At 44.1% G+C, this 72,089-nt stretch overlaps 1 protein-coding gene across 1 annotated transcript; it reads right to left on the reverse strand.

The window, feature by feature from the left end:
* Positions 1-12,311: 12,311 nt before the first annotated feature.
* CCNA2 (cyclin A2) lies at positions 12,312-27,639 on the reverse strand. Its single transcript, XM_040330335.1, has 8 exons — positions 27,218-27,639; positions 24,533-24,788; positions 22,338-22,444; positions 19,641-19,864; positions 19,347-19,551; positions 17,082-17,195; positions 14,983-15,116; positions 12,312-14,009 (listed from the first exon to the last, which is right to left on the reverse strand). Exons 1-8 carry the CDS (start codon positions 27,377-27,379, stop codon positions 13,955-13,957), a joined length of 1,257 nt encoding a protein of 418 aa, XP_040186269.1. The 5' UTR covers positions 27,380-27,639; the 3' UTR covers positions 12,312-13,954.
* Between the last annotated feature and the right edge of the window lie 44,450 nt (positions 27,640-72,089).

Here is a 72,089-nt window from a genome sequence, read left to right on the forward strand (position 1 = left end):
TTCTCGGTATCCTGGGCCATTTTACGGTTTGTCAGCAAAAGGCAATAAGTATCAGCAGGCAGCGACTGTTGGCAGCAAGTAACAAAATTGTCAATAGATAGTAACATCTGGATGAGTAACAACAGGTTTTAAAAAGTAGCAGCGATTATCAGCAAGCGGTAGTAGTTATCGAATAAGTAACAGCAGTTATCATCAAATAACTACCACTGCTTGCTGATGACCGTGGCAATCAACAGAGGCCAACAACAAGAGAAGGAGCAGTTTTCAGAGGGCCGCAACATTAGTCATGGTCAGCAGAGAGCAACAGGCTATCTGTAGGTAACATTTAATCCTAAAAAAAATAAGAGTGAGCTCAGTCTGTTTCACAGCTTCTGCGGTTGTCAGCAAATACCCAGTCCTCAAGAGGCTGCTGTAGATTTATCATCAAATAGCAACAATCTTAAACGAATAGTTACAGATACCAATATACAACGTAGCAGCACTTAATATTTAGCAGCAGTTCTTATCACCATTCCTTTGCATTTTAACAGCAATTAACATCAGAATTTGTTAGGGGCTATTGAATGGAAAAAATAACATTTTTTGTACTCACCGTCCATGGACAGACACAGCCTTGACATATGGGTTATGCTCCTGTTCATAGGAGAGGACTAGGCTGAACATGTTAGATATTTAAATACATGTGAGTTGAACAGCCCCTTCCAGGGGGCGGTCCCTCTAGACATAACCCTCCTCGATGCAGCCTCAGTTCGTAACAAGCAGAACAAACCTAAAAAGGAGGGGTGGGTGCTGTGTCCATCCATGAACGACAGAGAATTTTTTTTTACGGTGAGTACAAAAAAATCCTATTTTTTCTTTTTTTGTCCATGGACTTACACAGCCTTCACAAGTCTTGACATATGTGACGTCCCCAAGCAGTGTCAAAAAAATGAGGGGTGGGAACAGTATCAGTAAAAACAATTAACTTCACCCCCAAAACAAGCAGACCAGACACAAAAAGCGAGTGAGACCTCCGAAAGTGAGCCATAGCAGACAGGTACACCCGCAAGGCACGTACCACGTCTAGAGTATGTAGCGCAACCTCCTTAAGATGCGCCTGCCGAGGAAACAAGGATATAAGTACAATGTCCTCGTTAAAGGTGAAAGGCCGAAACCACCTTCGTAAGAAAGGAAGGTTGCGGGCGCAACACCACCTTATCCTTATGGAGGACCAAGTATGGCGACTTGCAAGACAATGCCGCCAATTCAGAAACACGTCTGACAGACGTAATGGCCACTAAAAAAAAAGCCACCTTCTAAGTGTCAGGAGAGGGATCTCTCTGATGTTTTCAAAAGGGAGGTCCCTGAAGAACCGAGAGCACCAGATTTAGATCCCATGGAGGAAGAGGTGGTTTAAGAGGGGGGGGGGGGAGTATATGACGAACCCCCTGCACAAAAAGGTACCCCCACCAGAGATAGGGCTGCCAAAGGCCGCTGAAAGAACACAGCCAAGGCTGAAATCTGTCACTTAATGGTGCTTAAGGCAAGTTTCTGTTCTACTCCACACTAAAAAAAAGCAGGACCCTGGAAACCGAATACGTCACCCCATCGCTTCGCACATAGAGATGTAGGCCTTCCAGGTGCAATGGTAGATCTTCCTGGAAGAAGACTTCTGTGCCCTCAGCATGGTTGAGATGACGGAGTGGAAAAGACCTTGGTCCCTTAGTACCTGGCTTTCAATAGCCATGCCGTTAAAGCCAGCAACTGTAAACTGTAAAGCAGGATGAAGTATGGGACCCTGAGACAGAAGGTCGTCCTGTATTGGCAGCCGCCAGGGTCCATTCGCCACCCGGCGCACCAAGGACGCCGGGGCCAATCCGAAGCGATTAGAATCATCGGGATCCCCTCGGCCTCCACTGCGGAGCAGACGAGGAAGCAACTTCAGTGAGGGAAAGGCACAAAGTAGCCGATACTGACCCCACCAACGCGTCTGCCCAGAGATCTCTGGACCTGGCCACAAACCTCGACACCTTGCGGTTAAGGAGAGAAGTCAGGAGATCAACGTCCGGTGTGCCCCACCTCCTGCAAAGGAGTTGGAACACCTCCGGATGCAATGTCCAGCATCTGGCGACTCAGGTAGTCTGCCTGCCAGTTTTCTACGCCCGGAATGTAGACGGCCGATAGAGCCGGCACGTTTCTTTCCGCCCACCGTAGAATGTGAGCGACCTCTGACGCTACAGCCGAGCTCTGTGTTCCCCCTGATGGTTGACATAAGCCACCGCGGTGGCGTTGTCCGACTGAATCCTGATTGGGCGACATTGCAACCTTCTCGACCACAAGGAGAGGCACAGCCTGATCACCCGAAGTTCCAGGACATTGATTGGCAGACGGGATTCCTGTAAAGTCCAGCGACCCTGGGACAACTGGACCCCCCTCCAGATGCCCCCCAACCTGTGAGGCTGGCATCTGTCGTAATCACCGTCCACTGAAAGGGAAAGAACGACTTCCCGGACCGAAGAGCCAAGGATCTCAGCCACCAATTCAGAGAGGCTCTGACTAGGTGGCTTACCTGAATCTGGCGATCCAGAGACAATGGAGATTTGTTCCATTTGGACAGGATCTCCTTCTGCAATATTCAAGTGTGGAACTGGGCATACGGTACTGCTTTGAAGGAGGCTACCATCAGGACCCAGGACTCGCATGCAAAAACGGAGAGACAACCATTTGCAGGATGCCAACAGCTTCACCGCAGACTGAAGAGTCTGCAATTTTTCCAAGGGAAGGAAGACTCTTGCCTCCGGAGTCCAGAATCAACCCCAGGTATTCCAAACGCTGCGTCGGTACCAGGACCGACTTCTGGATGTTCAACACCCACCCGAATTCTGAGGGTCTGGCTGGCAAAAGACACATCCACCTCTAATTTTGAGCCAGAAGCTGCTCTCAGAAGATCATCCAAGTAGCCCACGATGGCAATGCCTCACTGTCTCAGCAAAGCTAGAATCTGTGCAAGCACCTTGGTGAAAACTCTTGGTGCTGACACTAGGCCAAAAGGGAAGAGCCACAAACTGATAGTGGTCTTCTATTGCAAAGCGCAGAAATTGGGACATGCAAGTATGCGTCCTTGATGTCCAAGGACGCCAGAAAGTCCCCCAGATGGAGTGCAGCCACCACCGAGCGAATGGACTCCATGCGGCACTTCCGTACTCTCACAAAAGGCATTTAGGGCTTTGGGGTCCCAAGATTGGACGCACCCCGTCCTGCGGGACCACAAACAGATTAGAATAAAAAGCCTGAAACCTCTCGTCCTGCGGGACAGGTAAAATTACCCTGCAACTCAGCAAGTCTTGCACTGCCCCTAATAGGGCAGACTGACGAGCCGGAAGGAGAGAGAGATTTGAGGGAAAGAAACTATCTTGTACCCCGAAGAGACCACTTTGCAGACCCACTGGTCGGAGAGCAGGGAGGTCCACTGAGCTGTGAACCTGCGAAGCAGTCCCCCCACCCATGAGTCGGACGGGGGCAAAACTTCATGCGGTGGCGGGTTTGGATGCCGGTTTGTTCGGCTTACGCACCCAGGGACGTTTCTGTCCCCCAGCTGAGCCTTTGTTAGCCTGGGAGGGTCTACCCGCGGGGCCTGACTGACGAAAATACTACTTCTGCGTAGGAAAAGGACCCGGCTTACGGCATGGCTCCTTCCCCTTGGTGGACTGAGGGAGGAGAGTGCTCTTACCTCCAGTGACATCCTTAATAATGTCGTCCAGCGAGGTACCAAAAAGTCTCCCACCTTTGAAGGGTAAATCTGCCAGAGCATTTTTGGATGCTTGGTCAGCAGACCAACATTTCAGCCAAATCAGGCGGCGCAACACCACCGCCGAAAAAGAAGCTTTGGATATCAAGGGCGCTGCATCCAGGGTAGCATCACAGACATATACAAGGCCATGGACCAATTGGTCTGCCAGTCTAATAAATTCAGAAGGGAGTTGGTGCAAAAACTTTGCCCATTCAGTGAATGTCTGACACACCAAGGTTGCAGCTAAAATAGGCAGCAATGCAGACCCTAATCAGCAGGCGTGTAAAAAATGGCGCAGGCGAAACGCCGCAATGTGGATGAGAAGGCCGAATGGGGCTTCCTGAGAAAGAGCATACCCCCACAGACAAAAACGGGCCCAGACACCCCACAGTCCCCCAGTGGGAAATTGAGCCGCCCACAGGTCCACCCCGGTAGCAGCAAATGTAGAGCAGCATAGGGAAATGTGACAGAGCAGGGAAAGGGAGGATAAGAGAACCCCCTAACCCTAGGAATGCCCAGCCCTTCCGACCCACTGAGGCAGGAGGGACTGTACTTACCTGTCCATGCGAGGACCCACTGGTGCATTCCTGACAGGCATAAAACTGCGTTGGAGTAGCTGTCAGCCCGGTCCACTGAGTGAGACAACAGCCTAGTCATGTGTGGACCCTGGGGAAAAAAGCCCACGGCCACCCCAGGAGTCATGGGGTTTGTCGTGGCAGACCCATCACTTAGCTAAGGTGTGCTCACGCTCGAAGGCTGGACTGGGCAGACTACAAGGATCTATATATCCAGCCTGTCGCCCAGCCAGCAGTTGATAGAAGAATCTTAAAACAAAATAAAATTTCTTCAGGGCACTGGGCCCAAAAGGGAGCCAACGTCCTCTGCTAGGCAGGAAAAAATAAATAAAACTGAGGCTTCATGCTGCAGGGAGGAGGGTTATGTCCCTCCTGGGCAGAGCTGTTCAACTCTGTTAACCACTTAACCACCAGCCGCCGTCAATTAACGGCGACAAGGTGGTTGATTAACTGGGGGTGGACGTTATGTAACGTCCTCCCAGAATCAGGCGCGCACACGGTAATTTCCGTGACCGCCGCGGATCACGGTGAATTGCCGCTGATAGCGGCCGTTCACCACGTGATCGCTCCGTCCAATGACGGAGCGATCACATGTAAACAAACCGGCGTCATTTGATGACGCCGGTTCCTCCCTCCTCTCTCTGTACCGATCGGTACAGTGTGAGAGGAGAGCGCTGATGGCAGCAGCACTGTGAAATGGATCTGTGACTATTGCAGTCACAGATCTATCCATCCCTGCTCAGCCATCCCTGCATTAACCCCTGCAATACACTTCCTTCCCTGTAGAATACTCTGCAATACTCTTCCTTCCCTGCACAATACTCTGCAATACTCTTCCTTCCCTGCGCAATACTCTGCAATACCCCCTGCGCAATACTCTGCAATACCCCCTGCGCAATACTCTGCAATACCCCCTGCGCAATACTCTGCAATACCCCCTGCGCAATATTTTGCAATATCCCCTGCGCAATACTCTGCTGTACCCCCTGCCCAATACTCTGCTGTACCCCCTGCCCAATACTCTGCTGTACCCCCTGCCCAATACTCTGCGCAATACCCCCGCGCAATACTCTGCAATACCCCCGCGCAATACTCTGCAATACCCCCGCGCAATACTCTGCAATACCCCCATGCAATACTCTGCAATACCCCCACGCAATACCCCCTGCCAGTACTCTGCAGTACCCCTTGCGCAATACTCTGCAGTACCCCTTGCGCAATACTCTGCAGTACCCCTTGCACAATACTCTGCAGTACCCCCGCGCAATACTCTGCAGTACCCCCGCGCAATACTCTGCAGTACCCCCGCGCAATACTCTGCAGTACCCCCGCGCAATACTCTGCAGTACCCCCGCGCAATACTCTGCAGTACCCCTTGCACAATACTCTGCAGTACCCCTTGCACAATACTCTGCAGTACCCCCGCGCAATACTCTGCAGTACCCCCCGCGCAATACTCTGCAGTACCCCCGCGCAATACTCTGCAGTACCCCCCGCGCAATACTCTGCAGTACCCCCCGCACAATACTCTGCAATAGCCCCGCACAATACTCTGCAATAGCCCCGCACAATACTCTGCAATACCCCCCGCACAATACTCTGCAATACCCGGCCAATACTTTGCAATACCCCGGCCAATACTTTGCAATACCCCGGCCAATACTCTGCAATACCCAGAAAATACTCTGGGGGAAAAAATGCGTTTTAACCACTTCCCGCCCACGTCATATGAGGTCCTTGACTTTGTGCAGGGATATCTAAATGATGCCTGCAGCTACAGGCATCATTCAGATATCATTTTTTTCAGCCGGCGATTCCCTACACCATAAAAACAATCATGGCGGCTGTTCCGCCTCTTGATCGTTCTTACGGGAGGCAAAAGGGGACGTCCCCACTCCCTTTGCCCTCCGGTGCTTCTTCAGACTCACCGCTGCGATCGAAGCCAGGGTCGTTTTTTTTTTTCCCAGGCTTTCCGGCCTAGAGGTGAGATGTGGGGTCTTATTGACCCCATATCTCACTGTAAAGAGGACCTGTCATGCTATATTCCTATTACAAGGGATGTTTACATTCCTTGTAATAGGAATAAAAGTAATCAAAACATTTATTTTTGGGGAAAAACGTGTCAAACTAAAATAAATAAAGTAAAATGAACAATAAAAAATAAATTTTTAAAGCGCCCCTGTTCCCGCATGCTCGTATACAGAAGCGAACGTGCATGTAAGTCCCGCCCACATATGAAAACGGTGTTCAAACCACACATGTGAGGTATCGCTGTGAACGTTAGAGCGAGAGCAATCATTTTGGCCCTAGACCTCTTCTCCAACTAAAAACATGTAACCAGTAAAAACATTTAAAGCGTCACCTATGGGGATTTTTAAGTAGCGAAGTTTGGCGCCATTCCACAAGCGTGTGCAATATTGAAGAGTGACATGTTGGGTATCTATTTACTCGGCGTAACTTCATCTTTCATATTATGCAAAAACATTGGGCTAACTTTAATGTTTTTTTTTTTTCAAAGCACAAAACTGTTTTATTTCCCAAAAAAATGCATTCGAAAAATTGCTGTGCAAATACCATGCGCGATAAAAAGTTGCAACGACCGCCATTGTATTCTCTAGGGTCTTTGCTAAAAAAGCATATATAATGTTTGGGGGTTCTATGTAATTTTCTAGAAAATAAATGATGATTTTTCCATGTAGGAGAGAAATGTCAGAATTGGTCTGGGTGCTCCAGAACGCCTGATGGCGCTCCCTGCATGTTGGGCCTCTGTATGTGGCCACGCTGTGTAAAAGTCGCACACATGTGGTATCGCCATACTCGGGAGGAATAGCAGAATGTGTTTTGGGGTGTAATTTGTGGTATGCATATGCTGTGTGTGAGAAATAACCTGCTAATATGAAACTTTTGTGGAAAAAAAATAAAAATAAAAAAACCTTGATTTTGCAAAGAATTGTGGGAAAAAATGACAACTTCAAAACACTCACAATGCCTCTTTCTAAATACCTTGGAATGTCTTCTTTCCAAAAAGGGGTCATTTGGGGGGTATTTGTACTTTTCTGGCATGTTAGGGTCTCAAGAAATGAGAGAGGCTGTCAGTACATCAGATGTGATCAAATTGATCAATTTTCAGTAATTGGTACCATAGCTTGTAGACCTTATAACTTTCACCCAGACTAAATAATATCCAAATTTATTTATTTTTTTTAACCAAAGATATGTAGCAGTATACATTTTAGGCCAAATTTATGAAGAAAAAAACATTTTTTGCAAAATTTTATAATAGAAATGAAGAAAAATTTATTTATTTTTACATTTTCGTTCTTTTTTTCATTTATAGCGAAAAAAATAAAAACCGCAGAGGTGATCAAATACCACCAAAAGAAAGCTCTATTTGTGGGAAAAAAAGGGACAAAAATTTCATTTGGTTACAGTGTAACCATGACCGAGTTATTGTCATTCAAAATGTGAGAGCACCGAAAGCTGAAAATTGGTCTGGTTATTAAGTGGGTTTAAGTGCCCAGTTGTCAAGTGGTTAAAGTAACATGTATTTAAATATCTAACATGTTCTGCCTAGTCCTCTCCTATGAACAGGAACATAAGCCATATGTCAAGACTTGTGAAGGCTGTGTCAGTCCATGGACAAAAAAAAGAGAAGAAAAAAAAAAAGTTGACTGCTCTCAATACTTTTTAGCAAAAAACAGGATTATTTTATCTCTTTTTAAATGAATGTCAATATTCTGTTTGCTTTGCTTGCAGTAGCTTGGCATTGCTGAGCCCGTAATCTACTAGGACCCCCAAGTCATTTTCTATCCTCAATTCCCCCTTCATATTTTTGCCACCCAAATGTATCATTTAAAAATTTTCTACACTTCCTCATTGGGCATGTAGTTGCCCACCCCATTAATTTGTTCAGATTTTCTTGCAAGGTTTCCACATCCCATGGAGAAGTTATTGCCCTGCTTAGTATTGTCCACTGAGACTGAGCAGTTTATCCCATCCTCCATGTCATTTATAAATAAAATATAATTGGTCCCAGGACAGAACCCTGGGGGACCCCACTTTCCACTCAGACCATTTCAAGTACTGTCCATTTATCACCACCCTCTAAACTCACCCCATTTCAATCCATGTACCTGCCCTATGGTCCATGCCAACAGACCTTACTTTGTACAGTAAATGTTTATGGGGAACTGTATCAAATGCTTTTGCAAAATCATGATATTCATGATATGCCATGACTACAGGCCTTCCTTTATCTAGATGACAGCTCACCTCATAGAAGGTTAATAGAGTGGTTTGGCAAGAACAATTCTTCATGAATCCATGCCGATTACTACTAATGGTACCATTTGCAATATTAAAATCTTCTATATAGACCCTTATCCCCTCCAAGAGCTTGCATACCGTTTGATTTTAGGCTAACCGATATGTAATTCCCAGGGATATATCGTGGCCCCCTTTTTTTTTTTATATTGGTACTACATTGGCTTTACTCCAATCAACTGCAGAGTGCAGAGTGCATGAGCAATGTAGTTCCAAAACATCTGAGGTGCCATGGTTTGCAATTACCGCTTTAGCAAATAAAATGGTGAGTTTTGCCTATTTTCATGACACAATATTTGCACAGCTTTCAAATGCAAATTGTGGAATAAATATATTTTTAATACATGAATTTTACTGCTTGCCAACCAGCAGCGGTCATTACTGTTGGCTCTTCTGCGCAAATCGCTGCATGGGAGTGTTCAGGCAGCCCGCAATCACTTATTACAGAGGCAGAACTGAATTGTAAACAAGGCGATTCCCCCATTCTGACAGATCTACTGTTCCCAGTGATCTGTCATGTCCCTGCCAGCGCACCCCCCCCCCCCCCACAGTTAGAACATGTTTAACCCCTTCCTTGCCAGTGAAATTTTACAGTAAAAAGTATAGCACTGATCGCTGCATAAAAGTCAATGGTCCAAAAAAGTTTTAAGTGTCTGATCTATCTGCTGCAATCTCACTGATGCTACCATTACTAGGTTAAAAAAAATTTATATATATATAAATAAATAAATCCCCTATTATGTAGATGGTATAACTTGTGCAAATCAATCGCCTATTGCGACTTTTATCATTTTTTTTAAATGGACGCTCTTTGGTGGTTATAGCGTAAACAGTAAAAACTGCAGAGGTTATCAAACACCACCAAAATAAAGTTTTATGACGCTCCAGCTACAATATTCCACTTCATTACTAGCTGTGTGGGCAATATCATCCCTCATTCACTATCAAATCACTCATATAGACACACCCCCTCCCATTTATAATTTAATCACTTACAGACCTGCCACCATTAGTGTATGTTGGTACTTTGACATGGAATATCATTATGTCAGCAGATATACAGGCAGTCCGATTTCTTCAAAAGAAAACAAAGTATAGCCCTCTTTTCTTTGAGATCCTAGAAACTTTCTTCACATAAAACTATTGGGTGGGAGGGCGTGGTCTGGAGCTACATGGAGTAGGACGTGCTGGGTGAGCTCCGCTCGATATTGATCCTTTTACCCGATCCTGGGGGCTAAACTTCCCGCAACTTGGTCACAGAACTACCCCGCACTGTCTGCACATCTCTGAGCCGTCATGTCTCCCCCGAAAAGATCCGGCACCCTTGCCAAGTTAGATAAGTACTGCCACGAGGAGCGGGAACCTGAGGAGGAAGATGGCGTCGCCCCACTCCCGGAGGAAGACTAGCGGCCCTCTGGCGACACTGCCAGGGTGCTGGAGGCCATAGCCGTGTGCCAAACCACCCTCACCTCCAGGATCGAGGAGGTGAAGGTCAACATATCCCACATCCGCCAAGATATGCACAAGCTGTGGGAGCGGGTGTCCGAGCGATGTGTCGGCCACGTGGAGGAGGGCCTGCATCCACTCCAAGTCACTACCGAACAGCTACAACATCAGCTTAACGCGGTCCTCTACAAGCAGGACGACATGGAGAATCGTCTGAGGTGCAAAGATCAGAGGGAGCGGACCCCCACGTACCTCGAAAATCTGCTGGTCAAGACATTCGGCAGAGAGGCCTTCGCCTTAACCTTCATGGTGGAGTGTGCCCACCGCCTCGCTGCAAAACCCCCACCTGCTGGAGCCCCGCCGAGAACCTTCATAGCCAAGTTTCTGAACTATCGAGATGCCATCCTTCGACTTATCCGTGAGAAAGGCAACATCCTCCTCCGTGTGCATCACCTGCCATGCGCGATGCTTTTCCCTGCGCGGCTCCGGGTGGTGAGCGACAGAAAGGCGCAGTTCTTTGAAGATCCCCAGGCTGTCCTCTCCTGGTAGGAGTGCAGCAGTGAAGTCGGTCCGGTGCACGCCCAGCTTTCTGATCCCTGTTTGCCATGTGCGCCGCCTGCCCGGAGCCAGATGACCACCACTTTCTGTCCCCTTGCCATTTTTCCCAGAACCATGAGTTGGCACTATATGCTTTGCACCCCCTTGGCTGAAGCCCTCTGTGTGTCCCGCTCTCCTCCTTTGCCCCCACAACTTCCCCTGACACTATTTGTACGTCTCGAGCGGCTCACCCACATCCCCCATATTTGACACAAGTTGCGGCCCATGGAGCAGTCAGGCCTTTCCAGTCCCTTAAAGAAAGCTTTGCCCTGCCCAACCATACGTTCTTCCGCTACCTCCAGCTCCGACACAGTTTGGGGGCAGCATCCCCCATTCGAGTACCCAGTGGACATTGTCCGGGGCAGGGACCCCCAAGAAGCTGATCTCCCAGTTTTACACCTATCTTTTGGTGCCCTCGGCCGCTGCCACCGCCCATCAGTTGAAATCCTGCTGGGAACCTGATTTGAGCGGGGTGGCGGCTGAGGACTGGGAGGAGGCTCTCACCATTTGTAGAACTGTGTCTCCCAAGATCTGACCACCTCACCCACCTATATATATCCTTCATCGATCGTACCTGATGCCCTACCGTGCCTCTAGATACAACCAACTGCCCCGGATGCAACCATTCCAGCACCACTGTCTACCATCTCCTCTGGACATGGCCCTGCATACAATGGTTCTGGACCCAGTTGGTCCGGTTCCTTCACGACCGCATGGGCTCCCCGCTGTCTCTGCCCGTGTCGGTGTACTGGGGGCTTCTTTCACTCCCTGAAGCCGAAAAGTACTTGAATATTTATTTTTATTTTTTTTACACAGGAAACACTGTTCCTTGCTAGACTTTAGATAGCAAAGACATGGATGAGGGAACCCCCACGCTCCAGCAGTGGATCAGAGCTGTTAAAAACACTCTACCCTTCAAAAAGCTACTCTATGTCCATAGGGGGATGCCTGGACAAATACCACAAGGTGTGGGATAGGTGGCTGGGGGGGGGGGGACACTTCTACCTGTGATGTGCACAATTAGTCGTGTTCCACTTTGGTGGCCCCAGGTGCCCCCCTGCTGTCCCTACACCACTCTGCCCTTTTCTATAATACGTATGCACATGTAATGTTATTTTGCCATGCCTGTATGTACATAAATGGGTTTTATTAAATGGTAGTGCTTGTTGCACTAGATACTCGTTTGTATATTTTCTCCATGCTCAATAAACGTTTTGGAAAAAATAAAAACAAAATTAAAAAAAAATGGTGGGAGGGTTCAATTTGTTCAGAGTATTCTGGACAGCAAGAGATGGCTGTAAACACCACACTCCACCAATTCCTTTGTTAGGGGAAGCTAGGATCACACCTATGCAGGTTGATGTGTTTACTTGGACTGGTTTTGTTATTTCCCCACACTGTATTTGCATCTCAAAAATTAAAATAAACCCACACCTCAAAAAAAAAAAAAAAAAAAAAAAATTCATGTTATGTGCAGTTTATTTATGCAAATCTCTAAGATTGGTAGAAATTACTACCTGGGGTTTAAAAAAAATACAATAAAAGTACCATTTTATCATAGGCTTTGGTATAATTTATGTAGAATCACGAGACTACATCAGTGGTATTTTCCATACAAACATTTTAATGCACACCTGCCATTTACACTATAAAATACAAGAGCCAGTGGCTTTTACAACTGAACATTAGGCCAGTAACTTTACACCACATTAACTTGAGTAATTTACATATTCACCTTTTGTTAAGAGTATCAAATAAAAAAAGTGCTTCTCTAATCAAGATTTACAGGTAGAGCTTGTTGGACTGGGTCAGACAAAAGTCATATGCCTGGAAACTTGGATCTACCGTCATAATTACCGACTATGAGACAGATCTACCATCATAATTACCGACTATGAGACGCATCCCAACAGTTTACTACTCCTGTAGACAGAAAAATGTGTACATAGAATTTTTGCACAACTAGTGATTTTGATCAGAAGTAGTGTCAGCTTTTATAACAGCTGGTTGTCCTTGAAAAATCAGTTCTAGGGTGCAACCACATTTAAGCAAAATATGCCAAGCCTCTTGCAAACTCATTTAACACTACCAGTTCATATGGCTCATTTTAAGCCCTGTGCCGTTCCCATTGTGGTGGGGCAGGAACAATCTTTAGCAGCAATGAAACTTGTATTCAATACTTGACAGGATTTCTACTCAGTTTGTATAGAAAGAGCAAACACTGTTCTTGATTGGTTAGAACCTTAGGTGGGGGGGACCCCCATTAAACATACAAGTGTGCACAATAGAGCAAAGAACACCATGTGGGGGTGCTGTTGGATGAAACAGCACAGTTTAATGTGTTAACACTTGACCCTAGGTTAACTGCTAGTTAAGACCTGGAAAATCTGATTAGCCCACTGTTTTCACTAGCCATTGGGCCAGAAGATAGGCTCCACTTGTCAGGGTGACAAAGTTGTAATAGCCATCACAGCAAAACCAAGTACACCAACATGTAAACTGTTTGGATATGCACGACCACAAACCAACAACGATGCACAAGTCCCATTTTAACAGCAGAGCTGTACTCCGCAATAGGTCAGGTACAAGCTGCCTACATGACAAATCACTGGAGTGCCACTTGTCTGGTCTAGATGGATTCTTCAGTTGAACAAATGCAACCTCCATATTCAGCATTGACATAAGCCAAGAAAGCCCAACTCTTGGGCTAGTTTCTTTCCACATCCAATGGTAAACCACAGCATACAACTCCTCACACAGTAGATCGCCAACACATCTACAAGGAAGGTGCCAGATCTGCACCAATCTGATAGCCTTATGTGTTGTCAATTCTGTACAAATAACTTCCACATTAGGGAGGTTAAATAAGTGTACAAGCCGTCTTGTTCATTGAAACAAACGCTTGTGTGACCCTGTCACACCAAACACTTGTTTTGCTGTTTAGTGAACACTTATTGTCAATAACAGTGATTTATATAGTTTATAAACAAATATGTCAACTGCTTGGTTAGTGCAATCTGCACAAACAGCTTTATAAAATAGCATAGCTAAGCAAATATCTAAAACATACATAAAATTTACAGAATTTAAAAACCATAAAAACTTAAAACTTTGCTTCATAATTCTGTTCAGAGCAGATTCCCAATACCAGAATGAGTTACAAAAAACAAAGTCTCCAATAGAAAAATAACTGTACATCATGTGCTTTTTGTCCATATACATTAGAAAAGTCCAACTTTTAGGATTATAAAAATGTAGAAAGTGACTCTGGAGGATCAATTGTTGATGCACCTTGATACCTGGGGAGAAAAAAAAAAAAAAAAAAAAGTCCATTAGAAGGAATTAACCAGTTATTGAAAGGAGTAAACACAAGTGAAAACCACAGTAGGCTTACTTCACGTGTAGTCTTAAATTCTATTCAGAAAGGGCAAATGTGTATGGGTGCTGAAAGACAACATTTACTTCCTTCAGCCAGCTCTTGGGCTTAGGCAACTTATGTGAACCTTCGGCCCATACCATTAGATCTTTCAGTGGACATTTTAGATTACTAAAATTAAGTATATTAACCAAGAGCTGGAATCTGGTATGGAAGACTGCAAAGAATTGACAAAGTTGGAAAAAATATAAATTTTCTGATATAGCTTATTAGAGAGGAGGGAGAGAAAAAAAAAAAAAAACCCGGTGACAATACAGCTTGACATTTTCAGTAGAATTGTGGCACCGTTAAGAGATCATTGCATTTTTTTTTTAATCTTCAAGTCAAAGATAATAGAAATAAATGTTAAAGCAGAGGTTCCATTGCAAAAAAAAAAAATTAAAAGTCAGCAGCTACTAACACTGGAGCTGCTGACTTAATAAGGACACTTGCCTGTCCTAGTCGCCAGCGATGTCGGCCCTCACGGAAGCCGATCCTGGCAGCTCCAAGCACCGCCATCCACAGTAAGGCAAACAGGCAGTGAAGCCGTACGGCTTCACTGCCCGTTTCCTACTGCGCGTCGCTTTGTGAATGGGCCGGCTGCTTTCTGGGACACAGTTCCCAGAATGCAGCACGCCCCATTCAAAAGACACCGAGTGTAGGAGGAGGAAGAGAATCTGCCAGAGGATGAAGAGGCAGATTCAGCACTTCCGCATAGCAACAGCTATTTGTGGTGGAAAAAATTCAGGTGGAACCTCCACTTTAAGATAGAAGACAGATGGGAGTCTATCTTTTGACAACCAGCTCTTAGCAAAAAGGCCATTTAGGTTTGTTCAGCAATGTGTAGATTTACTCACTTTGCAGTCTTGTATTTCTCACGCACAGCCTGTTGTTGGTGGGTCGTTGCAGAAAGATAGGTACGATATAGATCCAAGATGCAAGGTTTAAGACTTTCTAATGAGTATTTTGTGAACTGGGCCAAGGAATCTGGCTGTGGAGGAAACAAAGTTTAAGTCACACTACTGTAAAATTAAATGCCCCACAGTTCTCAAACCAGCCCCGAGATTTACAGTTCTACCACAGAAATGTTAATCAAGAGGAAAAAACTACAGCTTAAGCCTTTTATGTGCACGGTTTAAATTGCCGTTTTCTAGCTTAATACTGAACTTTGGGAAAAGCAAAAATCTTGCGTGGGGAAAGGGAATAGCCACTCCAGGTGGGAACCCAGATGAAAATCCTCTGTTGCAGACAACTCAGGTGCAGGCAATACACTTAGCAAAGCAGGAACAAAGATGGTCTCTGAACAAATTGTAGTGCTGTCCTTTTAATAAAAGGCTACAAGTCACAGCAAAATAAACCTGACTGACGTGTTTTGCACTGAAACTAGTGCTTAGTCATAGCTTGTGACTAAGCACTAGTTTTAGTGCGAAACAGGTCAGTAGTCAGGTTTTTTTATTTTGCTGTGACTTGTAGTGCTGTCCTTTTAATAAAAGGCTACATTTTGCTCAGAGTGCGGCTGTCCAGAGACAATCTTTGTTCCAAAAATCTTGTGTGCTCGAGTATGACAGATCAGTAAACCGCCTCTGTACAGAACAGAGCGTATGTTGCTCACTGCCCTTTCCTTGTGTAGCATGTGACTGGTCTTATATCTGCTACCTCCTGTAGCGTTCCGCCTGTTCTTTAGCAGGACATCTTTGAGCCAAGTTTTTTTTTTTTTTAAACCCACTTGAGCTCCAGAAGATTAAGTAATGGCAGTAATCAGCCACCTATGGCAGCACTAATAGTAGGTCATGCAATCAGACACCTTGCGGGAACCAGTGACCAATACAGTGATCAGTGCCAAAAATATGCACTGTTGCTATACTAATGACACTGCCTGTGAGGAGTTATCTAGTGGGATCAAAGGGTTAAATGCTTGCCCAGTCCCTTGTGCGGCGTTCTACTAAGGCATGTGCTGGTTTTCATTCCCTGCTTTGCAGGGAAACAAACTGGCACATCCCCACTGACAGGACAGAGCCATGTCCCGTCATCCTCTTCACCATTCAGCAGGTGCTGGCCATCATTGATTGGCCAGCACCTGCTGTGACATATCACAGCCAGAACAAGCGTGCCCCCTACGTACTGGATAAGCGATCCACCACAGGAAAGTGCTGCTATACTCCCACATGAGGTGGTCAGCAAACAGTTAAAACAAAAATGTTCTACACACCTGCTCTGCAGTGGTATCACACAGAACATCCCTGGTCCTCCTTTTCTCAGGTTCCCCAGCAGAAATCTTGCCTTCTTAGTAACCCCATAGAAAAATTGCTACCCAAGTGGTGTCTATGAAGAGACAGCGGGACTTTGCCCTACTCACTGCATTTGATTGACAGCAGGAATTCATTGCTCCTGCTCAAGTCCTGTGTAAAGAGGAGAGCAGCATCTGTGCTGCTCTATTCTCACCTGCCACATGGGGGGGTGGACTGTAAAGCGCCCAAAAGAAGCTGCATCTGCAATGCCAATGTGAAAGCCTGAGTGATTTCGCACAGTGCTGGCAAGACATCAAAATAAAAAATAAAGCCCTGCAAGCCGCATCTTTGAGGCGCTTTAGGAGCCGTGTATACACCGCCCCTTCCCATTGAAATCAATGAGCAGCGCTGCCGAAAGCAGCCAAGCAGGGTCTCAGCAAAGCTTTACTAGCGTTTCAGGCTTTCACATTGGGATTGCAGATGAGGCTTCTTTCAGGTTTTTTTTTTAACACTAAAGCATATGAAAAATGCCTCAGAGTGAAAGGAGTCTTAAAGAGCACGTCATTTCAAAATCATGGGAGGGACGGAATAGAAAACAAAATAAAAATTGCATTAAGGTAAAGCTTTTATCACCACTTTAACAAACTCTGTACAAGGCATTTTGTGCACAGTAGATTTATATCCCTTATGGCAAAAAAATAAATAAATACAAAACAAACACAACCTACCCAAGTCTCATCGTTTAATGTATAGTTTGCAATGACGAAAGCCGATGCAGCAACAACAGATGGCACGTATCGGAGGAAAGGGTCTGAATCAATTAAGCTGAGCTCTCCCAGATACTGCAAAAAATAAAGTTACTGAAACATTTAGTAAATGCAGTGCAAAGTAAGCTTGCCAAATACCTGTGGCATTTTGATAAAGCAATTACTTTTTTACACATCAATAGCATGTTATATAGTGGTCCTAAACATCAGTAAGGCTCATTGTCAGACTAAAAACTAGGAGATCCAGGAGTTCTTGCCTATAAATGAAAATGTATTTTGCTGCAATATTATTGCATTGCTACCACTGCCCAAACCTTACGTTTGCTAGTTTCATGGCTGTTGTATGACCAGAGACATTCTGCATAGATTTGGTAAACTGTAGACAGTCAGTACTAAAAAAAACATTTTGGAATTTATAGCAACCACAAAGAAAACCATTTGTAATGTGTGGCAGCTGGAGGGTTGCATTAATTCCAGGCTTTGGTTAGGTTACACTGAAGGCCGTTTAGAAATGTCATACCACCATCAACTTATAGGAAAAAAAACTGTACTTGATATGAAACTTCTGGTTTTGCTGTATAAATTTTAGACACTCCCCGGTCTGGATACCCAAGGACATTCTGGCTAGTCAGTATAAAAATCTTTTGTAGGCCCTGGTCATGGGGGGGGGGGGGGGGGGGACTTGCCAGCCCAGATGTTTACACCTACTATTTAGCAGCAATGATCACATAACTGGCTGGTCTTGGACGACACTAGTGCATCAGTCGTTCTAGAGGCAGCACATTTTGAATCCTTTGAGGCCCTTCAAAATGCCCTCTACAGGGGGTTTTGGGGTGGTGGGGGTGTTCTGCAGTACCTTCAACACTGGCTAGGAAAGCAGTTATCAAGGCATGGCACATGGTAGTTGATTAAACCTGCTGATCTCTCAAAACCCATTAACCCAAATTTATTGAGCACTTCTACCATCCATGTTGGACTGAAAGGTCTGCGGTAGGCAGAGGTGCAGGGACTGGACGGTGAAGACCGGGAAATTTAACATGCCCCAACACCTCCACTGCATTCACCCAGCCTTGCCGGCCAGCTGCTCAAGATTCTCAGGTACTCCTGCAGGCTTCACACATATTCTGGGATTGCCACAGGACTATTGGCAGCTCAATTTATTCAAAGTTTAACCACCATTTCTATTCCCAACAATTAGTGTCCGTCTCCTTGGCCTGGTAAAACTGGCATTTGCCAAAGCAACATGCATCCCAATAGGCATTTTTTTTATAGGATAAAAGCTAGAGTGGAAGTCAAGCACTTTCGCCACCCTGTCCTCATGGAAGCAGTTAACATGATACCCCTCTATAAAGCAATGCATCTGTCTTAAGGATGCAAAAAAAAAAAAAAAAAAGCTGGCATTTGTGGGCAGACTAAGTCCACAACAGACTCAGATTTCCTCTGCATCTACATGATGTGCCAAGAGCTGAGGTCAATACTCTAGATTAACAGAGGTGTAAGCCTAGAAACCAAAATAACCACATTTACTCTAAATGTCCCTGTAGCATCCAGTGCAGACAACTAGGAACAAGATGAGGTTAAAGATGAGGTTCTTTAACATTTCCAGATGTCTGTTCAAATCACCCCTTTAGACACCATAGTACAGGAACTACTTTTGGGAAGCGGCGCACCGATTCAGACTGCAAATGCCAGCAATAGCCGCCAATTTGGCATACGATTTAATATGTCAAAATTGGCCCAATGAGAAATGTGGGCCGAGTCTCATTTTGGGTGCAAATTTCAAACATACACCTGCAACAGTTATTAGCTTCATCCCTACCCATCCGATTCAAATCAAGATCTTCGTTTTGTCAATAAAGCCCCATGCCAGGTGAACACACCTTGCAATGCAAGGGTTAACTGCTCATTTAGTCACAGGTAGAAGATGTAATAGCCCATTACCCACTCCAGAACCAGTCTGAGGCTCTGGCTTGTGGTTGCATGACCAGTCCCCTGAAGCCACTGGTACAGTGCAAGACCAATAGTCCTCCAATGTATGTGGGGATGGTGAGGGCCCACCCACAAGCTGAAGCACACCAGAGCAAGGAACAACATTACAGCTTATAGACTTAATTAGCAGTTAACTCTTGCAGTGCAAGGGGCCACCACAGCAATTCCCCCCCCCCTTTTAAAAATGTAATTTTTAACTAAGCAAATGACAAGATGCAACTGTAAACCAACACTTACCATGCACAAGCTTTCCATTTTAGAAGCCACTGGATGGAGACGAAAATACTGGTTGAGGTACTGTAGGATAGTTGGAGCAGCGAGGTCAAAAGACAGAACTTTAAGAACCAAATGTTCCATTTTAAGAACTTGTTTCTTGTTGTAAGTGTCATCAGTAATGTAAACAAATTCTGCTACTTCAGGCGGGTAGATCTCTTCAAATTTCCTGCATTGGCAGAAACGAGTCCATTAGCACTCAGGTTTAGGCAAAAAAAATGTATTGTTCTTTTGTAATAGGTGGGTGAAAATACTTACGAAGCTAAAAGCATAGCAGCAGTGCCAACTAATTGAAGCTTCCCCCGCAATACAGACATTGACGACAAGAACCTGTCAATGTAGTTCACAGCCAAATAAAGAGTCTCATTCTGCAGCTTGTACTCTTCACCAACTTCAACCAGCCAATCAACAAGGATGGCACGCATGTTATTCGTTATATCAGGCTGCTTCTGCATGTAGCCAGCCTTGGGTTTACACTTAATCTGTAGAAAGAAAAAAATTTCAGTATATTGCAGTTTACCAATCCTTCGATATGGTGGCTGCATTGGTTTCTTCAGCTTTTCTACTCCATATTCAACTGGAAAAATCAGTAGGTTTACTTTAAAGTAAAGCTCCAGGCTCCTTCAGAAAAAACCCCCCCCCCCCCCCCCACACACACACACAAACACCCCCCAGCAGCTACAAATGCTGTTGATGCTGACTTTTATCAAGATACTTACCGGTCCATGAATCCAACAGCATCTTCACCCAAGCAGAATTTTTAAACTGGCTCTTGGGTGCTGCCGTCACCATCTTAGCCAAGGGAAAAAACAGCGAAGCCTTGCGGATTCACAGCTAGTTACCCATTGTGCATGCCCGGGGGCTGAACTTTTGGGTGGTGCTTCGCTTTAAAGAAACTGGTCATGTATACAAGAACACAGCATTTTAAAACATGAATTCTTGCCGTTAGTCTAATTTGCTTTTGCAGAACTACTGCTAGAATAGCAAACACTTTGGTAAGTGTTGGAAATTGATGTAAATCACAGGGTGGATTTGACTTAAAAAGCAATTTAAATCATAATTTTTAAAGAGCAACCGTCATCTGTCCCACAGCATCTCCTCTGACCCACCCTTGACTCACCAACAGTCCCATTCACTTTAAATGGAAAGGCGGCAGTAGGTGAGGGGGATGCCCGCTAACAGGCGCTGCCATGGACCTTAAATGGCAGGTGCTCTCTAAATGTAAGGAAAACTTGAGGGTAGCTAGAATCTTTAACCACTTCCCAACCAGCTCTAGTACATATACAGCAGCAGGATGGCTCTAGTGCTTGAATCGCTGTATGTACGGACGCTGCTTTAAGAGCCATAGCAGGGACCTGCTGCCAGCCACCCGTGATCGCGGGCACGAGAGCCAGAATGGGGAAATGCGTGTGTGACCACGCAAATCCCTGTTCTGACAGGGAAAGAAACAGATAGTCTGTTCCTACTTGGTAGGAACAATGATCTGGCTCCTCCTCTAGTCGGTCACATACCCTCAGTTAGAAACACATTTAACCCCTTGATCATCCCCTAGTGTTAGCCCCCTTCCGACAGTGACATTTACACAGTATCAGTTCATTTGTATAGCACTGAGCGCTGTATAAATGTCAATGGTCCCAAAAAGTGTCTGAACTTTCCACTGCAATAAAAAAAAAAAAAAAAAACTATAACTTGTGCAAACCAATATAGGCTCATTGTGTTTTTTTTTTACCAAAAATGTATTGGCCTCAACCGATGAAGAAATTGGTTTAAAAAAGGGAAAGTTAACATTTTTTTTTTTTTAATTCTGTAAGGCAAATTACACAGGTCCCCCTCACTCTGAACTTTTTTTTATCTCATGGTTACTGTGAAATTACGTAAATGCATGTCTTCTCCCTTTGCATTCAATGAGTTTACCAAAAGTGCAAATACTGCAAAATACTGCAGAATATACAGCCTCATGCTACATAACCAAGCTCCATTTCATGCTGAAGTAAATTGTTAATATCTTAAATAAAAAAAAAAATCTATCTAAAAGAGGGATTACTAAAAAAAAAAAAAGCATTTTATTAAAATTTGATAAATCAAAAATATGATTCATCAAAATGCATTTTTTAAAACATTGATTTTTATCCACCCCGATATATCAGCATATCTTACCAAACCCTGTTAGAACAATCTATAGGGCAGTTGAGACTGGTAGTGCGAGCTTGCCTGTCCCCAAACTGGTATACCTACTAATGGAAAGCCTCAGAGGCCAATAGAAATATGAATTGGGTAAAAGTGCAGGCAATGTTGTAGCACCAGAGGCGCTAAAGCTTTCAAGATACTCACTGATCAAGCGAAAATGTTCAAAAAGGCTGGTTTTACAGAAGTCAATTAAGAGATCAACCTCTGTACAACCAGCCTGCCCATGTTGAAATTTGGCTGGTTTCTGACTCAACGGGCCATTCAGCCATGTCAAAAGGCTTTTGGAAACTGCAGCATTTGCCAGTGCACCTAGGTGCCTACACCGAACCAGATTCCGGTCTAACATTTAAAAGAAACAGTGCTTATATACACACACAGGCACCTTGTGATTGTATGTACTTTTGTCCCTGTGGCTCCCTTTTGGATTTTAGAGTCAGTCTATAAGAGTTTGTCAAGTAGAGCTTTAGCATTAACCTCACGGCACTATGCTGCCTGCTGTCTTGTGTCAAAGACCAACACACTAAAATTCTGAATGACAAGCAGATTTGCAGACACTACCCATTGCCGTTATATTAGCTTAGGACAGATGCACGCTAAACTACGCTGAATATATATATATATATATATATATATATATATATATATATATATATATATATATACATACATACATATACATATATACACACACACACATACATACATACATACATACATACATACATACATACACACACACACACAGGGCTAGTCAGAACACCAACTTACCTCCATTTCCCTGATATAAGTGTGAATCTCCTCTGCATAATCTTGGACTGCATTGCTACTGGCCACCTTTTCTTCCTCATCCACAATTGACATATCCATTGGAGAATCTGCAAAAAAAATAAATCCAATTTAAAAACGGGTGCATTTTTTGTTTTGGAAAATGGTGGTATTCGCCCATAGGTGCTTATGAAACTTTACAGCCCTGTGCAATTCCAAAACATTGCACAATCAGGGCTTCCGTGTTCAATAAAAATTGCTTGGCAAATTATATGCCTCAGATTTCCATAAGTAGCAACATTGTTGAAAGCTCCAAGCTTAGGTGCTTTAAGTGAGGTTCAGGTTTTTCCAAATAACAAACATGTCATACTTACCTGTGCAGTTCATTTTGCACAGAGTGGCCCCAATCCACCTGTTCTAGGGTCCCACGGCGGCTCTCGCAGCTCCTCCCCGCATTAGATAACCCCCTCTGGGAAGCCCTCGCCGATGTGTCATACGTCTATGGACGCCAAGCTATCCAATGAAGAGCCAAGAACCCGTAGAGAGCGCGACACAGGACAGCGCCCACAAAAATATGGGGCTTGAGTAAAACAGGGGGGCTGGACACTGCAAAGGATGCATTAAGGTGAAAAAACATGTAGCTTTACAACCCCTTTAAGGGACATTAGCCAAAGGATTGAACTTGCACAAGACACTGTACTAAAGCCATAATAGAACACTATATTCCACCCAAATACATACATTAGCGCAGGCTAACCCACACAGCAGCATTCAGACCACACGAAAACACCCTGATAAACTACTACTATATTTTCTATAGAAAATATTGCAAATGCACCAAACCTTTGGAAAGCAAGGTTTGTTTTGATCTTCCACATGGAGCATTAAAAGTATTAGCACAAGCAAAACCGCAGACCTACAGAAGGTGTTCTACTCTTTAATATTCTCTAGGCAGAGGAGCTCCAATTGAAAGAAAATGCTACACCTACTGTTGTGTACAAATCCATTTGGTTTAATACACGTAGTGCTTAATTTTACAGTGTAATGGGAATAGAACAAGTATACTTTCAGCTGAATGGGTGGTCAATACTATACTGCAGTGAAAGGTTTAGAAGATAGAAAAAAAACCTTTGTGCAGCAGCCACCCCCCCCCCCCCCCAATACTTACTGAGCGCCCCATCTCTCCAGCAATGTCTACGAGTTCCTCGGCCAGCAGCCCTCTTTTCCCGACTGGCCGAGACAGCAGCAGCACCATTGGCTCCCAATTGCTGTCAAAGTCAGTTAGCCAATCTGGCGAGGGGGTGGGGCAAAACCGTGGCTCCATGTCTGAATGGGCACAGGGAGCTGTGACTTTTCTCAGGTGCCCCCATAGCAAGCTGCAAGTATAAGGTTTGTTAAAACTTTAATGCATTCCCTGCGTAAAAGAAAAATGCTTTAGGTCCTTTCCTTCCCTGTGTGGAGCCTCCCCCTCTTCATACACTCTGGCAACAGCAGGAGCAAGGCCAAGCCCTGTTTGTCTATGGAGCACAGCTCCACACAACTTAGGCGTGAGCATGCACTGTGTACCCAATAGCAAGCAGCTTGCTTTGGGGGGCACACATAGGAGCCAAGATTGCCAGTGGAGCACCCTAGGAGGGGAGGTTCAGGGCCACTATGCAAAACCATTGCACAGAGCAGGAGAGTATAACATGGAGGGATTTTTAGCTTGTGTCACTGAGACAAAACCAATACTTTCATTACTATGTACTGAGCCATATGACCCAAGTGAGACCCCTTTCACACTGGAGGCATTCAGGTGCTTTATTGTAGAAAAAAAATGCATCATCTGCAATCCCAGTGTGAAAGCATGAGTGCTTTCACACTGGAAGCTGCGCTGGCAAGACATAAAAAAAAAAAAGTCAGGTTACAAGATCAAAATCATCCAATAGACAACCTGCTTGTACAACCTCTTTTATATCCACCATACTTATATTAGGAAAGCAAATAAAATACAAGTCTGGGGGGGGGGGGGGGGGGATCTGGAAAGGCCATATCAGAGGTTTTTCAATGTCTGGGCACCTGATCAACCAAGACTTGTCATAGCAAGCGACTATACATGGGGCTATCAGTTTTGTATTATGTGGCAGGTGTTATTTTAGTGCAGCTGGCTCATGTGTAATAACCAAGAGCAGCAGCTGTCAGGATGAGCTTTGCCTTACCATAGCTAGTATGGACTACTGGGATTTCGATGGGTTCCAGAGGCTTCCTTTGCCCGAGAGAAATTACCACTTTATTCAGCTGTTTCAGGTGTTCATCTTGCACAGGCTTTTTTGTAACTGGCTGCTTCCGATAGTTTGCACAGTCCGGCTCATCCACGTGGATTGCAAAGGTAGCCTGCTTGGGAGCTGCTTTTCCCGCTGGTAGCTTGCCATAATTCTCATCGTTGGTGCCCAACTGATTGCGTGCAGCAAGAACCTGAAGGTATGAAGAGAATGGTTCAATCTAGCAGTACAACAAACACAATTACAAACCATTTCCCAGATCTGATCAGCAATTCATTTAAAGAGTCTAGATTTATATGAAAACTTTAAAGTGGAGTTCTGCCCACCCCTCCAAAAATTAAAAGTCAGCAGCTGCTGACTTCATAGGATTCTTACCTGTCCTGGAGTCCAGCAATGTAGGCACTGCAGCTGATGTTTCCATTAGCCATCGGGTGCTGCCTTTGCCAAAAAGGGAACCTGGCAGCGAAACCTTACAGATTCACAGCTGGGCCCCTACTGCGCATGCACGCTGCACTCTTACTGACCCAGCCTTTTGATGCAACTTGCTGCAGCGAGGTCCACCGTAAAGTGGGGACAGGGTACTTGTCAAACAAGTACCCGCTCAAAAGCTGTCAAATGTGGCAGAGGGAAGGAGATCAGAAGTTCCATTTTTGGGTGAGACTCTGCTTTAAGGCTGATGCTGCACAAGATTTTATTGGCGATCACCGATGCCAGCTCTTAATCCCGATTTTCACCTCACGGCAATCCCGCGTCAGTGGGCGTTCCCAAGCACTGCCTGTGATTGACAGGCTTCCGAACGGCGCATACTGCGCGTCACGGGTTGCCGACAGAACCTGAACGTCGGTGCGCAGGCGCCGTATAGAGCCGCACCGACGTTCGGGTTTTTTTCTGCAACGCGCAGTATGCGCCGTCCGGAAGCCTGTCACAGGCAGTGCTTGGGAACGCCCACTCCCGCGGGATTGCCGTGAGGTGAAAATCGGGATTAAGAGGTATGTGCTGAGAAAAAAGAAAAAAAAAAAAGGCATTCTGTCGGTAGGATGGCGCGACTGATGTCAGAATTTTTTTTGAGGTTTTGGGTTTACATTCACTTTAATGCAGCAACCACCCCTTTCTTATCTGAACCTGATCATTCCAGCGATGGGGACAAGCACAGCAACTCCAGTCGCTGTCTCTGGTTCTTATTGGCTAGATCGATAGGATCCATTGGCGGTCAAATCCAGTGACACAGGAGCACAGCCCCCACACGAGTGCCCCCTTGGAAAGCAGCTCTGAGGGGGGCACTCAACACAAGCACCACAGAGGGGCCCCATAAAAAAATATATATATATATATATATATATATATATATATATATATATATATATATATATATATATATATATATATATATATATATATATATCCATGCTGTGCAAAACCCTTGCAGAGTAAAGGAAAGCAACATAATAAAAAAAAAAAAAAGTAAAAACATGACAGCGGTTACAACCCTTACTTTGTCCAATATATTTTTTTGCCTTCAAGTGATAAAGGTTCTCCCTCCCCCTTTCAACATGTTATACTTACTCTAGGTAATGGATTTGCAGAGCAGTACCGATACTCTTCTCGGGTCCCCTGCCACACTTCTGCGGTGGTAAAAAAAATGTGTTTGTTTTTTTACCACTGCCCAATCACAAGCACATGCTGTAGTGGGTGCAGTAAAGATGTAAAACGCATGCATTCCTGCACCCAATATATGCTGCCCTTTAGCAAACAGGAGGGGGGGGCCACAATAATTCTTAATAGCGCCCCTATTCATCAGAAAAAGCAGGTTTTTGGGTGCGGGAAACCACAGCACAACCTGTCTGCATTTTAGGCAAGGGGTGCATGTTCACCAAGCCGTTATGAAGGAGCTGCTGCACCCACACAAATGCAAGTCGCACCACCAGCAATAATATGAACCTTGCATAAGAGCAATTGGGTCATTATTTGGAGCAGACATATTGATGAAGATCAACTTCTGAGGAACAAAGGTCACAATTAGCAAACCCATAGAAATGTATTTGATTTGTGTCCTAGTATTGGGAAGGGGGGTAATCACCCATGTGTCAGCCCAATGGCTTCCATAGATCTGTTGAGTCCCTACCAGGTTTGTAGATTGAGACAAGGGAAGACCATTTACTAGATTGTAAGCTCCCATGAGCAAGGCCCTCCATCCCCTGTGGTCACTATATAGAACACTGCAGACATATATAACACTGCAATCCAGGCATGTCCCCCCAGCATACAGGATCACACTGATAAAGCTCTATGAAATAGCTGCCTACTAGCCATAAAAGCCCAATGATCTCAGCCCTGACAGTGTATTGATCCATAGCAGCAGCATTCAGTGTGGTCAGAGCTGGGAGTGCCAGGGAGGCAAGTGTGATCGATCAGTATTGGAGGGAAATAATCGGATGATGTATAGAGGCCTGGAACCCTCCTGGTGGATCATAACACGGTGCAGGCAGAATGCCGCCCTCCCCTTGTCCTCTCTGGGCCATGCCCCCCATTATTATAGAGGAACACAGGCCGATCAGCCATTACCGCCCGGAGAAAGGCCTGGCGAAGACACCGTGCGCGCCCCCCACTCAGCATTGAACGTACCGGGTGCTGCTTTCCTCCTCGTCCCTGGGCCCCCCGTAGCCCCCGATTTTCCTGTAGGACCCCGAGCACGGTGCGGCCTCCCTGGGGCCCGGCTTGCTGTAAGGGCGCCTTCCTGGGCTGGACGTTTTCCTGGTTCTCATCCCGCAGCACGTACTGCGACATCTTGGCCTGGGAGGCGGAATTAGGGAGGGTGCTCGGGTACACGACTCCTCTGTCCTTGTACTAGGCGGAGGGAGAAGCTCACTGCACACAGGACGAGGCTCTGCACTCGGCAGACCAGAGAGTCCCGCTCTTACCGGAGCTCACCGAGTACAATACCGACCCTGTACCCGCCACGCTCTCACTTTGTCCGGCAAATTAATTCCTGCGCGCTGCAGCGGACACACACTTCTCAGTTCAAGTAGCCCGCGACTATTGAAATCAGCCAATCACAGCAACGCGCGGGTCAACGTCATCAGGACTACGGGAGTCTGCAGGGGGAAAAAAGCCAAGCGCGAAAGAGGGAGATCAGCTGACTGTGATGTCAGAGGTGCTGGAGTAATGATAGTCACTAATACTGTATGTGGGATTGTGGGTGAATAAGACTCATTGTACAGGGATCAGATGGGCACGTGTTATCAAAGCACACGGGTTTTAATGAAAACTAATACTTTCTGGGAAAATGAGTGCTGGGCTTCATATTATCAAAGTACAGTAAAACCTTGGTTTAAGAGTGTTTTGCAAGACAAGCAAACATTGTTTTATACATTTTGATTTGATATACAAGCGATGTCTTGATATAAGAGTAGTGTCATGTCACAACTGGGTATAAAAGAGAGGATAGGCGCCTCTAAGTGTAGCAATATGGTTACATTTAATGAAGGTACAACATTTAGCAACACACATGGGCCCAGATTCAGGTACATTTGCGCTTTATTTGCGGAGGCACAGGGCAACGATTTTGCCCTGCGCCCCCGCAAATATTTTGCGCTGCCCTCGATTCACAGAGCAGTAGCTCCGTAAATTGCGAGGGCGCGCCGGCAAAATAGCCCGGCGTAAGCGCGCGCAATGTAAATGATCCCTGGGGGCGGGAATCATTTAAATTAGGCACGCTCCCGCGCCGAGCGTAGAGCGCATGCTCCGTCGGGAAACTTTCCCGACGTGCATTGCGGCAAATGACGTCGCAAGGACGTCATTTGCTTCAAAGTGAACGTGAATGGCGTCCAGCGCCATTCACGATTCACTTACGCAAACGACGTCAATTTTAAATATCGCGACGCGGGAACGTGGGTATCCTATAGCATTGGCTACGCAAACTACGTAATTTGCGTACGCAGGGCTAACGCAACGTTGTGAATCGGTGTTAGTATGCAATTTGCATACTATACACAGATCACAATGGGAGCGCCCCCTAGCGGCCAACGCAAGAATGCAGCCTAAAATCTGCGTGGCATAAGAGCCTTATGCCACGCAGATTTTAGGCTGCAGTCGGCGTAGCGATGTTCCTGAATCAGGAGTATTCGCTACACCGGAGCAAGTAAGCAATTGCGCTGTGTAACCTATGGTTACAGAGGCGCAATTGCTTCTTGAATCTGGCCCATGGTTAATAATAAAAGAGGCACATCTAAGTATGCAGGCATCCAGGGTAAAGCTGTCCACATAGACCGTCCCCCACACCGCCATCGACTTCCACGCTGCGCTCCATGAGCGGTTCAAACCTCACTTTGAAATCACTCTACTGCAGGGTGGTCTTACCGGTCACAATTGCGGACTGACAGAGGTGCGGAGGACGGTCTATTTGGACAGCTTTACCCCGGATGCCTTCATACTTAGATGTGCCTCTTTTAAACACTTCAATACCAGGCATTTTCACCCCCCTTCCTGCCCAGGCCAATTTTCAGCTTTCAGCACTGTCACGCTTTGAATGACAATTGCGCGATTGTGCGACGTGGCTCCCAAACAAAATTGACGTCCTTTTTCCCCACAAATAGAGCTTTATTTTGGTGGTATTTGTGTTTTTTATTTTTTGTGCTATAAACAAAAAAAAAGACTGACAATTTTGAAGAAAAAAAAACACAATATATCTTCCTTTTTTTTATAATAAATATCCCAATTTTTTTTTTAAAACATTTTTATCCCTCAGTTTAAGCCGATACGTATTCTACATATTTTTGGTAAAAAAAATCGCAATAAGCGTATAGTGATTGGTTTGCGCAAAAGTTATAGCGTCTACAAAATAGGGGATAGATTTATGACATTTTTTTTACTAGTGATGGTGGTTATCTGCAATTTTAGTCAGGAATGCGATATTGGGGCGGACAGTTCGGACACTTTTGACACTATTTTGAGACCATTCACATTTATTCAGCAAACAGTGCTATAAATATGCACTGATTACTGTATAAATGTGACTGCCAGTGAAGGGGTTAACACTAGGGGGCGAGGAAGGGGTTAAATGTGTTCCCTAGGGAGTGATTCTAACTGTAGGGGGAGGGGACTGACTGGGGGAGGTGACCGATCGGTGTCCCTATGTACAAGGGACACAGCATCGGTCTCCTCTCTCCCTGACAGGATGTGACACAGAGATCCACATCCCTGGCTCTGTAACTGCCGATCGCGGGTACCTGGCGGACATCGCGGCCGTCAGGCACACGCATCGGCACCCGCGAGATGGCAGAGCCACCTTGTGGATGTCATATGACAATACGCCGGTATTGAAGTGGTTAATCATCAACCATGTAAGTTGCTAAATGTTGTACCTTCATTAAGTGTAGTAATATGGTTACATTTAAAGGCGCCCCTCTTCTCTTTCATACTCTGTAGCTCCTGCTGGATTTTGCTTCTAATCCCCTTGTGGAGGCTTCTATTTGTAGATGGACATTTTATGGTTACACAACTTATCACATTGCTATAATCTTTTTACTGTATATGGACTATAAACTAAAGGACTTATGAATAAATGGTTGTGGAACGAATCATCCGAGTTTCCATTATTTCTTATGGGGAAATTTGCTTTGGATTACAAGCATGTTTCCGGAAACAAATTATGCTCGCAATCCAAGGTTTTATTGTATAAGTGAAGGTGATCCTCCTGAAGCTGAACTGTTCTGTGTGCATAGAATGTGGAGCATGGAACACATGGAGCAAGGTGCCACTTTGAATGTGGTTAAAAGACCACCGTTTGTAGATTAAGAAGGAACTCGGCTCCCTCTGGTGGCCAATTGTTGTATAGCCACCTCCTGTTTGGTTTTACATTGGTACAGCAACGGATTATGGGAATTGAAGTGCAGGGAGATAAAGACTCCATTGCCCTGGGTAATTGACAGACTACAATGCCCAGAGGGCAATTGTACCACCCAAAGTGCTTTGCACCCCGCATAGCCTGCTGGGTGAGGGAATTTAAGGAAGAGGACATCTTCGGCTCGCTCTCTTGGGACCGCCTTTTCGAGCAAGTAGGAGGCCTATCTCCAGAAGCTTAGGCCTCAGAAGCCTGGGCCTACAAACGCCTGTGTGGATCGCCCATCCTGAGGGAGGATTCCTGACGGAGTGTCTGGGCTACAGGGCTGGACTGGGACAAAAATTTGGCCCTGGACTTCATCCAGACTGGCCCACTTTGACAGGTTTCTCTAATGGCGGCCGGACAACTCCCACCCCCCCCCCCGGCCACCCAAGCCCCCTCTACCCCTTCACTAGCCGTTCTACTTTATTAGAGTAGAATGGCTGGTACTGGTACTCTTATAGGCAGTACCAGTGGGGAAGCTAGACATTATTTCACCCGGGGCAAAGAATCATTTCGGTGCCCCCCTTATGGGACAAGATTAGGCAGAAGTGAGAAACTCCCAGGCCATAGCTGTTGAGTCAGCTGTCTGTCCCCTCCCCCATGCTCCTCTGTCGTCCCCCCTGCTCCTCTGGTCCCCCACCTGCTTCTCTGTTCCCCCCAGGTGAGCGCTGCAGGGAGGGAGAGGAGGTGAGCACTGCGGGAAGGGAGAGACAGAGGAGCGGAGGGGGGGCGGCGGTCCGCTGTCACTGAAGCCAGCCCACTAAGCTATCGGCCCACCGGGAAACTCCCTGTAGTCCCAATGGCCAGTCCATCCCTGCCGGGCTACATCTGAGAGCAACCGATGACCTGTTGATCGGCAGTTTGTGACGGCCGTGCGGAAGACAGGAAACGTAGACGGAGCATTCCGGAGAGGCGAAGCCTCATTGGGTGAGACGGGCACCTGCCTAACAATATTGACTGTGTTGCAGGAAGGTGGTTCGAGTAGACTCACCATTGTTACTTGAAGGCCAACACGCCACATTCAGGGATACGTAGCATCCGGCAGTGACTGTGCAGCAGGGGGATTGGCGTGTGAGTCGCTAATATACCTTAACTACTCAGACGTTCTTTACCAGTTTACTTGTTCCCTTTGGATTACAAATTGCTTTATGTGCACCAACTTATGCTAGCGAAGACATCAACTAACTGTTAAGGAACGATTGCTTTAAGGTTTGGTCTGATCAACCAAGCCACTATAGTAGGACACGTGTCCAAGGACTGCCTGCTAGGTGGAGTTACGGAGATATATACTCTTATACATAAAGGGGTAGATCCACGTACCTGGGCGCATCTTCCCGCCAGGCGTAGCGTATCTAAGATACACTACGCCGCCGCAATTTTTTTTTTTTCGAATCCACAAAGAATTTGCGCCGTAAGTTACAGCGGCGTATTGTATCTCTGGCGGCGTAAGGGCGCGGAATTCAAATGGATGTAATGGGGGTGTGTTTTATGTTGATACGTTGTGACCCGACGTAAACAAAGTTTTTTTTTAACTGCACATGCGCTGTCCCTTGGGGGTATCCCAGTGCGCATGCTCGAAATTAAACCGGAACCAGCCAATGCTTACGACGGTGACGTCATTCTACGCAAATCCCTATTCGCGAACGCCTTACGCAAACAACGTAAAAATTTCAAAATTGTACGCGGGAACGACGGCCATACTTAACATTGAGTACGCCACCATATAGCAGCTTTAACTATACGCCGGAAAAAGCCGAACCAAAATGACGTAAAAAAATGCGCCGGACGTACGTTCGTGGATCGCCGTAAATAGCTAATTTACATACTCGACGCGGAAATCGACGGAAACGGCACCTAGCGGCCGCCGAAATATTGCATCTAGGATCCAACGGCGTACTAAGACGTACGCGTGTCGGATCGATCCCAGATGCCGTCGTATCTTGTTTTGTGGATACAAAACAAAGATACGACGCGGGAAATTTAAAATTACGCCGGCGTATCAAGAGATACGCCGGCGTAATGCTTTTGTGGATCTGCCCCAAAGTATTTAGTTCATACTAATTTGCACAGTATTGCTGTTATTGAGAGCTGGGTGAGGCCTGGTGAAGAGGTGCTTCAGTATTGGTAATACCCTACTGGAGGGACCCCTTTACTGTGTGCTTACACAGGTCTGTGTTTGATTGTGATAATTAAACCTGGTTAATATTTATTATTATTGACTCTTGCAGGGCCCTGTAAGCAGTCCACTGTACCTGTTTAACTTTGTTCATTTACCTTTATTACCAAGTAAACCTTTACCTCTTGGTCAATCAGAAGTTGTGTGTGGAGTTGATTTGTTGCCTTTCTGGACAGGTGGGCAGTATAAGGTAACAATATTTAATTGTGATTTATTTACTGTACATATCATTGTGGTACCCAACTCCAGTGGGTCCCACAATCATACTCATACCAGTTGTGCCAAGGGAGGGTTCGAGACAGTTTCAGGGGTTGATAGCCAGAGTACAGACCCAAAATATTTAGCAGCTCCTACGGGGGTAGTGCTACACACAGAACATACAACACAGAGAACAGAACACATAATACACAACACAGTAAATTAAACATAACATACAACAAAGAGAACGGAACATAGAACATACAACACAGTGAATCAAACATAACATACAACACAGTGAATAAAACATAACATACAACACAGAGAATAGAGCACAGACCATACAACACAGTGAATGGAACACAGAACAAACGACACATTCAATGGAACACAGAACATACAACACAGAGAATGAAACACAGAACATACAACACAGTGAATGGAACACAGAACATACAACACAAAACATACAACACAGAGAACGGAACACAGAACATACAAAACAGTGAATGAAACACATAACATACAACACAGTGAATGGAACATACAACGCAGTGAATGGAACACAGAACATACAACACAGAACATACAACACAGAACATACAACACAATACACTCCCTGATGTGAAATCATCGATCCTACTTTTACTTTGGGAAAGTGGAGTCTATGTATGAGAACCTATGGCATGTAATATGCTATATTTTGACCCAACAACACACAATCAATGTACAGATTTGTTTTATAATATTAATATTATTTGATACATTACTGTATACTTGTTATCTAGCTGAGTACGACACGTTGCCTTTTATCACAGGTCTTGTAAGACTTAAAGCAGAGTTACAGACATTTTTGTGTTCATTAAAAGTCAGCAGCTACATGAAGTGTACCTGCTGACATTTAATAAACACACACTTACCTGTCCAATGGTCCAGGGAAGCGGCTGTCCGAAGTCTCGCTTCTCACCCCTTCCTCTCCTCTCCCCGGCATCACTAGCATGGGCACCCCGTTGTGACAGTTTGTGGATTCACATCTGGGTGCGCACTGGACATGTGTGAGTCGCGCTGCACCTCCTTAATGGTCAGGCATTCTTTTGGGACCTGTAAAGTGTCCCAGAAGATTGCAGGGAGGGAGGGGGAGAGGAAAACTTCCTAGGCAGTCCGAGCGGAAATGGGAGCTCGTTACCTGTCAAAACTAGGTACCCCCCCCCCCCAAATAAAAATCATGTGCCAAATGTGGCATAAGAGGGGGGTCAGGAGTCCCTAAAGTGGAAGTTCTACTTTTGGGTGGAACTCCGCTTTAACCGCTTCAGCTCCGGACCATTTCGCTGGCCAAAGACCAGGCCACTTTTTGCGATTCGGCACTGCGTCACTTTAACTGACAATTGCGCGGTCGTGCAACGTGGCTCCCAAACAAAATTGACGTCCTTTTTTTTCCCACAAATAGAGTTTTCTTTTGGTGGTATTTGATCACCTCTGCGGTTTTTATTTTTTGCGCAATAAACCGAAATAGAGCGACAATTTTAAAAAAAATGCAATATTTTTTACTTTTTGCTATAATAAATAACCCCAAATAATATAAAAAAAAAATGTTAAAAAAAATCGCAATAAGCGTTTATTGATTGGTTTGCACAAAAGTTATAGCATCTACAAAATATGGGATAGTTTTATGGCATTTTTATAAAAAAAAATTTTTTACTAGTAATGGCGGCAATATGCGATTTTTATTGTAACTGCGACTTTATGGCAGACACATCGGACACTTTTGACACATTTTTGGGACCATTGTCATTTTTACAGTGATCAGTCTTATAAAAATACAATGATTACTGTAAAAATTACACTGGCAGTGAAGGGGTTAACCACTAGGTGGCGCTGAAGGGGTTAAGTCAGTACTAGGGAGTGATTCTTACTGTTAGGGGGCGTGGCTACAAATGACACGTCACTGATGACCGTTCCCGATCACAGGGGAGAACAGCAATCAGTGACATGTCACTAGGCAGAATAGGGAAATGCCTTGTTTACAGCCGCAAAAAATAAAAATAAAATAAAACAGAATTTAGAGGCTGAGAGCAATAGAAGGTACTTTTTTTAAATTAAGAATATATACTTGAATATATACTTGAATATATACTTGAATTGAATTTTCATAATTTATACTAGAGTTTTGTGTCACTTTAACTGTATAGATCATGTAAAGTACACAGTACAGAATAATATATAAATTATTGATCAGAGTTCTCCAAACTTTCTAAACAAAGGGGCAGTTTCCTGTACTTTAGACTTTAGGGGGGAGGGTCAGGCGGTGGCCAGTGGGAGTAGAAATGTCCTGGTATCAGTGGGAGTAAACAACCCCCCCCCCCCCCATCTTTGGTTTAAGTGGGAGGAATAATGCCACGTTGTTGGTACCCTTGGTATGAATAATGACCTATTGAGGTATTGAGGAATAGTGGTGTCAATGGCACAAATAGTGCCCTATTGTTGGTGTCAGTGGCAGGAATAGTGGTGTCAATGGCACAAATAGTGCCCTATTGTTGGTGTCAGTGGCAGGAATAGTGGTGTCAGTGGCATAAATAGTGCCCTATTGTTGGTGTCAGTGGCAGGAATAGTGGTGTCAGTGGCATAAATAGTGCCCTATTGTTGGTGTCAGTGGCAGGAATAGTTTTATATCAATCGGAACAATAGTGCCGCATTGTTGAATAGCACCCAGTTCGTGGGAGGAATGGTGCCCCATCATTGGTGTCAATTGAGGATGGAATAGTCCAGGGCCAGATAGAGGCAAGCAAAGGGCCAGATCTGGCCCCTGGACCACAGTTTGAACACCAATGTTATAGGTGAAGATGTATGATTAATGGGAAAAAATAGCAAATAAAGAAAAAATAATATAGGGCTAGATTCAGTAACACTTACGATGGGCGTATCAGTAGATACGCCGTCGTAAGACCGAATCCGCGCCGTCGTATCTTTAAGCGTATGCTCAAATTGAGATACGCTTAAATGTTGCTAAGATACGACCGGCGTAAGTCTCCTACGCCGTCGTATCTTAGGGTGCATATTTACGCTGGCCGCTAGGTAGCGCTTCCGTTGATTTCCGCGTAGAATATGCAAATGAGCTAGATACGCCGATTCAGAAACGTACGTGCGCCCGGCGGATTTTTTTACGTTGTTTACGTAAGGCTTTTTCCGGCGTAAAGTTCCCCCTGATCTATGAGGCATAGCCAATGTTAAGCATGGACGTCGGGACAGCATAGAATTTTACGTCGTTTGCGTAAGTCGTTCGCGAATAGGGCTTTGCGTAAATTACGTTCACGTCGAAAGCATTGACTATTTGCGACGTGATTAGGAGCATGCACACTGGGATACGTTCACGGACGGCGCGTGCGCCGTTCGTTAGAAACATAATTTACGTGGGATCATGTTTTATTTACATAAAACACGCCCACCTCTTCACAATTTGAATTAGGCGCACTTGCGCCGGCACATTTACGCTACGCCGCCGTAACTTAGGGCGCAGGTTCTGAGATACGCTACACCCGCACAAAGTTACGGCGGGCTTTCTGAATCTAGCCCTATGTGTATACAATTTTGACACAAGTCGTATTGTAATTGAATGCTATTAAAAATGTTATTTCTATTTCAATCTGCAGCCACTGTAATTTTCTGAAAATGCAATACAATATGGCACCCAGATATGTCATTTTCTGCTTGTGTGATTGGCTCACAAATTTATTAAAGCAGCCCTTCACTCTCCAGATCCATTTTAGCTCCCTGTACGCCCCCTTCGGAATATAAAGCACCATTTTTGTTTATTTTTAAAGGAACCTCCCTGAAATGAGTTTGCCACCTTCCTGAAATTAGTTTTTGCAGGTTGGAAAGTCTGTGTGATATATGGTCTTATTTATGGTATACCCACCAGACACATCTATATTGTGAGGTTTCCCTGGCTGCATGTTTCTTACAAAGCCCCAAACCCTGCTGCCATACATTTCCAAGATAGATGACATCAGAGAAGAAGATGGTGGCGTGGAACCCTGGCTGTGCAGCAGGAGAAAATTGGATTTGCAGGGCAGATGAGTATGTCTTCTGGTGAGAACTCAGCAAACCAGGAAGGAAGGGATATGGAAAAAAGGAGGGGGGTGAACTTTGTCTTGAAGGCCTACATTAAAAAGTCAGAAGAGCAACTGTTCTTTACACCTTGAGGTGACGGCACAATATGCATTCCAAAAGGGACAACCACAGAGGAAATGTGTGGGATGGACTGTCAGCTGTACATTGCCATATAAGTGCTACTTATGCCTCGTACACACACGGCCGGATTTTCAGAGAAAGAAAGTCAGACTGGCTTTTTTTCTAGGAAAGTCCGGCCGTGTGTAGCCTCCATCTGACAGACTCATGGCGGATTTTTGCATGGACAAGGCATAACAGTATAAAACTACCTAAGTTATCATCAAATATCATTAGTACATCCTTGGTCTATACCTGTGTGCAGGTCGATTACAGACAACATTTCAGAATTTCTTTATCAGAATTAGGATGGTCCATTGATATCGGTTATCTTTACTGTTATTGCAATTTAATGTATTTGTGCTGCTTCTTGCTTTTGCAGAATGCTTTCTGATTACTGGCTCTGGCTTTCTCCCTTTACACTAAAACACATGGGCGGTGGAGTATATTGTGTAGAGGCCGTGAGGGGCTATGATTTTATTGAAGTGTCACAAAATGAAACTTTATTCAAGTCTATGCAATTCAGCACAAAGTGATGCGCTGCGGTGCTGTGACAGCAGTGAGGTGCAATGTGTGAAAATTAGGCATTTATGGGATTTTTACACAATACACCGCAACCTACTTCAAGGTAGTGTTATGGTGCAATAGGTAACATAGAAATCAATTGTTTACTATGTGCCGTTGCATTGAACCCAGATCAACACAGCTCAACTGGCATGACGTGAACGTGCCCTAAGCAATGACATCCGTCACAGTCTTGGCACAGAAGCAAGTTGTGGGTGGTAAGCTAATGCCAGCGACAAGGAATATTTTGCACATACTGTAAAACTAAAAAAAAATATTAAAAGACTATACGTTCCCAATAGGGTATCATATTAGGGGTTGGGTTGAGTTTTTTTTTTTTCTTAAAGTGTATTTTGTGCGTGTACTCGAGAGAGGAGCCGGACTGCAGGAGTTGGGAGTAGGCAGGCCTCCCCCAGAGGCAATCTGCCACCTTTCTCCATGCCCCGGGTGGCAATGGTGGGTGTGTGAGGGGGTCCTCCCACACAGCCCGCCCTACCTGCTCCGCTTTGAAGCCCAACGGGGCAGAGGGACTCCCTATAAGGGAGTGAGAGGATCTAGCCCGCTCAACCAGCCCCGTTAGTCCTTCGCCTCTCTTTTTTAGAGACCGCGTGGTCAAAGTGCGTGCATGTTAACCCAATTTCGAGTGCGTGTAAGTGTGGTGGTTTTTGTGGGAGGGGGGTGGGCGTACTAAGCGCAGGTTTACCTCGCATAGCACACCCACCGGGAGCCAGGCTGAGACCACCAAGCTCAATTCACATGTAGCCGGGGCCGGGATCCGAACCCCTAGCTGCAGAGGTGAATGGCTTGTCAGCGCAGTGCCAATCGCGTTGAGCCACCGCAGCTCCCATTGGGTTGAGTTTTAAGCCTCGGATTAGGGGAAGTCAAAGTAGATTACCTTGAATGGAATTGTTTTGGGAAACAGCTAGATCGATGGGTTTAGTTCCACTTTAACCACTTTCCTACTGGGCACTTATAAACTCCTACTGCCCAGACCAATTTTCAGCTTTCAGCTCTGTCACACTTTGAATGACAATTACGCTGTCATACAACACTGTAACCATATGAAATTTGTACAATTTTTTTCACACAAATAGAGTTTTATTTTGGTGGTATTTAATCACCACTGGGTTTTTTATTTATTGCTAAACAAATGAAAAACAACGAAAATTAAAAAAAAAAATGTTTTTCCTAGAAAATGTGGATAATTATTGCGCTTACCAACAAACATGAAGTGAAAAAGTAATAAAGTGAAAATTAGAGCGGCTACATAAGAATGTGACAACAATTCAAAGAAAGAAGGTGGGTAGAATGTAGCGCTAAACGTAATATACCATGAATGTGTATACAAGTATATTAAAAAAACAATAAAGATAATAATTGGTCAAAATAGAAATTAATCTCCAAGTATACACATCAAGTCCCATAAAGTGAATCATTCCTTGTGAAACAAACAAAGTACATCACAGACAAGTAGTTATTCACAGGTAGATATTGATGAGACCGACAGGTGTGTGGAACATCTATGATAAAATGTCATCCAAAATGATAAGAATGGTTTCTCTTACCGGATAAGGTGGACCCGAGTGTCAGCGACAACGAGTCAAAAAGGCATGGATATCCAGATCAACGAATCAATCGAACATTCGAAGAAGCCTGAGGATCCCCAAAGGCGACTCAGATGAATCTGGTAGATGACTGCGAGGCTGGAAGGCTTATGACAAAATATGATACATGTAATATTTCTCCGTTACTGATGTGCGCTGATGAGGCTGCACTGATGGGCACTGATGAGGTGGCACTGATGAGGTGGCACTGATAGGCTGCGCTGATGGGCACTGATAAGGGCCGCATTGGTGGGCACTGATGAGGCTACACTGATAGGTGGCACTGATTGGCAGCAATGATAGGTGACACTGATAGGAGGCACTGATATGCAGCACTGATGAACACTGATTGGCAGCACTGGTGGGCACTGATTGGCAGCGCTGGTGGGCACTGTTGCGACTGCACTGATATTCACGACACTGACAATATCAGGACTCAAGTACTCACCGAGGCCGAGATGCTGAGGGCGGCTCACCTTTACGACCTAGCGCGCCCGCCCCCTGGAGTTGAGACAGGAGGCAGAGGCACAAGGAGGTACTGGTGCCAGCGGAGTAGCAGAACTGGATGGCGACTGTTGGAAGGTGGCAGCTGGATTTGCAGGGCGGCAGCCAAGGTAGGAGCCAGCAGCGCGGCTAGCGGTGAGCGGCACCAGAGACAGGAGACTGATGGAGGCTGGTCCGGGATGCGGGTCAAGTTCAAGTTCGAGGGACAGGCTGAGAAAAGTCCAGGGTGCAAGCCAAGGTTCAGGGGCAGGAGACAGCAGCAGATCCGAGTCACAGGCCAAAGGTCAAGGTTGGGAGAATGCAGCGAAGTCAGAGGCAAGCCAAGGTCAAGTTCCGGGAGAGAGCTGAGTTGGGAGGAAATCCGGGTAAATAGCACAGGGGAACCGCAACAGGAACACAGACAAGCTGATGACAAACCAGCAACCTGTCTAAAGACAGGGGCTGGTTTAAATAGGGCGGTCATGCCTCCGATTGGCCCCGAGAAGGTGCGCGCCCGTGCGTGCGCCAGGCCACCGCACCGCACATGCGCACACGCCTAAGGCCCCGTACACACGAGAGGATCCATCCGCTGAAAAATCTCAGTGGATCGGTTTCAGCGGATAGATCCCCTGGTGTGTACGTTCCAGCGGATATTTATCCGCGGAGATTTCCGAAATCCAGCAGATAAAAATTTGTTAGCATGCTAACAAATCTATCCGCTGGAATCGGCTCCAGCGGATCGATCCGGTGGTCTGTACAGACTCACCGGATCGATCCGTCCGAACCCGTCCCTCGCATGCGTCGTAATGATTCGACGCATGCGTGGAATTGCTTATATGACAGCGTCGCCGCGTCATCATCGCGGCGACGGCGCGACACGTCACCGCGGTGTAAATTCGGCGCGGATTTCGATCCGATGGTGAGTACACTCCATCGGATGAAAATACTCAGAGGATTTATCCGCGGATACGGTCCGGCGGACAGTATCCGCGGATCAATCCTCTCGTGTGTACCCGGCATAAGGCGCCCAGGTATGCGCCAAAGCGGCGATCTACCGCACATGAGGTATGTAAATGGCCTACACCTATAGCAAGGGCATTATTCAACTTCAGTTACAGCTGCACATTTTTCTTTTATCTACAGATGCCCCTTTATCTGCATAGGCAGTTTGTTGGTAAATGTGAACTAACCCTTTCAGTGTTGGGCACAGTGTAAGGCCTCGTACACACGACCGAACATGTCCGCTGAAACTGGTCCGGCGGACCAGTTTCCGCGGACATGTTCGGTCGTCTGGACAATTTTCCGGCGGATCGGACAGGTTTCCAGCGGACAAATATTTCTTAGCATGCTAAGAAACATGTCCGCTGGAAGCCTGTCCGTCGGACATGTTCGGTCGTCTGTACGACTCACCGGACATGTCCGCTCGGCCGAAAGCCCTCGCATGCGTCAAAGTGATTTGACGCATGCGTGGAAGCATTGACCATAGGTTATGTCTGGGTTTCTGCAGAGAGTTATAGTGTAGCACCCTCTACCTTAGGTAGGTAGGTGCTAGTGTAGGTTTTTTTGTAAGCTGCCAGAGAAAATAAATTTAAGCAGGCCTATGCTGTGAGCTAGGGCTGTTTGTTTTGATCTGGAGGCAGGGGAGTGGTTTAGTATAGCAGTAGGTGACTGACATGTGCCTTAGCTCCTGGGCACGTCCTCTGTTTCCAGGGAGAAGGTTCTGAAAAAGGGGCAGGGCAGAGAGCTGGAGTGACATGGGGTGCATGTGGGAGCCCTGACCAATCCCCAACTAGGATTGTCAGGGGGCAGGCCTCCTACTTATACCCATGGTCAGCCTGCTGGGGAGGAGTTGTCGCCTGGGTGAACTGGATGATGGAGTTAAGGAAGAAACAATATCAAGCAAGTGGACATTGATGGTCAGACTTTAAGGCCAAGGAAGTATGGTTTTGTAAAAAAATATAATTTAATAGCATATAAATAAATTAAACAGAATATACATAAAATAAATAGGTTCAAGAAAAATTATCACAAATTCATCAACAGTAGATGACCACTGTACATTCCTCCGAAGTCGCCAACGCACGTTTCGCCGTGGGGCTTCTTCAGGGCGAGGATGAGGAATATAGAGTTAGCAGAGAGATAGAAACTTATCTGCAATGATACAGTGTGGCATATTAGTCAAACAAAAATATTAATCAAGATACAGAATTAAAATAAAATGAAAAAGTGTCATAGTGTGTATTTACATGGCTGGTGGTCCCTCGATGGGTGCATCCACGGGGCATATAAGATAGAGACGGAAGTATACCAAGTCGGGAAGTAAGCTTTAGGTACAAGCTTCCAAGTATCGAAAATCTGGTTGACAAAAATATATATATGTATATATATAGTAGTATTTCAACATAATATATATGAATTCTTATTTTAGCTGCTATCAACGCGCAGACACAGAATAGAAAATTATAATAACGATAGAGTAGATAATAGTAAAGATGAAGGATAAGACAGAACACTAAGAACCTACATATGTGTAAATGCATGCACAAGCCTGATTGCACATACATGCACGCACACACATGAGAGAAAGAGGAAAAAGAAAAAAGAAAAAATAAAAATAAAAAGAGATGATGAAGTGAATATGTTAATTATAGTAAGTAATAAGGGGGAAAAAAGAAATCATGTGAACAAATGCATTGGATATAGTTGCTACATAGTTACTGCAGTCTTAATAAAAAGACGAGACCAAACGGCCACCATAATCACCTTAGGTGAGTCAAAAGAGTCAAGACTGCAAGTCCAAGAGGTGGAAGATATGTACCACAGGAAAAGTTGATACTCGGACTGTAATAGTAAAAAAGTATATATAACAAAAAAAGCTATTAAACAGCCTTTAAGGACTAGCATTTATGATGGAAATAAGGAGTTAATCAAAAAATCCCAGGTTACCTATTTTTATGAAGTCCTGAGCACACTGGGACAGCAGATGGCAGTATAACAGCAATGTGGAGGGGCTTACATAAAGAAACCCTTTCTGTAGCAGCCTTTGTATGGGGCTTTTATTACAGGCCTGTTGAAATGAAACAATATGTCTATTCAAGGGTCATTCTTGAATATGGTAAAATTAAAAGAACAAGTTTGGAGCAGAGGAAGTGACTTACCCTATAACTGATTGCAATGCGTCTGTGTCCCAGGGTGTACACGAGGTAACACAGCGCCATTGCATGAGCATCAGGTTTATATAGGCTGTGGGATCACATGGACGTATGACGTGATGACGTCATAGATACGCGCCGTTTCGATAGTGCGGCGCATAAATAAGAATCCCATTGAGGCGGACTATTATGGCAAATCGCCCAAAACGGCCCACAAAGATCCAGGGCACAAATCAAAAATTCCAATGCCCAGACAGAAAACGCACAGGAATAGCCATCGCGGCGCAAACACCCAATGAATATTAGGCACTCAGTGGTGAATTAAGATTTTTAGCATGGCTTAACTGTGATGGTTAATATTAATGCTAGGGCTGCCACCTAGCGGTTATAATGGGGAAATCATCCCTAGTAGTAAACTAGATGAAAAAAAGCCCCGTTAATGATCCATTGGGTATAGTATATAGTAGTATGTTTAGTGTCACTAGTGTGAATGAAGAGACGGTGCACATGATATTTATAAATAGGAAAAGAAAACAAAAAAGGAGAAAAAGGAAAAGAAAAATGGAAACTGTATCTGCACATAGAAAGCAGCACACATCAATTATCAAAAATGTTGACCAATACCACTGTCAACCAGATATCAAATAGGAGAGCCTGCAAGTTAGATGGTTATGTTATGAAGGGAATTAACCCTCACAGACCGACAATACTAGTCATACAGGCACCCGGTGCATCCACAGAGGGGCGTCTGAGCAAAAAACACACACAGAGACACATCCTCAATACATAGAATAGAAAAAATATACATATATACATAATGAATTATACAGAGGTAAATATCTACAAATAAGTAGTTACAGAGTACTTCCTGTGTGGGTATGGAGATTCCATCCCAATGTATCAATATTAACATATCTTCAGATGTATAAGGTTAACAATAGCAAATGTAAAAAAGAGAAGAAAAAACCATTGTAATAGCGATAGCAAAAAGAGCAATTTGCTAACCCATAAATACCCTCGAATCACTATTAAGGTCAGCATTGATGAACAAGTTGGCCGACGGCCTGTAGCAATATTATCCTATCATGGGGATATATTAGAGGAAGAAGAATGATGATTAGTATAAGTGATATGAACACAAATATGTCTAAGAACACCTATTCTTTTTCGATCATAGATATTTTATTCCTCACGAAAAGGCGGAGACATGGTCAAGGAATTCAAATATTCAAGAACGGTTTGAAACTCAATGAGTCATTCAATCCTGGCCAGGAGTTCGCCTTGAGGCGATAGATCCATTGAGTCTCACGCTGTAGCACTTTCTGATCATAATTACCACCTCTAGGGTCCTCTGTAATATGGTCCAACACAGCAAACTGAACTGATGGAATTATGTATTTGTGTGAAAAAGCGACATGGTGTCCCATGGTCTTGTTGAGCAGACCGTTAGTAATATAATACATGTGATCTTTCACCCGTTTCCAAAATGGGCGGATGGTTTTGCCTATATAAAAGCAGCCGCATGAACAAAAAATAATGTATACCACCCCATGTGTTTGGCATGTGACATGTTTATATAGTCTATGTGTTCCACCGTTGGGGAGGTGGATGGTATGACCTTCTTTCATAAGGTGGCAAAAATTACATTGACCGCATCTAAACAGGCCCGGTGTCTCTGGGGTGCTTGTTGAAGGTTTATAGTAGTTACTTTTCACTAGGCGATCCCTGATTGACGTAGACCGTCTAAAGGTGATACTAGGATTTTTGTCCACGTATTTAGATAATGTTAGATCCGTGGTGATAAGGTGCCAGTGTTTCTGTAATAGCTGGCGGATTTGGGTGTGTTGATCCGAAAATGTAGTGATAAATCGCGTAACAGTACTATCGGATATTTTTTTGTTACTTTTGATAAGTGTGCTAGCTCTTTCTCGTCCGGCCGCTCGATTATATGCCTTTTTGAGGCAGGATTTACTGTATCCTCTCATAATAAGTCTGGTATAGAGTTTGTCTGATTCAAGTTTGAAACCATTATCGTCTGAGCAGTTGCGTCGCAACCGAAGGTACTGACTGTAGGGTATGGATCGTAATAGTGGAGCGGGATGAGCACTTGCTGCGTGTAAAAGGGTATTACCCGCCGTGGGTTTGCGGTAAAGAGATGTTTGAATGCCATTGGATTCATCGACATATATCAAGATGTCCAAAAATGCAATAGCAGAGTTACTGTAGTTCATCGTAAATTTTAAGTTAAACTCATTACGGTTCAGGAATTTCATGAATGCATGTAAGTCATCTACTGTACCCGTCCAGAACATCAGTACATCATCGATGTATCTAAACCAGCTTAAAATAAACGACAAAAAATACAGATTAGACTCAGATGAAAAAAGTTTTCGCTCCCACCCCCCCAGGTACAGGTTCGCGTAGCCAGGGGCACAAGAGGTGCCCATAGCGACGCCCTGTACCTGGGGGGGTGGGACCCATCAAAAGAAAATACATTTTTAGTGAGGATGTGGGAGAGACATTTAAGCACAAAGCAGTTAAGTTTATCCATTTTAGGTCCTTTCTCAACAAGGAAACCAGAGACCATTTCCAGTCCCTTTTTATGGGGTATTGAGGAATAGAGGGCTTCCACATCTATTGACACCAAAAGGCATCCAACAGGTACTGCAAGTCCGTCAATGGTCCTGAGTAGGTCCGGTGTATCCTGGATATAGGATGGTAAGGAGGTTACGTGGGGCCTAAGGTATTGGTCAATGAATATGCTAGCTCTTTCGGTTTTGGAGCCAACCCCAGATATTATAGGGCGGCCTGGAGGTTGGATTAAGTTTTTGTGTGTTTTTGGGAGGGCATAAAAAGTTGGAATTCTGGGATGGGGAACTTGAATGCCATCAAAGATAGCTTTAGTAATTGACCCATCAAAGAGTGCTAGTTGGATTAGATCATCAAATTGTTGATTGAATTTAGTAATAATTTCTTTGTTAATAGGTAAATACCAGGTGCGGTTTTTTAGGATGTCCCAACACATATTCCTGTATTGTAGGTCATCCATTATAACCACATTTCCGCCTTTGTCAGACGGTTTAACAATTATTTCAGAATTTTTGCTAAGTGTGTCTAAAGCTAGTTCATGTTTGGCGACAAATTTAGGGTTTGTATGTTTGACCAGGGAAAGTAGTTCTACCTCTTTTATTGTCTGGATGAGAAACGCCCAGATATTGGAGTTTGTATGGAGGGAGGGGAAGTTGAGAGATTTTTTCTTTACTGCTTTTTCCAATATTTCTAGGTCCTGCTTGTACATAGAAAGCTGCATTCTCTCTCCCCTCACTTCATATGTCTCAGATACAATCTCCTGTTCTGGAGAGACATCGTTCTCATCCAGTAAAGAAATGAGGGTTTTAAGAGCTCGAAAGTCGGCAACTGTGAAGTTTTTCCAGATCTCCTGGTTGACGACTTCGGCCAATTTCTCTTTTCTTTCCCTGTCATACATAAATTTCAATGTGAGTTTTCGTGCAAACAAATATAGGTCTTTAATAAGGTTAAATTTATTTGTTACGCTATTTGGGCAAAAATTTAGACCTAGGCCGAGGAGTTCCTCCTCGGGTTGGTCCAGAGCAAATTTAGATAGGTTAATCACTTCAAGTTTAGGTGCATCGTTGGTTACTACCGGTGGTCTAGAAAGGGTAAGAAAGGGTGCTCTCTGGGCATTCAAATCAGGAGTAACCTCGTGTCTATTCTGAGTAATCTTGGTTATTGGTCCAAAATAATGATCTATCTGTCATTTTTTGGTAGTGTCTTTTGATATTGCACCTGATAGATTTATATTATGGGATCTGGCTAGTGTTTGTGCCGAATCTAAGATGTTTTGACGTAGGGTCGGGTCCATTCTAGGGATGAGAGAAGAGAGACAGCTGGAATTCTCAGATGAGACACCCGGTGAAGAGGCGGGAAACATAGGCGTCAAGTTGGTTATAGATGGGAGTTGACTAGATATAGTAACCTCCACTGAATTACTTACACTTTGTATATCATCAGTGTCCGTAATTCGTTTTTTCATAAGTGCGCCGTTTAAGTACCCACCACCTTGTTGTGTCCTCTTTCTGTTATTACGTCCTTGTCGTTGGCCTCTCTCGCCAGTCTTCGAACTCTGTGAAACATGAGAGTTAGTAGAAGAATCAGAATCAGTTTTATCTTTATTATTGACTGTTCTTCTCTTTTCTCTAAAAGGGCCAGGGTTCCTACGTCCTATTTTCGGGCCATTCATAACTGGCCAGGAATATGCATAGAGACCGGCAAATGCCATTTTGTCTCGTGCTAATTTCTCTTCTTTTTTGACCAATAATTCTCTAGTAAAACTTTGAATGTTTTCTTTTAGTCGCGCATCATATGTTGCAAAACCTTCCTTATTGAGAGTAGTAATATTATCATCGTAGATTCTTTTAATTTCGCAATCTACTACTTTTAGTTCTTTCATGTAATATTCAACCATCAGTTCCATCATTTTTTTCGAGCAGACTAAAAGGTTTTGTTCCCATCTGGTCTTAAATTCTGTATCAATAGACCAGATATTGGGAAAAACCTGTACCCGTAAGCCTTTAGGGTTCATATTTTCAGTAATGTATTGCTCGAAATATCTGATGTGCCAAAAAAGGCTAGATTTTCTCTCGAAGGTTTGAAGCAACTTATGATAGACAATCTCGAGTTCGACCTCAGAGTTCGCATTAGCAGAACACGTCTTCTGAATGTCTAGCATAAATCCTTCCCAATTGTTCCCTGTAAAGTCAGGGCGTCGCTATGGGCACCTCTTGTGCCCCTGGCTACGCGAACCTGTACCTGGGGGGGTGGGAGCGAAAACTTTTTTCATCTGAGTCTAATCTGTATTTTTTGTCGTTTATTTTAAGCTGGTTTAGATACATCGATGATGTACTGATGTTCTGGACGGGTACAGTAGATGACTTACATGCATTCATGAAATTCCTGAACCGTAATGAGTTTAACTTAAAATTTACGATGAACTACAGTAACTCTGCTATTGCATTTTTGGACATCTTGATATATGTCGATGAATCCAATGGCATTCAAACATCTCTTTACCGCAAACCCACGGCGGGTAATACCCTTTTACACGCAGCAAGTGCTCATCCCGCTCCACTATTACGATCCATACCCTACAGTCAGTACCTTCGGTTGCGACGCAACTGCTCAGACGATAATGGTTTCAAACTTGAATCAGACAAACTCTATACCAGACTTATTATGAGAGGATACAGTAAATCCTGCCTCAAAAAGGCATATAATCGAGCGGCCGGACGAGAAAGAGCTAGCACACTTATCAAAAGTAACAAAAAAATATCCGATAGTACTGTTACGCGATTTATCACTACATTTTCGGATCAACACACCCAAATCCGCCAGCTATTACAGAAACACTGGCACCTTATCACCACGGATCTAACATTATCTAAATACGTGGACAAAAATCCTAGTATCACCTTTAGACGGTCTACGTCAATCAGGGATCGCCTAGTGAAAAGTAACTACTATAAACCTTCAACAAGCACCCCAGAGACACCGGGCCTGTTTAGATGCGGTCAATGTAATTTTTGCCACCTTATGAAAGAAGGTCATACCATCCACCTCCCCAACGGTGGAACACATAGACTATATAAACATGTCACATGCCAAACACATGGGGTGGTATACATTATTTTTTGTTCATGCGGCTGCTTTTATATAGGCAAAACCATCCGCCCATTTTGGAAACGGGTGAAAGATCACATGTATTATATTACTAACGGTCTGCTCAACAAGACCATGGGACACCATGTCGCTTTTTCACACAAATACATAATTCCATCAGTTCAGTTTGCTGTGTTGGACCATATTACAGAGGACCCTAGAGGTGGTAATTATGATCAGAAAGTGCTACAGCGTGAGACTCAATGGATCTATCGCCTCAAGGCGAACTCCTGGCCAGGATTGAATGACTCATTGAGTTTCAAACCGTTCTTGAATATTTGAATTCCTTGACCATGTCTCCGCCTTTTCGTGAGGAATAAAATATCTATGATCGAAAAAGAATAGGTGTTCTTAGACATATTTGTGTTCATATCACTTATACTAATCATCATTCTTCTTCCTCTAATATATCCCCATGATAGGATAATATTGCTACAGGCCGTCGGCCAACTTGTTCATCAATGCTGACCTTAATAGTGATTCGAGGGTATTTATGGGTTAGCAAATTGCTCTTTTTGCTATCGCTATTACAATGGTTTTTTCTTCTCTTTTTTACATTTGCTATTGTTAACCTTATACATCTGAAGATATGTTAATATTGATACATTGGGATGGAATCTCCATACCCACACAGGAAGTACTCTGTAACTACTTATTTGTAGATATTTACCTCTGTATAATTCATTATGTATATATGTATATTTTTTCTATTCTATGTATTGAGGATGTGTCTCTGTGTGTGTTTTTTGCTCAGACGCCCCTCTGTGGATGCACCGGGTGCCTGTATGACTAGTATTGTCGGTCTGTGAGGGTTAATTCCCTTCATAACATAACCATCTAACTTGCAGGCTCTCCTATTTGATATCTGGTTGACAGTGGTATTGGTCAACATTTTTGATAATTGATGTGTGCTGCTTTCTATGTGCAGATACAGTTTCCATTTTTCTTTTCCTTTTTCTCCTTTTTTGTTTTCTTTTCCTATTTATAAATATCATGTGCACCGTCTCTTCATTCACACTAGTGACACTAAACATACTACTATATACTATACCCAATGGATCATTAACGGGGCTTTTTTTCATCTAGTTTACTACTAGGGATGATTTCCCCATTATAACCGCTAGGTGGCAGCCCTAGCATTAATATTAACCATCACAGTTAAGCCATGCTAAAAATCTTAATTCACCACTGAGTGCCTAATATTCATTGGGTGTTTGCGCCGCGATGGCTATTCCTGTGCGTTTTCTGTCTGGGCATTGGAATTTTTGATTTGTGCCCTGGATCTTTGTGGGCCGTTTTGGGCGATTTGCCATAATAGTCCGCCTCAATGGGATTCTTATTTATGCGCCGCACTATCGAAACGGCGCGTATCTATGACGTCATCACGTCATACGTCCATGTGATCCCACAGCCTATATAAACCTGATGCTCATGCAATGGCGCTGTGTTACCTCGTGTACACCCTGGGACACAGACGCATTGCAATCAGTTATAGGGTAAGTCACTTCCTCTGCTCCAAACTTGTTCTTTTAATTTTACCATATTCAAGAATGACCCTTGAATAGACATATTGTTTCATTTCAACAGGCCTGTAATAAAAGCCCCATACAAAGGCTGCTACAGAAAGGGTTTCTTTATGTAAGCCCCTCCACATTGCTGTTATACTGCCATCTGCTGTCCCAGTGTGCTCAGGACTTCATAAAAATAGGTAACCTGGGATTTTTTGATTAACTCCTTATTTCCATCATAAATGCTAGTCCTTAAAGGCTGTTTAATAGCTTTTTTTGTTATATATACTTTTTTACTATTACAGTCCGAGTATCAACTTTTCCTGTGGTACATATCTTCCACCTCTTGGACTTGCAGTCTTGACTCTTTTGACTCACCTAAGGTGATTATGGTGGCCGTTTGGTCTCGTCTTTTTATTAAGACTGCAGTAACTATGTAGCAACTATATCCAATGCATTTGTTCACATGATTTCTTTTTTTCCCCCTTATTACTTACTATAATTAACATATTCACTTCATCATCTCTTTTTATTTTTATTTTTTCTTTTTTCTTTTTCCTCTTTCTCTCATGTGTGTGCGTGCATGTATGTGCAATCAGGCTTGTGCATGCATTTACACATATGTAGGTTCTTAGTGTTCTGTCTTATCCTTCATCTTTACTATTATCTACTCTATCGTTATTATAATTTTCTATTCTGTGTCTGCGCGTTGATAGCAGCTAAAATAAGAATTCATATATATTATGTTGAAATACTACTATATATATACATATATATATTTTTGTCAACCAGATTTTCGATACTTGGAAGCTTGTACCTAAAGCTTACTTCCCGACTTGGTATACTTCCGTCTCTATCTTATATGCCCCGTGGATGCACCCATCGAGGGACCACCAGCCATGTAAATACACACTATGACACTTTTTCATTTTATTTTAATTCTGTATCTTGATTAATATTTTTGTTTGACTAATATGCCACACTGTATCATTGCAGATAAGTTTCTATCTCTCTGCTAACTCTATATTCCTCATCCTCGCCCTGAAGAAGCCCCACGGCGAAACGTGCGTTGGCGACTTCGGAGGAATGTACAGTGGTCATCTACTGTTGATGAATTTGTGATAATTTTTCTTGAACCTATTTATTTTATGTATATTCTGTTTAATTTATTTATATGCTATTAAATTATATTTTTTTACAAAACCATACTTCCTTGGCCTTAAAGTCTGACCATCAATGTCCACTTGCTTGATATTGTTTCTTCCTTAATATTATTACAGATGTGGCCCATGTGAGTGCTATCCTTGTGTTTCCACTTTAATTCTCTTTTCTCTCCCCCTACGTCCCCCTCCTTTTTTTCTTTCTCTTTTCTTTCTTTCTTTTTTTCCTATTTTTTCTTTTTTCCTTTTTTCTTCTCTCTTTTCTACTCCTTCCCCAGGTTCTTTAACCAACCCCTCCCCCCTCTTGAATCATTATATATATATCAGGTGGCAAACACCTATTGTCTTTTCGCACTCAGGGGTGTCTTAAGTCCTCTGTTCTTGAGGCTACCACTCCCCTCTTCCTTCAGTGTAATAATTAATCTCCCTTTATTTTTTCGGTTTTACAATAACCTTTAATCAAAAAAGAAATTTTCCTATATAATCCCCTTTTTTTTGCTTGACAAGTTAGCAGGGTGACACTGATGGCTGACTTTACAGGGAACAATTGGGAAGGATTTATGCTAGACATTCAGAAGACGTGTTCTGCTAATGCGAACTCTGAGGTCGAATTCGAGATTGTCTATCATAAGTTGCTTCAAACCTTCGAGAGAAAATCTAGCCTTTTTTGGCACATCAGATATTTCGAGCAATACATTACTGAAAATATGAACCCTAAAGGCTTACGGGTACAGGTTTTTCCCAATATCTGGTCTATTGATACAGAATTTAAGACCAGATGGGAACAAAACCTTTTAGTCTGCTCGAAAAAAATGATGGAACTGATGGTTGAATATTACATGAAAGAACTAAAAGTAGTAGATTGCGAAATTAAAAGAATCTACGATGATAATATTACTACTCTCAATAAGGAAGGTTTTGCAACATATGATGCGCGACTAAAAGAAAACATTCAAAGTTTTACTAGAGAATTATTGGTCAAAAAAGAAGAGAAATTAGCACGAGACAAAATGGCATTTGCCGGTCTCTATGCATATTCCTGGCCAGTTATGAATGGCCCGAAAATAGGACGTAGGAACCCTGGCCCTTTTAGAGAAAAGAGAAGAACAGTCAATAATAAAGATAAAACTGATTCTGATTCTTCTACTAACTCTCATGTTTCACAGAGTTCGAAGACTGGCGAGAGAGGCCAACGACAAGGACGTAATAACAGAAAGAGGACACAACAAGGTGGTGGGTACTTAAACGGCGCACTTATGAAAAAACGAATTACGGACACTGATGATATACAAAGTGTAAGTAATTCAGTGGAGGTTACTATATCTAGTCAACTCCCATCTATAACCAACTTGACGCCTATGTTTCCCGCCTCTTCACCGGGTGTCTCATCTGAGAATTCCAGCTGTCTCTCTTCTCTCATCCCTAGAATGGACCCGACCCTACGTCAAAACATCTTAGATTCGGCACAAACACTAGCCAGATCCCATAATATAAATCTATCAGGTGCAATATCAAAAGACACTACCAAAAAATGACAGATAGATCATTATTTTGGACCAATAACCAAGATTACTCAGAATAGACACGAGGTTACTCCTGATTTGAATGCCCAGAGAGCACCCTTTCTTACCCTTTCTAGACCACCGGTAGTAACCAACGATGCACCTAAACTTGAAGTGATTAACCTATCTAAATTTGCTCTGGACCAACCCGAGGAGGAACTCCTCGGCCTAGGTCTAAATTTTTGCCCAAATAGCGTAACAAATAAATTTAACCTTATTAAAGACCTATATTTGTTTGCACGAAAACTCACATTGAAATTTATGTATGACAGGGAAAGAAAAGAGAAATTGGCCGAAGTCGTCAACCAGGAGATCTGGAAAAACTTCACAGTTGCCGACTTTCGAGCTCTTAAAACCCTCATTTCTTTACTGGATGAGAACGATGTCTCTCCAGAACAGGAGATTGTATCTGAGACATATGAAGTGAGGGGAGAGAGAATGCAGCTTTCTATGTACAAGCAGGACCTAGAAATATTGGAAAAAGCAGTAAAGAAAAAATCTCTCAACTTCCCCTCCCTCCATACAAACTCCAATATCTGGGCGTTTCTCATCCAGACAATAAAAGAGGTAGAACTACTTTCCCTGGTCAAACATACAAACCCTAAATTTGTCGCCAAACATGAACTAGCTTTAGACACACTTAGCAAAAATTCTGAAATAATTGTTAAACCGTCTGACAAAGGCGGAAATGTGGTTATAATGGATGACCTACAATACAGGAATATGTGTTGGGACATCCTAAAAAACCGCACCTGGTATTTACCTATTAACAAAGAAATTATTACTAAATTCAATCAACAATTTGATGATCTAATCCAACTAGCACTCTTTGATGGGTCAATTACTAAAGCTATCTTTGATGGCATTCAAGTTCCCCATCCCAGAATTCCAACTTTTTATGCCCTCCCAAAAACACACAAAAACTTAATCCAACCTCCAGGCCGCCCTATAATATCTGGGGTTGGCTCCAAAACCGAAAGAGCTAGCATATTCATTGACCAATACCTTAGGCCCCACGTAACCTCCTTACCATCCTATATCCAGGATACACCGGACCTACTCAGGACCATTGACGGACTTGCAGTACCTGTTGGATGCCTTTTGGTGTCAATAGATGTGGAAGCCCTCTATTCCTCAATACCCCATAAAAAGGGACTGGAAATGGTCTCTGGTTTCCTTGTTGAGAAAGGACCTAAAATGGATAAACTTAACTGCTTTGTGCTTAAATGTCTCTCCCACATCCTCACTAAAAATGTATTTTCTTTTGATGGGTCCCACCTCCTCCAGGTACAGGGCGTCGCTATGGGCACCTCTTGTGCCCCTGGCTACGCGAACCTGTACCTGGGGGGGTGGGAGCGAAAACTTTTTTCATCTGAGTCTAATCTGTATTTTTTGTCGTTTATTTTAAGCTGGTTTAGATACATCGATGATGTACTGATGTTCTGGACGGGTACAGTAGATGACTTACATGCATTCATGAAATTCCTGAACCGTAATGAGTTTAACTTAAAATTTACGATGAACTACAGTAACTCTGCTATTGCATTTTTGGACATCTTGATATATGTCGATGAATCCAATGGCATTCAAACATCTCTTTACCGCAAACCCACGGCGGGTAATACCCTTTTACACGCAGCAAGTGCTCATCCCGCTCCACTATTACGATCCATACCCTACAGTCAGTACCTTCGGTTGCGACGCAACTGCTCAGACGATAATGGTTTCAAACTTGAATCAGACAAACTCTATACCAGACTTATTATGAGAGGATACAGTAAATCCTGCCTCAAAAAGGCATATAATCGAGCGGCCGGACGAGAAAGAGCTAGCACACTTATCAAAAGTAACAAAAAAATATCCGATAGTACTGTTACGCGATTTATCACTACATTTTCGGATCAACACACCCAAATCCGCCAGCTATTACAGAAACACTGGCACCTTATCACCACGGATCTAACATTATCTAAATACGTGGACAAAAATCCTAGTATCACCTTTAGACGGTCTACGTCAATCAGGGATCGCCTAGTGAAAAGTAACTACTATAAACCTTCAACAAGCACCCCAGAGACACCGGGCCTGTTTAGATGCGGTCAATGTAATTTTTGCCACCTTATGAAAGAAGGTCATACCATCCACCTCCCCAACGGTGGAACACATAGACTATATAAACATGTCACATGCCAAACACATGGGGTGGTATACATTATTTTTTGTTCATGCGGCTGCTTTTATATAGGCAAAACCATCCGCCCATTTTGGAAACGGGTGAAAGATCACATGTATTATATTACTAACGGTCTGCTCAACAAGACCATGGGACACCATGTCGCTTTTTCACACAAATACATAATTCCATCAGTTCAGTTTGCTGTGTTGGACCATATTACAGAGGACCCTAGAGGTGGTAATTATGATCAGAAAGTGCTACAGCGTGAGACTCAATGGATCTATCGCCTCAAGGCGAACTCCTGGCCAGGATTGAATGACTCATTGAGTTTCAAACCGTTCTTGAATATTTGAATTCCTTGACCATGTCTCCGCCTTTTCGTGAGGAATAAAATATCTATGATCGAAAAAGAATAGGTGTTCTTAGACATATTTGTGTTCATATCACTTATACTAATCATCATTCTTCTTCCTCTAATATATCCCCATGATAGGATAATATTGCTACAGGCCGTCGGCCAACTTGTTCATCAATGCTGACCTTAATAGTGATTCGAGGGTATTTATGGGTTAGCAAATTGCTCTTTTTGCTATCGCTATTACAATGGTTTTTTCTTCTCTTTTTTACATTTGCTATTGTTAACCTTATACATCTGAAGATATGTTAATATTGATACATTGGGATGGAATCTCCATACCCACACAGGAAGTACTCTGTAACTACTTATTTGTAGATATTTACCTCTGTATAATTCATTATGTATATATGTATATTTTTTCTATTCTATGTATTGAGGATGTGTCTCTGTGTGTGTTTTTTGCTCAGACGCCCCTCTGTGGATGCACCGGGTGCCTGTATGACTAGTATTGTCGGTCTGTGAGGGTTAATTCCCTTCATAACATAACCATCTAACTTGCAGGCTCTCCTATTTGATATCTGGTTGACAGTGGTATTGGTCAACATTTTTGATAATTGATGTGTGCTGCTTTCTATGTGCAGATACAGTTTCCATTTTTCTTTTCCTTTTTCTCCTTTTTTGTTTTCTTTTCCTATTTATAAATATCATGTGCACCGTCTCTTCATTCACACTAGTGACACTAAACATACTACTATATACTATACCCAATGGATCATTAACGGGGCTTTTTTTCATCTAGTTTACTACTAGGGATGATTTCCCCATTATAACCGCTAGGTGGCAGCCCTAGCATTAATATTAACCATCACAGTTAAGCCATGCTAAAAATCTTAATTCACCACTGAGTGCCTAATATTCATTGGGTGTTTGCGCCGCGATGGCTATTCCTGTGCGTTTTCTGTCTGGGCATTGGAATTTTTGATTTGTGCCCTGGATCTTTGTGGGCCGTTTTGGGCGATTTGCCATAATAGTCCGCCTCAATGGGATTCTTATTTATGCGCCGCACTATCGAAACGGCGCGTATCTATGACGTCATCACGTCATACGTCCATGTGATCCCACAGCCTATATAAACCTGATGCTCATGCAATGGCGCTGTGTTACCTCGTGTACACCCTGGGACACAGACGCATTGCAATCAGTTATAGGGTAAGTCACTTCCTCTGCTCCAAACTTGTTCTTTTAATTTTACCATATTCAAGAATGACCCTTGAATAGACATATTGTTTCATTTCAACAGGCCTGTAATAAAAGCCCCATACAAAGGCTGCTACAGAAAGGGTTTCTTTATGTAAGCCCCTCCACATTGCTGTTATACTGCCATCTGCTGTCCCAGTGTGCTCAGGACTTCATAAAAATAGGTAACCTGGGATTTTTTGATTAACTCCTTATTTCCATCATAAATGCTAGTCCTTAAAGGCTGTTTAATAGCTTTTTTTGTTATATATACTTTTTTACTATTACAGTCCGAGTATCAACTTTTCCTGTGGTACATATCTTCCACCTCTTGGACTTGCAGTCTTGACTCTTTTGACTCACCTAAGGTGATTATGGTGGCCGTTTGGTCTCGTCTTTTTATTAAGACTGCAGTAACTATGTAGCAACTATATCCAATGCATTTGTTCACATGATTTCTTTTTTTCCCCCTTATTACTTACTATAATTAACATATTCACTTCATCATCTCTTTTTATTTTTATTTTTTATTTTTTCTTTTTCCTCTTTCTCTCATGTGTGTGCGTGCATGTATGTGCAATCAGGCTTGTGCATGCATTTACACATATGTAGGTTCTTAGTGTTCTGTCTTATCCTTCATCTTTACTATTATCTACTCTATCGTTATTATAATTTTCTATTCTGTGTCTGCGCGTTGATAGCAGCTAAAATAAGAATTCATATATATTATGTTGAAATACTACTATATATATACATATATATATTTTTGTCAACCAGATTTTCGATACTTGGAAGCTTGTACCTAAAGCTTACTTCCCGACTTGGTATACTTCCGTCTCTATCTTATATGCCCCGTGGATGCACCCATCGAGGGACCACCAGCCATGTAAATACACACTATGACACTTTTTCATTTTATTTTAATTCTGTATCTTGATTAATATTTTTGTTTGACTAATATGCCACACTGTATCATTGCAGATAAGTTTCTATCTCTCTGCTAACTCTATATTCCTCATCCTCGCCCTGAAGAAGCCCCACGGCGAAACGTGCGTTGGCGACTTCGGAGGAATGTACAGTGGTCATCTACTGTTGATGAATTTGTGATAATTTTTCTTGAACCTATTTATTTTATGTATATTCTGTTTAATTTATTTATATGCTATTAAATTATATTTTTTTTTACAAAACCATACTTCCTTGGCCTTAAAGTCTGACCATCAATGTCCACTTGCTTGATATTGTTTCTTCCTTAATATTATTACAGATGTGGCCCATGTGAGTGCTATCCTTGTGTTTCCACTTTAATTCTCTTTTCTCTCCCCCTACGTCCCCCTCCTTTTTTTCTTTCTCTTTTCTTTCTTTCTTTTTTTCCTATTTTTTCTTTTTTCCTTTTTTCTTCTCTCTTTTCTACTCCTTCCCCAGGTTCTTTAACCAACCCCTCCCCCCTCTTGAATCATTATACTGGATGATGGAGTGTTAGACTGTCGTGTCTGAGGGAACCCCCTTTCGGGGTCATAGAGAGGTCATGGAGAGGTGTCCTGGAACAGGATCTGTAAGAGACAGTTGGTCAGCACGTCCTGAGTAAAGTTATTCAGGAAGGATCCAGGACAGGTGTCGGGTAGTGTAAAGCACAGTGGAAAGCTCTGGAAGAGACATGCCAGGGGAGCTGGATGTGGAGCTAGGGGGAGAGACTGTGGGAGTTTTGTGTCAAGTCGCTGCAGCCAGGAGGGCAGGCAGGATTTGCAATCGGACTTGCTGGGATCAGTAGTCCATCTACATTAATTCTTCTCTATCAAATCGGTTGCTACCACAAAGGGGTACTGCAGACCCCGGTCTACAAAAGGGCTATTAAAGCGGAGGTTCACCCTAAATATCAAGTTTGTCTCAATCATAGCAGTACCCATCGTCAAGGCAGAATCCATCTTTTTTTTTTTTTTTTCAATCTGATTGCTTACCTTGCTAAGCCAGCATCTAGTGTTACTTCCAGGATCCTTTCCCTGCGGGAGTGGGCGTGTATTTAGTTTTCCCCGGCCGTGCGCTACGTCTCCTGGGAGTGATGTATCGAGCCTCCCAGGAGACTGAAATCCCACGTTATCTCGCGGGTCACGTGACAGCAACTGTGTAGTGTTGACGGCGCCGCAGCTTGTACTTAAAATGGAACTAAATTTCTACTTTCAAAACCTGCAAGTAGGCAGAAATCTGCTTTGGAATGTACACTGAGCTGTTTACATTCCAGCACCAGGGCCGCCATCAGGGGGGTACAGGCAGTACACCTGTAAGGGGTCCGGAGGTTCCCAGGGGCCTGGAGGCCCACAGGGCCCCAGATGGCAACCCCCATTTTTTGTATTTATATATTTATATATATATATATATATATATATATATATATATATTTATATATATATATATATATATATATATATATATATATATATATATATATATATATATATATATATATATTAATAATAATAATAAAGGGCCCAGAGGTCTCCAGGGCCCCGGATGGCAACCCCCCTTTTTTTTTATAAAAACTTTTTTTTTTTAATATATATATGGGGGGTATGGAAGGGGGTGTGTCCTATGTCTACATACACTATATTGCCATAATCCCTCCTCCGCCAAATGATTTAGACCAGTGTACAAATAAAGGCATAAAGACATGGATGAGCAAGTTTGGGGTGGAGGAACTTGACTGACTTCAACCCAATAGAACACCTTTGGAATGAATTAGAGCGGAGACCTCACAAATGTGCTTCTGGAAGAATGGTCAAGCATTATCATAGACACACTCCTAAACCTTGTGGACAGCCTTCCCAGAAGAGTTGAAGCTGTTATAGCTGCAAAGGGTGGGTCAACTCAATTTTGAACCCTACGTACTAACACTGGGATGCCATTAAAGTGGTTGTTAAGCCACTCTAACCTGTATACACCATCAGCACTGCCCCCTTTTGTAGTATCCCCCCCTCTGTGTGTGATTTATAAAAATAAATGCTTCAAATACCTAATTTCACTGCCGAGATTACGATCACATGACTGGCCAGCTTTCTCCTTTCCTCCTCTGAGAGATGCAGCGGGCAGGGCTGAGATTCCTCTGCTGATGTAAGTCTGGAGGGGAGGAGGAGAGAGCTGGATGGTCATGTGATCGCAATCTCTGCTCTTATATGAGGTATTTACAGCATTTATATTTTATAAATCATTCACAGAGGGGGACACTGCAATAGAAGGCAGTGCCGATGGTGTATACAGGTTAGTGATATGAGAGCAGCCGGAGGGGGGAGGGGCGGCTCACACACAGACACAGAGGGGAGGGGGAGGAGGACATAGGAGCAGAGAGGAGAGCAGATAGCAGGCTGCTGATGTCAGAAGCATGTAAACTGACCAGTTTACAGAGGGATGGGGAGAAACTGGCAGGTTTTTTAGGTGTTACAGGGGGCCAAATGACCCAGGACAAGCACTGTGTCATATAACGTGCTTTAAAGAAGCAGGATCTATTTATTTATTTTTGAGTTAACAAACGCTTTAAAGTTCATGTGTGTGTAAAAGCAGGCGTCCCAATACTTTTGACAATATAGTGTATTTTTGCTAATGGTTGTCCCTTGTTTCCATCTCAGAAAGTTTGGAGGTAGGACCATAGGAATATATTCTTTGTTTGGATTTTCATATATAGGGGCAGATCCACAAAGAAATTACGCCGGCGTATCTATTGATACGCCGGCGTAATTTCAAAATTCCTGCGTCGTATCTTTGTTTTGAATCCTCAAAACAAGATACGACGGCATCTTGGCTTGATCCGACAGGTGTACGTCCTCGTACGCCTTTGGATCTTAGATGCAATTTTTCGGCGGCCGCTAGGTGGCGTTTCCGTCTAAATCCGCGTTGAGTATGCAAATTAGCTATTTACGGCGATCCACAAACGTACGTCGGCCCGGCGCATTTTTTTTTCCGTCGTTTGCGTTCGGCTTTTTCCGGCGTAGTTAAAGCTGCTGTTCTGAGGCGTACTCAATGTTAAGTATGGCCGTCCTTCCCGCGTACAATTTTGAATTTTTTGCGTCGTTTGCGTAAGTCGTTCGCGAATAGGAATTTGCGTAGAATGACGTCACCGTCGTAAGCATTGGCTGGTTCCGGTTTAATTTCGAGCATGCGCACTGGGATACCCCCAGGGACGGCGCATGCGCAGTTAAAAAAAAAACGTTGTTTACGTTGGGTCACGACGTATTAACATAAAACACACCCCCATCACTTCCATTTATCCACTACGCCGCCGTAACTTACAGCGCAAATTCGTTGAGGATTCAAACCAAACAAAAGTAAGTTACAGCGGCGTAGCGTATCTTAGATACGCTGCGCCCGGCGCAGATGTATGTGGATCTGCCCCATAATCTGCTACAAATTGAAATGACTATTTAAGCATCACATATTTCTTTTCTTTTTTGATCATAGTTTTCAATATTGATTTGTTGATACTACTGAATTATAATCACTGCTGATTTCATGTTAATTCACATACTGTTTTTTTTTTATAATTAGAGGAGTGCCCCAGTTTATTCGTTTTTCCCCCACACTATACTTAAAGCTGAAAATGGCTGGAGTTAGGTTAAGGAGAGCAAGAAAGACAAACTGTGGTGAATAATAACATTGACTGGGTAGAAATACAGTAATGGAGGCTCAATGTTCCTAATACAGTGTTACACTCTGACAGCACATGGCTCTGTAACAGCAGGTGGGAAATAGGCTCCTTATAACAACAATAGCAGGAGGTCTTTTGACCTCAGTGTAAATGACTGAATGACAGGTGACGTCTGTACTGCAGTCTGTTCCCATTTGGAGGGAAAGGGAACTATAGATGCCCTGAGGCCATGTCTTGTGTTGGACAACAACACAGAACGTTCTGCTGTAACGCATCCCACAAACATAACTAAGTGCCAAGTAACATCTGTAACAATTTCCTACATAAGAATATCATTTTATCTATAAATTAGCAGCATGAAATAGAACAACCACTTTTACAGTAAAGGGAACTAATGCTTCATTTTAAGTGTTTAGGTGCAGACACTACAAGATGTCCGCTATTGCTATAGTTAAAGTGGAACTACACTATCTGAGCACCACAAACCAAAAGCTCTGTTCAATTCATTTTTAATATTCAAAGCAAACTCCCCCATCCATCCATGTCTCCTTGCTTTTTATTTTTGCTGAGAAATCATATTGAAAAATGCATTTCTTGAGTAAGGACAGATGCAGGGGTGTTGCTAGGTGGCAAGAAGACCAGGGGCTTCAGCCCGAGGTCGGCACCGGGGGGTGGAGGGGAGTGTGTGGATTGCGTCAGCGCGGTTTTGGATCCGGGATGGTCATGGCGCGGGTTTTTTAGGCTGGGCGGTGGGGGGTAAGCTCACTTGCTGGTTGCTGCCTGGCTTACCATTGCACATCGATTTTGAACACTAAACTCACCTACCTGACACACTGACCATTACACTGACTACCTGACATACATACACCACCTACCTGACATACATACACCTACCTGACCTACACTGACCTCACCTACTACCTGACCTACATACACTCACCGACCCTACCTGACATACATACACCTACCTGACTTTGCATTTTGCATTTACATTTACTTTACTGCCTGTTGGACCTAGTGGCCTTTTTACCTTTCTATCACCGATCGCTCCTCCGCTGGCCTGATCTCTCCCGATCGATGCGTGAGACGCCCGCCAGAGCTCCGAGTGGGGATCATCTCAGTGATGTGGTGCGGCGCCGCAGTATTGTAATTCCCGCCTTCTGGAGCTTCGGGCGCCTATGATGGACGTCACACGTCCCGCGGTCCCGGCATTGGATCAGTGGGACGTCCATCATAGGCGTTGGGCTCCAGAAGGCGGGACTCTGCAGGACTCAGCCACAATCAGCACGTCCGTGGCGGCAGTCGGCAGGACTCGGCCACAATCGGCGCGCCGCGGCACTCGGGATCAGAACGGTCCTGGTGCTCGGGGCTAACAACGGCTAGCTAAATGCCCGGGACTCGGGGCTTTACGGGGACCAATTCGGGGGTCCAGCCCCCTAAGCCAGGGCCTAACGACGCCCCTGGGCAGATGATTCGTGTAGCATTTACTTCCTGGAATTCATCAGCCCAATTAGATCAGGCATGTAGACAGGAGGGTGTTCTCAACTGAAAAAAAAACATCCTCTCCTCCTGAAGACTCCTGGGATGAATGACAAAATTTACATATCTATCTGATATGTATTATAATTTCTTTATAGACCTGCATACCCTTTTTTTCTGGGAAATATTATCAAGAAACTAATTAAAACGTTAAAACTGATTAAAAAGGAAATTCTGCAGTTGATACATACATTTTGTTTAATTCAGCCAATGGGTAAATGGCCAGGAGGTTTAACACAATGGCATAACTGTGTTGGTTTATGTAAAGTTTTTTTTTAAAAGTATTGTATAAATAATACATATGTGCTCTGTTTTACATAAATTTGTGTGTGTTATGTTGCTGTTGTAAGTCCTATAGGAGAAAACATGGTACTGTGTGTAAGTTTTGCCAGCTTCCTACCCCTGTACAGTAAGGCCCCTTTCAAACGGGCGGACCGTGGGCTAGATTCAGATAGATTAGCGGACCTTTAGATCCACGTAATCTATCTGATTAACGATCCGCCGGCGCAAATTTGAGAGGCTAGTGCAGTATTCAGAAAGCACTTACCTCGAAACTTGCGCCGGCGGATCGTAAATCCCCCGGCGGAATTCAAATTCCGCGGCTAGGGGGAGTGTAGTATTTAAATCAGGCGCGTCCCTGCAACGATTTAACTGCGCATGCGCCATCCGCAAATTTTCCCGGCGTGCATTGCTCCCAATGACGCCGCTAGGACGTCATTGGTTTCGACGGGAACGTAAATTACGTCCATCCGTATTCGCGACCGACTTACGCAAACAACGTAAAAAATTCAAAACTCGGCGCGGGAACGACGGCCATACTTAACATAGAATACGCCGCATATAGCAGGGGTAACTATCCGCCAGAAAAAGCCGAGCGCAAACAACGTAAAAAAAAAGCGACGGGCGGTCGTTCGTTTCTGAATCGGCGGATCTCCTCATTTGCATATTTGTCGCGTATACAAATGGAAGCGCCACCTAACGGCCGGCGGGAGATTGCAGCCTAAGATCCGACGGTGTAAGTCACTTACACCTGTCGGATCTAAGGGAGATCTATCTGTAACTGATTCTTATGAATCAGTCGCATAGATCCGACCGTCGGATCTCAGAGATACGACGGCGTATCAGGAGATACGCCGTCGTATGTCTATCTGAATCTCCCCCGTATGTCCGCTTTTTCATCCATCCGTGTACGGATGAAAAAGGGACATACATTGGTCCCTATGAGACCCCGTGTGTCAGCGGATGAACATCTGCTGACACCTGATCTCGCCCGCTTCCGCATTCCTCTGATTCTGCAGACGGAGGAAAACCCTATTTTTCCTTCCGTCTGCGGATCGGATGAATACGGACAGACGGTCCGTGTTCATCCGATCCCCCCATAGGGGAGAGCGGAGAAAAGACAGGGCGGTCCCTGCACAGTGTGCGGGGACCGGCCTGTCATCCGCCGGCTCAGCGGAGATCAGCGGAGCGATCCCCGCTGAGCAAGCGGAGGTTCATGTGGCGGATCATTACTGATCCGCCCCGTGTGAAAGGGCCCTAACAGTGTTCTTAAAGGGCATTTATATAATATAAACAATTCCAAAGAAAAAATATTTATACATTTTTCTGATCAGAAGCTGTTTGAAGTTGCCTGAAAATTCTGTAAGGCGGATGTAAGGTTTAATGTCGTGGGTAAATGTATCAAGAACATGTCTTCTTACCCATAATAGTCAATCAGAATTATTGCTTTAGTCTCAGACCTGGACAACGCATAATGTTAGAAGCTAACTGATTTTTATTAGGAACAAGAAAATTTGTTTTCCCTCAACACATTTTCATAGCCTAAAGTTTTTTTTTTACATGGGCAGTTTTACCTTTTTGAAATTCTACTGCAGTTATGTAGATTTAAACAGGTGTGGATGAATCAATAAAAAACATCAACATTATAATAATTCCAGTGAAAACAATCCCACTGTACAAATAACTGACTAAATGTCTTAAAGTGATTGTTATGCCGCGTACACACGACCGTTTTTCGGGTTGTAAAAAATGAAATTTTTAATGGTCTAGAAAAAACAATGTTTTTTCAACCCGATTGTTAAAACGGCTTTGCCTACACACGATAGTGAAAAAAAAAAAATGCTCTAGCAAAGCGCTGTGATGTACTACACTTACGACGGCACTATAAAGGGGAAGTTCCATTCGGATGGCGCCACCCTTGGGGCTGCTTTTGCTGATTTCGTGTTGGTAAAAGACGATTTGCGCTTTTCTGTCTGTTACAGCGTGATGAATGTGCTTACTCCATTACGAACGGTAGTTTTACCAGAACGAGCACTCCCGTCTCATAACCTGCTTCTGAGCATGCGCAGGTTTTTCACGTCGTTAAAGCCCACACACAATCATTTTTTACAACCCGAAAGATGACAATGTTTAAAACGTCGTGAAAAAATAGAGCATGTTCGAATTTTTTTTTTGTCGTTTATCAGAACCCGAAAAATGCTCTGAAGCCCACACACGATCGTTTTTAATTACATTTTTTAAAAAAACTTTGTTTTTTACAACCCGAAAAATTATCGTGTGTACGCGGCATGAGAATTGGATTTGGCAAAGGTTGTCCAAGGCCTAAAAATGATTTCAAGGGTTCCTCTGGGGTAAAAAGGTTGAGAAAGGCTGATGTAAGGGACTCTACCCAATTAAAACCATTGACTTTGTTTTCTTGGGTACAATGGCCCAGATTCTCAAAGGACTTACGACGGCGCAGCGCAATGTACGCCGTCGTAAGTCCTAATCTGGGCTGTCGTATCTATGCGACTGATTCTTGGAATCAATTACGCATAGATATCCACTAGATCCGACAGGCGTAAGTCTCTTACACCGTCGGATCGTAACTGCAATTTTTTTTTCCCACTAGGTGGCGCTTCCGTCGATTTCCGCGTCGAGTATGCAAATTAGCTAGATACGCAAATTCCCAAACGTACGCGCGGCCAATGCATTAAAGTTACGACGTTTACGTTAGGCTTTCCCGGCGTAAAGTTGCCCCTGCTATATGAGGCGCAGCCAATGTTAAGTATGGCCGTCGTTCCCGTGTCGAAAATTTAAAAATTTACGTAGTTTGCGTAAGTCGTCCGTGAATGGAACTGGACGCCATTTACGTTCAGGTCGAAACCAATGACGTCCTTGCGACGTCATTTGGAGCAATGCACACTGGGAAATTTTAGGGACGGCGCATGCGCAGTTCGTTCGGCGCGGGGACGCGCTTCATTTAAATGAAATACGCCCCCTACCCGCCAAATTTGAATTCCGCCGGGTATTTTGTGCTACGCCGCCGCAACTTTACAGGCAAGTGCTTTGTGAATAAAGCACTTGCCTGAAAAACTTGCGGCGGCGTAACGTAAATGACATACGTTACGCCGCCGCAGAGATACGCTCGAGGTACCAGAATCTGGCCCAATATGTTTTATAGATACTAAAATAAATCTGGATTTTCTTAAAATGTTTTTTGAAATGTATTGCTAATGTGGAAAAGTTGTTTGCAGGTCCTTCATAAAAATGTGGTTGATCAAAGAGAACTTGTAGGAACAAACAAGTCTCCCATTCAATGCAACTTACTTGATAACTACTTTAGCACACAAATAATGGCCTGTTTTACAGCTCTACAACAAACATCTTTTGAGTTCTTAATTGGGATTTTGTTCAAATTGAAAAAAGCAACAAAATGTATGACACATTTAAAAGATGTGATTATGCGATCAATGAAAAAAATAAATACAAATATGCATGAATAGTGCATGCTAAGATGTGACCCCCCCACCCCCGAGTCACACACAGCAGTCATTAGGGTATTGCTGTTTAACTGACAAGTGCAGTAGTAGTCTGAAGCTTCTTTTGCTTAGCGTGGGAATTAATGACGTGGGGGAGGGGAATGCACAGCTCAACGTATTTTGTTCCTTTAGTCTATGAAAGACCCTGACGAATATAATCCCTCAATGTAATATATCATAAATAAACCATTTATAAAACAACAACAAGATTATTTTCTGCCTACTTTTAGTAATGATAAATGATACAAAATAATATTATAAAAGGCAACGTTTAATAAAATATCAGGCCTCGTACACACGACAGAGTTTCTCGGCAGAATTCACCGAGAAACTCGGTCAAACCCGGATTCTGCCGAGAAACTCTGTCGTCTGTACACTTTTGGCCCGATGGAGCCGCCGAGGAACTCGTCGAGAAAATAGAGAACATGTTCTCTATTTTCTCGTTGTTCTATGGGAGAAGACGGCCCGCAGAGCTCCTCGGCGGCTTCATCCCTGAACTCACCGAGGAACTCGACGTGTTTGGCACGTCGAGTTCCTCGGCCGTGTGTACGGGGCCTCAGAGATAGTTTACCCTGGAAGCGTCAGAGTACAAAAGCATCAGTAAAGGAGATGAGTATGCAAAAAAGAGGTCACGTTTACTTAAAAAAAGTGTTGGCCATACACGTCCCAAATGAATAAAGCTATTGAATGTTTGATTTCTTTAAATATCAAAATCACAAAGACATAAAATGCTGCTTTCACTCATACCCAAATGCTGCGTACACACGATCGGATATTCTGACAAGAAAAGTTCGATGTGAGTATTTGGTCAGAAATTCCGACCGTGTGTAGGCTCCATCGGACCTTTTCTGTCCGAATTTCCGACAACAAAAATTTGAGCGCTGGTTCTCAATTTTTCCGACAAGAAAAGTTCTTGTCGGAAATTCCGATCGTTTGTATGCAATTCGGAAGCACAAAAATCCACGCTTGCTCGGAATCAAGCAGAAGAGCCGCACTGCCAATTAAACTTAATTTTTCTCGGCTCGTCGTATGTGTTGTACGTCACCACGTTCTTGACGGTCCACCTGAAAAACTGACAGGCAGACCTGATCAAACTTCCCGTGACCAGCGGTAGGCAACCTCAGCCCTCAAGCTGTGTTGAAACTACAAGTCCCATGTGACATTGCAAGACCCTGACAATCACAGGCATGACTCCTAGAGGCAGAGGCATGATGGGATTTGTAGTTTCACCACAGCTGGAGGGCCGAGGTAGCCTACCCCTGCCTTAGTAATCTCCTTGAGGGCAGGGACTGATGTGAATGTACATTATGTAAAACGCAGCATGAATTGCCTGTGCTATATGTATTAAATAATTACCTTTGATAAATAAATGATTAAAATACATTAAAAAGAAGGCCACCAGCAGCAATATACTGTTGTCAGACAGTGTATCACAGACCAGACCTTCTAATTGTCACATTTGCAAATATGTATGAACATTTAGAGGTGCTAATGGCACTACACCCTTGTTTGTAAGTGTAAATAACTCACAGAACAGAAAGTCATTCATGCTGCTGAAATGGGGACTTGCTAACTAATCTTTTATCATGTAAATACTCCTACATATCAGCCAGTGCTTCTACCTACAAAGCAAATAAACAATGTGTTGTTCCACTTACAGGCCTCTGGTATTTCCTAGAGCTCACAGTTAAAGTGAACATATAAGGACAGGAATACGAAAGCTTCCATTACTGATTTGGAATTTAGGTCCTAGTCAAACTTGCAAATGGTGCGATTAGATGGGGGGGGGGGGGACATCACATTGAAAGCAGTGAGAGGTTGACAGCTCCCGCCACTATTTGCGGCTGATCGCATGTAACCACTCATAGCGCAGCGATTACCTGAGAAGGATCAGCTTTCGTCTGTTTTTGGAATAAAACTCATCCATGGACCCCAAATTTATTCAAATTGTTTGGGGGAACCCCTATTATGTAAACTGGTATAAAGAAACAGTGGTTCACACAGTTATAATTTGATTGTACAATTTGGGTGCTGAGCTAATGATTTATTACTTTTTCAATCACTTAAGCTGGCCATGCGCATCCGATTTTGCTTAGATTTTAGCATTAGATCAGCAAAATTTAAAGCAGAACTCCAGGATAAGCAAATATTGTCTAAATACAAGAGGCGTGTGTATTATTAGTTGAAAGATGCCAGGAGGGGGGATTTGGTGGGGTCGTGCTAGGAGGGGGGATTTGGTTGGGTTGTGCTGGAAGGGGGATTTGGTAGGGTTGTGCTAGGAGGGGGGATTTGGTGGGGTCGTGCTAGGAGGGGGGATTTGGTGGGGTTGTGCTGGAAGGGGGATTTGGTAGGGTTGTGCTAGGAGGGGGGATTTGGTGGGGTCGTGCTAGGAGGGGGGATTTGGTTGGGTTGTGCTGGAAGGGGGATTTGGTGGGGTTGTGCTGGAAGGGGGGATTTGGTGGGATTGTGCTGGAAGGGGGATTTGGTGGGGTTGTGCTAGGAGGGGGATTTGGTGGGGTTGTGCTGGAAGGGGGAATTGGTGGGGTTGTGCTAGGAGGGGGGGAATTGGTGGGGTTGTGCTGGAAGGGGGATTTGGTGGGGTTGTGCTAGGAGGGGGGATTTGGTGGGGTTGTGCTAGGAGGGGGATTTGGTGGGGTTGTGCTGGAAGGGGGATTTGGTGGGGTTGTGCTGGAAGGGGGATTTGGTGGGGTTGTGCCGGAAGGGGGACTTGGTTGGGTTGTGCCGGAAAGGGGATTTGGTGGGGTTGTGCTAGGTGGGAGATTTGGTGGGGTTGTGCTGGAAGGGGGATTTGGTGGGGTTGTGCTGGAAGGGGGATTTGGTTGGGTTGTCCTAGGAGGGGGGATTTGGTGGGGTTGTGCTGGAAGGGGGATTTGGTTGGGTTGTGCTAGGAGGGGGGATTTGGTGGGGTTGTGCTGGAAGGGGGATTTGGTGGGGTTGTGCTAGGAGGGGGGATTTGGTGGGGTTGTGCTGGAAGGGGGATTTGGTGGGGTTGTGCTAGGAGGGGGGATTTGGTGGGGTTGTGCTGGAAGGGGGATTTGGTGGGGTTGTGCTAGGAGGGTGGATTTGGTGGGGTTGTGCTGGAAGGGGGATTTGGTGGGGTTGTGCTGGAAGGGGGATTTGGTGGGGTTGTGCTAGGAGGGGGATTTGGTGGGGTTGTGCTAGGAGGGGGCATTTGGTGGGGTTGTGCTGGAAGGGGGATTTGGTGGGGTTGTGCTGGAAGGGGGATTTGGTGGGGTTGTGCTAGGAGGGGGGATTTGTGGGGTTGGTCTGGAAGGGGGTTTGGTGGGGTTGTGCTGGAAGGGGGGATTTGTGGGGTTGTGCTGGAAGGGGGATTTGGTGGGGTTGTGCTGGAAGGGGGATTTGGTGGGGTTGTGCTGGAAGGGGGATTTGGTGGGGTTGTGCTGGAAGGGGGATTTGGTGGGGTTGTGCTAGGAGGGGGATTTGGTGGGGTTGTGCTAGGAGGGGGCATTTGGTGGGGTTGTGCTGGAAGGGGGATTTGGTGGGGTTGTGCTGGAAGGGGGATTTGGTGGGGTTGTGCTAGGAGGGGGGATTTGTGGGGTTGGTCTGGAAGGGGGTTTGGTGGGGTTGTGCTGGAAGGGGGGATTTGTGGGGTTGTGCTGGAAGGGGGATTTGGTGGGGTTGTGCTGGAAGGGGGATTTGGTGGGGTTGTGCTGGAAGGGGGATTTGGTGGGGTTGTGCTAGGAGGGGGATTTGTGGGGTTGTGCTGGAAGGGTGATTTGATGGGGTTGTGCTAGGAGGGGGATTTGTGGGGTTGTGCTGGAAGGGTGATTTGATGGGATTGTGCTAGGAGGGGAATGTGCAAAAAAAGCCCAAGGGTTCAGATACACTTCCTGGTGGAAACAAGCCCTCAGACTGGTGTGCCCCAGGATTGTTTGCGATTCTAAAGGATGCCTTGGCTGAAAAACTTTTGCAAAACACTGCTCTAAATACAGGTTTCCTCTAAGGGCACATAGACACATCCAGTACTTGTGGTTTAGGCAATAATTGGCGATATGCAGGAATTCAGATACCCACAGTCACTTTTTAGATTCTGCTGAAATAAGCAGTAAGGGGATAAACAAAGATCACTGGGATATGCCAAGCAGGGTTTTTCTGCATAAGGATACAGCAAGTAGCAGCAGGTTTCAGATTAAACTTTGCTTAGTTTTAGCAATGGCATTCTGACTTGTTGGCTTTTTACAAGGTCAGAAGGTACTATATCTAGAGATGTGGACAGTGCACTGCCAGTCCCCAGAAGGTTTTGCATTACTATAACATGAGAGTTTCTGTTACTGCTTTACAAGGATCTTACTGGTGTACCAGATACTAAAGCACATACAGTATCTCACAAAATTGAGTACACTCCTCACATTTTTGTAAATATTTTATTATATATTTTCATGTGTCAACACTGAAGAAATTACACTTTGCTGCAATGTAAAGTAGTGAGTGTACAGCTTGTATAACAGTGTAAATTTGCTGTCCCCTCAAAATAACTCAACACACAGCCATTAATGTCTAAACCGCTGGCAACAAAAGTGAGTACACCCGTAAGTGAAAATGTCCAAATCGGGCCCAATTAGTAATTCTTCCTCCCCGGGAGCATGTGACTCATTAGTATTACAAGGTCTCAGGTGTGAATGGGGAGCAGGTGTGTTAAATTTGGTGTTATCACTCTCAATGCTGGTCACTGGAAGTTCAACATGGCACCTCATGGCAAAGAACTCTCTGGGCATCTGAAGAAAAAAAAAATGTTGCTCTACATAAAGATGGCCTAGGCCAGGGGTCTCCAAACTATGGCCCTCCTGTTGTTCAGGAACTTCAATTCCCATCATGCCTAGTCATGTCTGTGCATGTCAGAGTTTTACAATGCCTCATGGGATGTGTAGTTCCGCAACAGCTGTAGGGCCGTAGTTTGGAGATCCCTGGCCTAGGCTATAAGAAGATTGCCAAAACCCTGAAACTGAGCTGCAGCACGGTGGCCAAGACCATACAGCAGTTTAACAGGACAGGTTCCACTCAGAACAGGCCTCGCCACGGTCGACCATAGAAGTTGAGTGCACATGCTCAGCATCATATCCGGAGGTTGTCTTTGGGAAATAGACATATGAGTGCTGCCAGCATTGCTGCAGAGGTTGAAGGGGTGGGGGGACACTGCATCAAATTAGTCTGCATGGCTGTCGTTCCAGAAGGAAACTTCTTCTAAAGATGATGCACAAGAAAGCCCACAAAAAGTTTGCTGAAGACAAGCAGACTAAGGACATGGATTACTGGAACCATGTCCTGTAGTCTGATGAGACCAAGATAAACTTATTTGGTTCAGATGGTGTCAAGCATGTGTGGTGGCAACCAGGTGAGTGTGTCTTGCCTACAGTTAAGCATGGTGATGGGAGTGTCATGGTCTGGGGCTGCATGAGTGCTGCCGGCACTGGGGAGCTACAGTTCATTGAGGGAATCATGAATGCCAACATGTACTGTGACAT

Source organism: Rana temporaria, chromosome 1 (genome assembly GCF_905171775.1).
Source record: "Rana temporaria chromosome 1, aRanTem1.1, whole genome shotgun sequence".
NCBI classification, from domain to species: domain Eukaryota; kingdom Metazoa; phylum Chordata; class Amphibia; order Anura; family Ranidae; genus Rana; species Rana temporaria.

Coding starts and splice junctions, on each gene's coding strand:
- CCNA2 (XM_040330335.1), bottom strand. CDS start 27,379: ATGTCGCAGTACGTGCTGCGGGATGAGAACCAGGAAAACGTCCAGCCC. Junction 22,445..24,532: donor AGTAGTCCATACTAGCTATG/GTAAGGCAAAGC, acceptor TTTTTTTTGCAG/ATTCTCCAATGGATATGTCA. Junction 14,010..14,982: donor GAGAAATACAAGACTGCAAA/GTGAGTAAATCT, acceptor TTTTCTCCCCAG/GTATCAAGGTGCATCAACAA.